Here is a 72,089-nt window from a genome sequence, read left to right as displayed (position 1 = left end):
ATGAACACAGCACTGCCACTGTAACCCTAAACCCTAAATCACATCACCCAGTGCCAGATTCAGACACCTCTTAATCACCTCCAGGGTGTCATTTGTCACTGCCTTGCAACCTAACACGAGCAGACCCAAACATCTAGTGTTTTGCTTAGTTACCAAATAGGCATTTAGGGCAAGTTTTCCCTTTCCTATGAATTTTTCTTCATGTGGATATGTACCCCAAAGGCAAATTTAACAATAACAATATACTATGATTTTCAGCCCTAAATAATTTGCCTTTTTCACAAAGAATCTTTTTCTGATGTTTTGCATATTTTGGTGCTAGTGGAGGTGAACAGATGCAGTTGAACTGTTAAGACAAGTATCTTTCTGCAAAATTTGATTGAACTGTTAAGAGAGAGCCCTTCCCAGATGTCTTTTCTTCATTGTAACACACTGACTAAATATGACAAAGTTTTCTGTATCAGCAGTGCTTTGCTGGGTCTGAGTGTGTTGACCCTTTCTCAGTAAAAGCTTTTTGATGCAAGTACCCAAAGGCATGTGAGTTCCAGTTGTTTGTAACTATAAACTAATCGTTAAAAGTGACTTGACTTTCAAAAGATTTTTACTGTAAAACATTTTCTTGTCTGAAGCAGCATGGCACTTGACAAAGTTTTCAGGCTGAAGAACCATTTTGATATATTTGAATTTTAAAGCAACAGCTTACTACCTCCATGGGGAAATTTGTTAGGAAATTTCGGTCGGTTTGGTTTTCCAGATGTTTGCTTGTTTTTTTTTGTTTTTGTTCACCAGATTATTCTCACCTGCTTTAATTGCTTCAGCAAAATAAGTTCACTTCTCTGTTGTTTTGGGAATACATCTACTCCTGGGGTTTGGTGCAGAATATGTGAAAAAGATGTGACCTTACCCAGATTGTTCCCTTATCTTTCAAAGCAACTCATAGAAATTTTGTCTTTAATCCTTTCAGCAGCTGTGTGTGGTACAAGATGAAAGAATAGAGAAGGAATGCTGGATTAGAGTTCTAGCCTCAGCAGAAGACTGAGTTAACTATAGAAACATTGTTTCTCCATCACACGGTAATCTTCCTTCAATAACTGCAATATACACTAACTTTTCCTGTTGTATCTATGCAAGATAGATATTATGGGCAGGTAGAAGGAAAATGCATAATACTCTGTGCATTATCAAACCTTCAGAAGGTAGGAGACAAACTTCTTTTAACAGCTTGAATTTCTTACAGTTAAATTGAACAAGAGCAGAGGTAAAAACACACCCAAAATCAATGACGTGTTTGAAATGTCACAATTTTCAGTATTAAGATTGGAATCTTTGTCCTTTCCTCTATGTGCTTTCCTCTAAGTCCTTTCTTCTAGACAAATGTGGATTTACTTTGAATGAATGCAAGGCATATTTATGGTGTCTATTTATTTAATTTGTTTATTATTTGTTTTTAACAACTATTAATTACACTGATCCCTGTGCTTGCTTATTAACAATGTAAGCAAAGCTTTTAGAACTCAACAGAATTCCACAGATGCTTAAACCCAAGTATTTTGCATTCATTTCAGAACCAAGTTCTTTGTAACTTTCCTTGTATCCTGCTCTAATACAGCAATTTTTGACACTTGAATTCAGCTTCCTTCACCAGAGAATTTGTGTGAGTATGTACATGCCATGAAAATATGTTTTTATTGCAATGATAAATCCCCAAAAGAGGAGTTTGTAATGGAAACACTAATTTTTAAATGACTATGGAACCAGAAGGCTGGGCAACACTTAAAAAACACAGGGGAATATTTTAAAATAAGACCTATCATACCTTTGTAAGGCTAGAGGAAATGAAATTAAACCTTCAATCTGGAGGCCAAGCCAGCAGCACCGACTGTATTGCAGTGGGCACAAACTCGGTCCAAGACCTTAGATATCCTCAGTTTTCCTGAGATCTCACAGCTTACCTAGTATCAGACAGCCAGGGGAATCCTGGAAATAAAACAAAATGCCACAGGAAGTGGCATCATGATTCAGAAGATGACATTCTTCACCCTGAGTCACTCGTGCCCTGCTGGGGTGCTCTCCTGCAGGTGAATCCCAGCACTGAGGCTCTGAGTCCTGACCACCTCAAGCTGTCACAAGAATAGCAGCCTTCATCCTGGCTTTGGGCTGTATGCAGACTGGGTAATTACCTTAAAGTTCTGGTTACTTTAATTGCCTATGGTTCTTTCTTCTGTACTTCCTTCCCTTTAGTCTGTGCCAAGTTGCTGGCACTGCCATAACAGTTGCTGTGTTTCTAGGGGCTCCAGGGGATCTGGCTGGATTTCATTAATTGCTGAGTTGCTGCTTCAGTCATGCCTTTTTAGCTTGTGACACAGTTGAAACAAAAGCTGAGCTGCCTTTCTTATTTGGAAAGTGCCCAGCCTACTGGAGTTCATGTGCAAGAAAGAATACAGCTAGCCTGAGGAAGACTGGAAATTTGTACTATGCCAATAAATAATCTTGACATAGCATCACAGACACCAAAAAGCAAAAAGTACAATAGGCAGAAGACGCCATTCCCAGACAGAAGACATAATGGACTTAAAGCATTAAGTCAGTTCTTATATTTTATTTCTGGTGCATATCTTAGCACTAAGATGAAATTTTCAGTCACACGTATCTACCTCAGGAACACTTAGCACAAAGTCACAAAGAATGAGCAATTGCTCTACTTTTGCAGGTTATTTTTAAAATAAGAAAGCTCTTTCTTACAGTTATGGAATAATAAGCATTGCAATTAATGTTAAAGACCGAAGTATGCTAGGTAACAGAAGTACAAATAAATTTAATTCTCCTAAACTTCAGTTGAATTGCTATCTAGAATGCCAGTTATTATAACTGATTTGATTTCACTCAGCGAAAACTACTTGAGCAAATGCAAACATTAGAATGAGTCTGAGGCTCAGAAAGCACACACCAAATACCTGGATTCAGTAGATTTTTATGGTGGCTTATAATAGAAAGTAAGAAATGCTGATAGAACTTTAGCCATTGCCTTGCTATCAAATGCCTCTGTAAATCCAAATTAGCATGCTTCATATTATCTGCCACCTCAGCTGCTTGCTGTGCATTCATTATGACATGAGAAATGATGGCTCCCTGGCAATTTTAGTAATTTTGATGTGTGCAAGTGGATGCTTTGGCATTTGTTCTTCTATTCAAACAATACAGCAGAAAACACTGTTTTACTGATCTGTAAGAAACCTGATTGCAGTAAGTCCTGGGTGTTTCTTGAATTGGTTCTGTTGATTTCAAAGAGCTGAGAGTACACAATGACTCACAAGACACGTCACCACCTGGCGAAATCATGTCCTAATATATCTGTGTGGTGCTTGGTGGTTTCAGTTGACAGAGAGTCATGCAGATATTGTCTTTTATTGTATTAAGTAAGTATTCCACATAAGTTGTTTTGAAAGCCTTGAAGTTTGCTTTGAGCATCAGATTCAAGTGTTTGTGAAGCATTAATGTAAAATTCAAGGTACCATATTTCTTGACTTTCGTAATGAAAACATGCTAACTGTAAATTTCATAAAATTGTGGTGAAGGAAAATAAGCCATGTTATTAAGATTGCAATTCAGAGCAGGTTCAAAAGCTCTATGAGTCTTAATGGAACTTTTAATACATGTATTGAGAGTTAGAGGCCTATTTCTAAGCCCTAAACACAATGCATTTAATGCCAAAACTAAAAGAAACTCAGTGGATACTGCCATAATCATCAATTATTTCATTCAGTCATTTAGGAAGCAGCCAGCCTGCCTTTAGCTTTTGCCAAAACTTACACTAAAGTCAACTGACTGTTTAAACACTCAGCATATTCTTTTGCTTTATTTCCTTGGTTATTTTTGAATATATGCAGTCTTCTAGTGTATGTACCTGTGCACTTCTACACATCCTTTTAACACTTTAATGTGTCCTTTAGCAGCTATAGAGCACCTCTTGAGTTGCTTGTTTTCTGCAGTTACAAATGAAGCACATGAAAGATTTTTATACAAGAACTTAATAAAAGTCTTAAGAATGTCTTAAGAAATGCCAAATTTTAAATTGAAACCTGAGTTCAGGTATATTTCAGGTGTATCTTTTCTGGACATGGGGCTTACCACCATTGCAGAGCTGATTTCAGTTATACTTTTATAGTTGACTTCAAGCCCTAATCTACATATCTTTACATTATGCGTGATGGTTCTTTTAACTTGAGATATTGATCTGCCAAAGACTTTAATCTAAACTTCAACTAACAAAACTTTTTAGTTATTAGTAGGATACAAGCTGCCTCCTCTTCTTTGCTGTTAGTTTTTTACTGTCTGTCCAAAACTTCTTTCTTGCACCAAAATGGCCTCTCAATTCATACAAGAGCATTTCAGACCCACAGTTCAGCTGTTAAAAAACCAAGAGAAAGTGCTGTCCAAAGAAGGGCAACATGTCCAGGGAAGGGCAAGGGAACTGGGAAGGGTCTGGAGCAGAAATCTGAGGAGGAGGAGGAACTGAGGGAGCTGGGCATGTTCACCCTGGAGAAAAGGAGGCTCCGGGGAGCCCTTATTGTTCTCCACAACTCTCTAAAAGGTGGCTATAGCCAGCTGGGTTGGATCAATCCCTTCTCCAAAACAGTAAGAGACAGGACAAGAGAAAATGGCCTCAAGTGGCACTCAGAGAGGTTTAGATTGGATATTAGGGAAAATTTCTTCACTGAAAGGGTGGTCAGGCATTTGAATGGACTGCCCCAGGAAGTGGTGAAATCACCATCCCTGGAAATGTTCAAAGGTGTGTGGATGTGGCACTTGGGTACAGGGTTTAGCGATGGACATGGTGGGGCTGGGTTAACAAGTTGAGCTCTATGATTTTCGAGGGCATTTCAAACCTTAACAATCTTGTGGTTCTGTTGCAGCCCCAAAGGACCTCACAACACACACAGTGACTTCAGTGCAACCTAAGAAGTTTAGGTGCACTTCACAGTGTGGCCACCTCTATCAGCATGAGGTTAGATTGAGCTTAGGTAACAGAACACTGAAGTAAGTTTTTGTCTCATATTCTTTAATGCGTTACAGAATGTCAGTCAGACTTACATCCTTCCATGATTTTCAACAGACCTCAGCTCATTTTCTGTATTCATTTGTGCTGGGTAAAAATTCAGTGTTTTTCAAGAGCAACATCCAAGTGAGGAAGGCACACAGGAAGATATGCATGCCAGGTCCTCTTCTACAGGTTCCACATTAAACAGTTGCTAAATGAAAAGGTTGTTTGGTGTGCTATAAAATAAATTCATCTTTCTGCAGACCTACAGCCCACCGGAACAAGGGGACAGGATGGAGTGTGCCTTTTCCAGTATTCCCCACCCACTGACCCAGAGCATGAAACCCACAGAGTTCTTGGAACTGCAAACAGTGTTTGAATTCAGACTAAAACTGGAAAACAGAAACTGGTCCTTTTTTTTTTTTTTTTTTGAGTCACATCAGTCAATGCTATTTACAAAATCGGTTTATGGAGACCACAGGTGGACACTCTGACTCATTACACATGAATACTAAATATATCCAAGACAATCTTGGAAAATCCCATAAAGAAAGAGGGAATAGCCGTCTGATTTTTATATTTATAACATTGGGGTTTGGATGCCAGTAATGGAAATTACATTGTTTTCACAAAAAGCAGGTGAGGGACAGTAAGGGACTGAATGATTGCCAGGATACATGTGGCTGGAAGGAGAAGGCAGTTTGAAGCTGGACACGGAGGTAGGTTTGTCATGCTGTCGTAGGTTGCTGTTTGCACTTGTGGCAGGCTGTGGTGAGGTTAGCAATGCATTCCACAATTGTTGGGAGTTAAGAAAATGTTATGTCCCTTAGCCAGGGTGAAAAGAACACCTGCCCAGGAAGCCAGTGTAAAATTCAGTACTGTCACAGCCCTATTTCACTGCTATGTGGAGAATTTGAATAGTACTTACAGCCTCATATCCTGCCACACATTTTAGTCTCTCTGATCTTGAAAACCAGGGAGGTCCAAGGTCTGTAATATATACAGGAAAGCAGATAATGGATCCCTTTATGTTTGTCATCACTGAATTCTGTTTTGATGGATGTTTCAGTGCCAAGCCTTCCCTTATTGTCACTGCGGAAGGAGAGCTATTGCTGGACTCCCTGGAGTCCCTTGCTTAGCCCTGGGAAATGGAATAGTGTGAAACTGAAATAAGCCATATTAGTTCTAGCATGAAACCTTGTTTTATATGTAAACTGAGAAACAACAGACTCTGTTAAGAAGAACTTAATATGGAAGAAGTTAGTGATTTAAATTTTTACCCTTTCCTGAATAACCAGTAAAGTGAATAAACTTGATGCCCAAAAGCAAATTTTTACTTGTATGTCACCCAAACCTGTATGCTATTTCTCATTGCCAAGGTCCCGAGTCACACTCTATCTTGGTAGTGCAAAACAGTACCTCACTACTCCCCACTCTGAAACATTTGCAAGAACTAGAGAGAATTCTGCCACTTCTGTCTTGTTGGAAATAGCAATGTGGTGCTGTGAATATAGGCACAATGAGAAACTATTGATGCAAAGTCAAATGAAGTAGTTTTGAAATAACTGTTCTGGTCAAAGCTGTACAGCAGAAGTGGTATCACATTTTTGTGAAGGAGTTTGTACTAAGCAGTTTGTTAGCTGAGCTGATATAATGGGAACTTACTTGACTAAAATCTGCTAATTTAGCTTGGCTTGCTGATACTTTAGTAAAAGAGATACAGCTTCAAAAAAGTCACTTTTTTGAATGACTGAAGTTCTGGAGCTGGACATGGAAATACCCAAGCAGTCTATCTGCTTGTCTTGCTGCAGTCAGTCTCTAATCAGCTCTCCATTTGTTCTGTGTGTCTCCCTAGTGCTCCTTTCAGCCTGCTGCTACAGTGCTTCTAATAGCAATTTCTGGTTTTTCCACTGCTTTCAAAGGAGTTGATTCTTCAGCATATTACACCCATTTCCATCCATTCACCTTTAATACTACCTACTTAGTAGACTTAAACCAAAGTAAAATATTGCTTTGAATTTCAGGATGTTGTTGTTGTTGTCTGTTGAATTTAACTCATCACCAGTACAGAAGACACAAACAGCAGAGCACAAATGGAAAACTTTATTGCAAAAACAGAGGGATGGCAAAGGAGTATCCATTTTTTTTTTTTCCCTGTGGAAGAATGAGTGTCTTTGTTTCAACCTTAGGTTCAGCAATTTCTACCAACTTACTGTCTGCAAATCTTGGTTCTGCATTGATCATCATAGTCATATGAAATTACTTAAAAGGTATTTTGTTGCAAAGGTCACATGAAATCATTTAATAAAAACTTAAAAGTGAATTTTCCAGCTCATCTCTCATTGAAACGCACTTTTGGCTTAAAAGAACCTGCTGAGTTGTAAGAATGAGCAGGACTGGGCATTTTCCCAATAATAAAATGGCAATAACAGGAAGGAATGCTTGGCTATGTTATATGGTAAGGGAACAATGCTTCCATGAATTTTATGTGTTTATAGTCGTAGACACTTCATGGTGACTTAGTTCTGTGGGTTTTTTGAAATTACCCAGTACAGGAAAATCACATAGGTGGTCTGCAGCCATCACTAAGACTTTTGTAAGTACCCCCAACAAAAAATAAAAGGAAATATAAGTCTTTTTGTGCGGATGAGATGGAAAGGAAACTTTTTGAGGGTAAAGAGTAACTTTTTGAGCCTAACTATATTTCATTTAAAGCTTTGCAATGGCTCTTCATTTCAAACCGGTTTCCCTCAATGTGCACTTTGGTCTCTCTTACAAAGAAGCAGCACTACTGAAGATTCCCTCCCTTTCATGAAGTAAAAGGTCAAAAGACCTGAAATCAAATCCCTGCCTTGGAAGCAGAGATCACACACTGCTGAGCTACCAACTCCGGGTCTGCTCATTGCTGTCTCTCTGAACTGATGGACCTCAAATTCAAGTTACAGTGTCCCAATTTCAGCGAGAAAGAATAATGTATTCCCCATTCCCAACCTGATGCTTAGGCTCTGTCCTGTGAAGCAAAAGCCATGTACTTGGGGTCTGTCATTCTAGAAATTCCTTATGCCAGCTGTCCTACTTGTCCTACTATACTATATGGTCCTACACTATGTCCTTACTTGTCCTACTATAACAAGTACTATAACCTTGGAGTTACTCTGTAATGAGCTTCTTCCCACCATCTTTAAATGAATGTGGCTGTGGCTCAGGCCTCAGTGCACCCTACATGTGTTGTAAGCACATTCAATTTTCCAAGCAATTTATGGCTGCATTTTCCTTTTTTATGAATCTCAAACAGCCCTAGGAAGGAGAATGACTTCTGAATGCTGAGCTCAGACAAAGAGGCTTGTGATCAGAAGCAGTAACTGAAAGTGCTGATCACAGGTGCATGTTTGAATTAGGTGCAGTTTTCCTGGCTGATTTGGAGTCAAAATCATCCATTTAATTGTATTTTAGGGGTCTTTTTTATTGAAAAGGAAGTTTGTCAATGAATGAGTAAATTGTTGTATCATAGAATCATAGAATGTTCTCAGTTTGAAGGGACCCATGAGGATTATTGAGTCTAGCTCCTGGCCCTGCACAGGACACCCCAAGACTCACAGTATGTGTGTGAGAGCATTGTCCAAATGCCTCTTGAACTCTGGCAGGCTGGTGCTGTGACCACTTCCCTGTGGGGGACTGTTCTAGTGCTCTGGGTGAGGAACCTTTCCCTGATACTCAGCATAAACCTCCCCTGACTCAACTTCAGGCCATTTCCTCAGGTCCTGTCACTGGTCATGAGAGAAAAGAGATTTGTACTGCCCCTCCACTTCCCATCCTGAAATATCCATTCACCTTCTTTAGTTATTAAAACACAAAACTATTTACAGGACTTCTGAGGCCCAGAATTCATCTGAGTAAGAATGTTTTGTATTTCAATGAAAAAGGGATGAGGCCTTTCAAGAAAAAGTCAAACCTGTCCTTGTCTTAAAGGAAATTTCTCTTTGACTGCTCTGGCTGCTCTGCATCTTTCAAAGGAGACCACACTGTGTCAGTTAAATGATTGGAAAAATAGATTTTTTAGCAGACTGTGCAGAGTTGGACTCTCAAAACTGTTTTAAACAAAGTTAAGACACCACAAAACTTCAATTCAGTATGAATAATTCTTTGTGCTGCTTCCACTAAGGAAAAATGCAAAAAGTATTTCCTGTGCTGAACACAAAAATTCTTCTAACTTTTGCTGCAAAAGATTTGTGTTTAGTTCAAAGGCTTTGCTTTTTCAACCATACAATTTTTCTGCTAGACACTGTGTATGTGTTTGCTGTGTTTGTATGAGGCAGCAGCTCCTGCTGAGACTGGAATGACATCCTCCTTTTTTTCTTGTCTCTACTTAGAGTGCTGGTCTCAATCCATGGATCAGGGAAAGACATACAAAAAAGAAGACATACAGAAAAGCAAGGAGAGCGTGTACATAACTCATAAGCACTAAATGTCCCTCTGTTCAAAACCTAGGTCCACTGCTAATGACAAGAAACTAGTACAGCCTAAACTAGAATCTAAGGCACAGAAAATGAGCTGACCAGATCTCTTGTCCCCTGTTGACCCCCTCAGGCAGCTATTAAATATTGTCAGGTGGAAATTCCCAGGGACAGGGCCTGATTCACTTTTTTTCCCAGAGTATACTGCTACCTCAAAAGTGGAATACAATAGCATAATGCTGCTTGTTCTCACAAAATCTACTGTACCAGCTTCTTGAGTGTACTGTACACTGAGCTATTTACTCAGCTTTATCAATTACACTGGAAAAATGCAGCATCTTTTTTTAATCTAATGCAAACCAGTGGGTTTATATGTTTGCATGTGCTGTAGTCAGTAATAATTAGCAGCTTACATGTCTTCACGTAGTTCCTTTTATTTTCCTTAAATCTTAAATAAAATACAGTGGAAGTTTAATACTCTGATTTGTATTCTTCCTTTTACCCACATCATTTCTCAGAGCTGTCAGATCTCATTTGCAAGCTTCCCTTCTTCTGTCACCAGAAAATTACATCAATATTCCACACCACCTGATGCATCCTCTTGACACTTTATCCAAAGATCACAGAAAACATGGATAAACTATGAACCAAAGTGTGAACAGTTATAAGTGCTGGTCCTGGAAACAATCCATTTTGCAAAACATATTCTCTTTATTATTTCTTACAAGAATTATCAAAAAAAGTGAAAAGCCTGGGTGTGTGCAGTGATCTCACACACCAGGTATTGCCTTTAAGATATAAACACTGAAGGAGCTTTGGCAATGTGTTGCTTCCCCTGAGTACTGGAAAGAGCACAAGCATAACACAGTCTGAATCTAAGACCTTGTTAGGGTTTTCCTGTAAGGGATGTGTTATGGAGAACACTGGGAAAGCTGAGAATGTGCATCTGAGCTAATATCTGCACTGATTAAATAAAAAATAAAAAAAAAGAGAGAAAAGCAAACTTCTTAAAATAGAGTGGAATGCATTGTTTGTGTTTATTTTTTCTCTCCAGTTCCATAGTTCCATGGAATGCAGCTCTCAATGAAGAGAGTCTTCAAATGGAATGATTGAAGGTCCCTTGAGTTTCTTTACTGGAAAACACTGTCAGCAGTCAAAACTTTGCCCAGGAAAGGAAAATGCTGTTGTGATTCAAGTGTGAATTCTGCTGTTAAATTAATTTAAGTCCACACCAGTTACTAGTAAAGTTTAACCTTGGGATACTTTCTTCAGTACTTTTCTTGTAGATAATGAATGCCTGAAGAGAAACTTTTGATATTATGCAGCATCAATATCTTTAATACCAAATTCACTGTGGTGTGATATATCTCTGGTGAATATAGGAAATCAGAAAAAAAGGGTCACAATTACCCATCCACATCTTAGTCATAGCCATTGGCAAGATCTTGCAATGGCTACAGAGATAGTGCCAACCATTCTTGGAGAAACACCACCACAGAGGGCAATGAATACAGCTTGTTTATTTTCTGGCAGCCTGCAATACTTATTAGTCCACTGAGGGAGAGCCAGAGGCTGCTTTAATCTTCAAGAATAAGCAATAACACACTGTGGCAGAATTTTAGAGATTGGACTAGATCCATGTTAACTTTATTGCTTTCAATAAACATCGAGATCACAGAGAGGTTCGTATTTTCCAGTATAGCCATAAATGACACTCAGATTCTGAACATTTTATTTATTTTATTTTACTTTATTTTATTTAATTTTAATTTCATTTCATTATTTTATATTTTACTGTTTCTCTTCCGGAGCTACTCCCCCTTTGCTCAAGCCTGCCCCCTGAATTTCCTGTGACTGAAGAACACATTTCTTTCTATCTTCTGCCTCTGACTGGAAGAAACAGCCCCAAATGATCAAGAAACAGACCGATGGACTGTTTATGGTGTTTCTCTCAGGAATGAAGATTTGATTGCTAGTAGCTTTAGTTTCATTGGAAGAGGCAGCTGCAGCCAAATGGAAAGATTAAATTATTTGGTGACAGTGAGTTCACCCAAGAGAGAAGGGGTGGAGAAGACAGTATATTGGCAGGCTGAGTCACTTTTGTGTTGGGAGAGCAAGTGCTTGGACCAGGCTGTGCTGGGAGGTACAGACTAACCCAGAAATTACTAAAACAAATGGTCCTTGAAACATGATTTGGAGCAGAGCCTACAGCACGTCTGAAGCACACCAGATAAATCCTAGAAATGGTTGGAAAAGATGTCAGACTGCAACAAAAGGCTGAGTCTTGCTTTAAAGTGCTTGTAAAAGGCTCTCTAGAAAAATTGACTGGGTACTAAGAATTACTGACACAACATGACTTCTGGGAAGCTTGGTGTCTGATAGTGCCTGTGGGATGGGCAGAAGACATGCCTTGTTGGATAAAAGTACTGTGGACTATTTACAGGCCTCAGCTGTCTTTGAACTTGTATTCTGATTCCCCAGGAGGAAATGGTGTAGGCAGGGGGGAAATTGTTGTTCCAGATGTGCATCTGGGTTTCTCTCAAGGTCTCCTCTGATCAGAGGGTCATATTAGAAGATTCTCCCCTGCCATTGCAAAGCCACTTGGAAGATTTAAGCACATTCATTTTATGGTGATAAGAGTCTACAAGTATATTTCCCTGTGTTTCCTCAGCTATTTGGTGTGAATACCTCCCCCACTTTCTTGTACAGAATACGTCCCAAACTCAGCCCTGCACTTTAAGGTCTTTGCAAATTTGAGCTTTGCTACCTCTCCTATACCTAATCAAACATTTCAGAACCATTCTGCATCTACTTGCTTCTTCTTAGACCTAGTAGTAAAGGACCATCAGGGAGGCAAGAAAAGTGGCTCTACTAGGAGAGACCTTTTTTTTCACTGTTTCCTGGAAAAACTGGCCAGTATTAGGAGAAAGTTATTTTCTGTCTGTAAGCCTTCTTGTTAGTGTTCCTGGCAAAGACAATGAACATGTTTGGATAGGTCCTGGGCAGACCTTCTTTTGAAAACCAACATTCATAGCTCAAGATCTGTTTCAGACTGTGTGGCCTCCTGAAGTGCCCCAAATACACAACACTTGCTGTGAGGCCAAATAATTTATAGGAGACTTCTGGAACTGCAATCAGAGGAAAAGGCACACAGGCTTAGTGGTAGAAAATAGCAATACCTCCTTATGAACAATAAATACAAAGCTCACAGCTCTGCCAGAAGTTTATTAATTTTATTTCCTATCCACTCGTGTAAACACCCAAGAAAAAAATGTCCTCTAAGCATATGGCTTCATCCCTTCACCTCTGCTAATGCTCTCTCCATGGTGACAGTGGGTGTAATGGGCCTAAATCTTCAGGAGTACTCAGAAAGCCTCTCCCTAAACCTTTCAGAAATGTTGCCTGGTTCTTTCCTGAGGCATTCATAACTTGCAGCTCTTGTTATTTCAGTGTCAGTAAAAGGGGAGCAGAAGTTGGAGAATTTATTCAGGACTGTAGCTGTTCCCTAAAAAGGACCCTGAGAAGCCAGTGAAAAGCCTTCTGCTGGTCTTCAAACAAAATCATTTGATTTTCAGATAAAATCATTTGTAGCTGACAAAGTTTTTTATAACCTCTACCTATACAATCCTAGTGACACTGAAGCCATGGCTTTTTCACACAACCTCTTCCAGTATTCAAGTCTTTAAACCAGAAGGTATTTCCAAAGTGCAGACTACAGCTCTCTTGCTGTTTTTTAACTTAATTTCTCTCTCTTCTGTGCTCCATATGGGTAGAAAATGGCTAATTTTGCTGTTGCTTTTTTAGAAGGTCCCTTTCTTCAGACCAAGTTATCCCAGTTCTTTCAGTTCTTTCTTTGCATAATGCTCAATTCCCCTCTCTTTAATATCTCTGTTTCCTTTTTGTTTTGTGTAGATAGATAGCTACAAAAATGCTCAAAATGGCCCTTGGGGGATTCTGAATAAAACCTTGTAGTTTCTGTAGTCATCAGCTCCTTTATCCATATTAACAAGGCAGGATGAGGTATGGGTAAAGAAACAACCCCAAGGCACAGGTAATGCAAAATATGTATAAAGCAGAAGGTAAGTATCTGTTTTGTAGGTCTGGAGCTGTTTCCACTGTACAGCTATTTCAATAAGTAGATTTCCACGGAGAAAAGCAGCAATTTTGAAATACAGTGAGAGCACCTCAATCAGGGCAATTTCTTTGCAGAAAGGGTTCTTAAACATTGGAGTGGACTGCCCAGGGAGGTGGTGGAGTCACTATCCCTGGAGGTGTTTAAGAAATTATTTGATGTGGCACTCAGTGTCATGGTCTAGTTAACAAGGTAGTGATCAGTCAAAGGTTGAACTCAATAATCTTGGAGGTCATTTCCAACCTAAATAATTCTGTGATTCTGTAATTCTCTCTGGCACTTGACCATGCTCAAAAGTGAGGGAAAATTTGGGCTCAGTGGACCCAAAGACATCTATGAGTAAATGCCATTTCCCATTCTTCATGCCTTTTATCTCAGATCTTTCATTCATGTGCAGTGGTGGATGGCTCTGTAGCATGTACCCTTCAGCCCCTTCAGGCGGAGCTGTTTCCTGTGGAGCAACAGACCCAAAATTTATTGGTCTGTGACAATGCAGACAGAAAATACCTTCTGGAGCAAGGTCATTTATTCTCCTTATCAGCTTGAGTTATGGTAATGGCTGTCATGCCCAGCTACACCTAATCCTGAAAGCTGGAGAGTCTGTAGCGTTGTCCATAAGCCACTTCTCTAAAGCTTCAGGCTACAGAGCTTACTTATCATTTGCTTGGATTGCACAGCCTTCTGAAGCTGTTTTCTGTAACATTAGGTTTAGCCACTGGCTAAATATATGTATTTGGCAAGGTATATTTCTGGTTAAGATTCTGAAGATGTATGATGTAATGAATTAAATGCTTTCCAATCCTGAATATTTAAAATAGGCCATGCTGTATTTAGCATAGCTGCAGAGAGGAAGAAAGAACATTTACCAGCAGACTGGGTGAATCAAAAGGCCAGGGTAGCTTTTGAAAAACTTTATTTAACTTGCATCTTTGCTTATATGCATTTTCAATGGAGTATGATAAATGCAAAGTGTTCATATTTCAATGTAGCCCTCTATTAGGAAAATATTTATGATTTCAGCCCAGAGTACATGGGTAAGTGGATAGCCTTATTAGCAAGATGTTTATCTGAATAAGGCACATGCCTCTTAGACCATCAAACAAATCAGAGAGGATGGAAATCTCTGAGTATTTCACTTTGTATCTGTGGATTTGCTACAGGTGCATCTCTTTCTGTTTGCCAGCATCAGAACTCTTAGCGGAATGGAAAATTGAGGTTTGCGATAATCCCCAAAGTGGACTTTATCAGATAATTTTGCCAGACATTTATTCCACTTGAATCTTTTCATAGGAATTGAAGAGGTATACTTGCTTAGCTGTCTGAATTGTCCTCTTGTGTAAGCATGTACCAAGCAGATATTTACCATTTTATTTGGTCCATATGGCAATATTAATTGCCATCAGCTTTTCTTCTCCTGTGTTTTTTCTGATGCAATTACTTTGGGAAGAGACAGAGGGATACGTTCAGGTGATTTTTTAATATGATTCTATGTGTAAGATGACTCTTGAAGCTCAGAAATCTGCTACAGAGAAATGGAGGAGTAAAAACTATTTACAGTATATTTTTATCCTACCTTTATTCTGACATTTTAAAATTGCTTATTATGACATGCAACACTGGCATCATGGAAAAGCAGAGACAAGTATCTGGGGAAGCCTGGACTCTGACTGTCTCTAAGACACTCAAGAGAAGTAAAATCCAGTCTGTGGTCAGATGGATATATCTATTTCACTGTAGGTTTTCCTCCCTGAGACCAACTGGAAAGCAGAATAACTCTGCTGCCATTCACCCATTCAATGCTATTCACCATTCAATGCTATTACAGCATTCTAACCTGGCCCAAAACAAAGTAATTTGAAATGTTTTGAATATTCACATTTGGTATCCAAGTAATTGTTCAGCCTTAGTATATTCAGACCAAAACATCCAAGTCCAATTTTGAAAAAATGGGTAAGCCACCTTAGTCCCAGGGAGAATTCCCTCTTTCAGTGCAATAACTTCTGGGTTTACCACCCCATGTGGGAACAAAAGTTTGTTTTACATTATATTTTCATGACTACACCCAAAACTATTAAAACCTATTAAAAATACCACTGTGGAGACAAAGCCATTATTTACTTTTTTTTTTAGAAAGTCTCCTTTTAAAAGCCCTTTGAGTAAGAGCTGTTTGGAAGATCCATCTATTAAATTAAGATACACTCTGTCAATGAGGTTATAAGATGATGACTGAAAGACAGATATCTTTCAGTGAGTATTGAAGGAAAAATACTCAAATTCCTCAGAAAGACAGAGATTTAACCTTCACAAACTGACAAAGGAAGAAAATTATCTTTCTTGACATTTTCACACCAGTGCTTTCCTGAAGTATTTGTTACAGTTGAATGTAACATATTGGCAGTAATTAGGGGAAATTCTTGTTATGCAGGAGACAAGGCTACATGACCTAAAGGTCTGTTCTGGCCTATGATTTGTTTAAATACAACTGGTTATTTTATGCTTTTATTTTTCCAGTTCAACATAGTTTAGCAGTTAGTCAAGATGGAAATTGGTTATTCCTAGTATTGAAATGATAGATAAATGTGGGTAATGTTTATTTGAAGATTTCAGTGGTCTGCATATCTTGATGTGGTTTCTTTCATCGTTTTGCACATGAAGGATTCCACAGGATGTGAGATATGATTAAGCTCCTGGTCTGAGGTTATACAGTATGACGTCAGGTTCTCACAAAAAAAAAAATACAAAGCTGCTTTGAACAGCCTGAAGAAGTCCTTTTCCAGGGAAAACACCACACAGGGTCTTCTCATTTAATGTCACGCTTTTCACTGTGAATTTCCAGCTGGTCATGATGACAATAAAGGTCATTATCAACTGGCCAGAGAACCTGGACAGAGGGCACAGAAGACCAAAACCAGTTCTGATGCTGCAGTTTGTTCAGCAGCTGCCCTGGGGCCTGCATGCATGCATGTTATTATGTTGGGTGTGCTGGATGTGTTCCATACTGTTCAATAGCTACCAAGGATGTGTAGGAAGCCTGATTTGCTCTCAGTCATTTTGTACCTGTTTCTATTCCTTTATACATGCTCAGGAAATTACTCATTTGGAGAGGAAAAAGATCCCAGTAATTTGAGACTGACTTGCTCTTAATCTAGAAAAATACTTTCTGTACCTCTTCCTCAGTGGCACCCAGGACTTCTCCAGCAGGGAAAGCATCATGTGTGGAACAGTTCATCTGGGGAATGGATGAGTTTAACAAACTGATTGGAAGAAAATGATACTAAACTTGCATCTCCTTGGGCTTTATTGCTTCCATGTCTGCAATTAATGAGCTGGGTTTTAAGTGCTTTTACAGCATTTTTTGAGGTAGGAATGATACCTGTTGTAAGTATGCCTTTCAGTGCAATACATAAAAGAGAACAGATTTTAATGACCTAAAATATTATTTTTGTATTTTTCATGTATTATAAGGTCATATTTATCCATAAAACCATGAGAGGGCAGCATTCTCTCTATCATCCATATTCTTTTTCTGCTAGAAAATTAAGAGAAACTTTCTTTAACATTCATCTCATAAACCACAGAGAAGTGTTATATATAATTCAAAGCTTGGTTCAATATTCTTTGTAATCAATAGGAATGTTTCCCTTGATTTACACAGGTGTTGGACTGAGGCTTCAGTTGTTCAAAATGACATCAGAAAGAACAGTCTACATAATTTATATCAGAAGATGTCAAAAATAAGCAGCAGGAAAATTATTTTGGTGGTGGTTAGCCATGAGGACAAAATAGCAAGAATACTGGTGTATTCCCCACTTCTTTGTGTCTTTGAATACAGACAAAGATGTCTTTTTGGAAAAAGTGGACAAAACCTGCCGGACTCAACACTGAGGTAGCAGAGTGGTGTTCTGTGGACTGTATGGCATAAAAGATAAGCTGATGGTATGTGTAGATAGACAAGATAAACCACACCCTTTTTTTTGGTGTTGTTTGTAATTAATGAGTGGAACGGCAATTTAGAGTTTCAGGGAGTGATCTTACAATCAAAATGGGACGTATTCAAAATGGACAATGACCTACGGCCATAAACTAAAACACAAGAAGTTCCACCTCAATATGAGGAAGAACTTGTTTATGCTGAAGGTGGCAGAGCACAGGAACAGGCTACCCAGGGAGGTCATGGAGTTTTCCTCTCTGGAGACAATGAAAACCCAGCTGGAAGAGTTCCTGTGTCACCCGCCCCAAGTGACCCTGCCTTGGCAGGTTGGACTAAATGATCTCCAGTGTTCCCTTCCAACCTTAAGTATTCTGTAATTTCTACATGTGGGGGTAGAACAAGATGACCTTTAAAAGTCCCTTCCAACACAAACTATTTTATGATTCTGTGATCTTCCACAAGTAAGCACAAAGCATTTGCATCATCTACGTTGTACAAGCAATCAGGTTTGCTAAGCAAAATTATCCCTCCAGCTCTGGAGTTCATTAATGTAGCCAATAGTATGAATTTAGCCAATAGTTTCAGTGCAAAATGTTACAGCTGTAACATGATCCTTTGAGTAATGTTAATATAGTATTGTAACAACAACTGATTGGGGGAAGCATTAATTGTGCATTTTTTGCAAAATTAGAGCAGCTAAGATGGAGAGGTTTTGAAAAAGGAAAGCAGAATTTTCTACTTCTAAATAACTGCTTCAGAAATAAGTTAGGTCACAAGAAGCTACGCAAGAATTTTTTTAGTAAGATGAATATTTAGACATCTCAGTGTCGGTCCAATGGAGAATGGCAAGCACTAATTAGCATTCTTTCTAGCAGTTTCAGCAGAGAGGAATACTACTTAATGAACATAGAAACCAAGATATTCTTTCTATATGGCTTACATGGTGACCCAACCCCAAACCCCAATGGGTTTATGATGAAATTGAATTTTCTTAGTTGTTTAATTCACTCCTGCTGGTAATGGAAATTCCTGTATGTCTCTTACTCACAGCATTTCAGTAATTTCAGCACCCGTAATATGATGCACAAAGTTTTCGCTGTGAGTGCCCTTAGGAGGTACCACAAACTATGGTTTCACAGAAAAGTCATTGAGACAAATGCAATGGTGGGCAAATGCACACAATTCCCAAATTCTGCCCTGAGCAACTATTCAGCATGTGAGAAAGCAAAGGATCTCCACAGGAGTTGGCAAGTAAAACAAAAATGTTATTTGATCTAGAACTATTTTCATATTGGTGTTATTGGATTTTACCTACTTGCATTTTCTTTCATTGATATGAACTACTTAAAAAGGTTGCCCATTTTTTCAGAGGGAAAGAAGTTGTGTCTATCTATGATTTTTAAATAGGACCATCATAAAGGAAAAAGTTAATTTTCTAGTTATGCTTTGAAGATTAATAAAGGTTGTTAGCATTTGTTAACTTCAAATATTTTCACATAGTTTCCATAAAAAAGAAAAATATGTGGTGCTATTAAATTTCCTGTAACTTGTCATATAAAAATGAATTCAATAACAAATGAGCTCTGCCAAGATGGTTGTATATTTTTTTAGAGAAATAATGTAGCTGTTCAGACTAGCCTACATTTTACATGGAGTTTGAATTAGCACTTTTTCAATGGATCTCAAAAGCATTTTTCTCTGCTATTCAACTCAATACTGAAGCTCCAGTTCAGGAAGGTACTTCATAGTGTGAGTAATCCTATTCAAAGCAGTGGGCCACTGACACACTTAGAATTGCACATGTACTTACATATCCCAGTAATGAGGCCTTGGCATACAATGAAACCACTGGAGTATGGGGGACCCTCTCATGATTTGAGTCTCGCCTTGTCTCAGATGGAGTTGTGTGCTCACCTTGTCTCAGATGGAGTTGTGTGCTTCACTCACAAGGCAGAAGCAACAATACATTTTGTTGGTATAAGACAGTGAGTTACCAAAGGTAAATGTGACAGTGGCTTCACAAGGGTCAATGGCAAGGGATGTGCTGATAGGGGACAGTGCCAGGCAAAATTGGCAGGATACCCTCCCTTGAGTTATGAGGTTCAGAAAGGATCCCCTTGCATTCTAAACTCCCTCCTAGCAGGGATTTTCAGGTGTGGCTGGATTCCGGCTTAGTCCCAGATTTGGTCAATGGTTTATGTCTGTATAATCACAGATACACAATAAAGCCTCTATATGACTTAGATAAGAAAAAGTTTCAAAGTTTCAGTACTCCTATTCCCAATTCACCTACTGGGTATCTGATGTGATAAGGAGTCTCTCAGCCTTGAGGAGTAACCTTGACAGACATCCTCACTCAAGGTGAGATCCTGAAACACAACTCCCCAGCTGTGCAGGACAGTTCAACCAGTCCTGGGTTGTCCACTAGTTATGGGATAACTTGATTGCCTTATAGTGATATCAGCATACCAGCCATATTTTGGCTGGCATATGTTCAACTAGCCCTCGGCTGATAAGCAAGATTCATAGCCCTTCTCTCCAGCATCCAACAACACAGACACAGCCATTCTGACCACTACTGATGACTACTGCTCAGGTAGAAAAAGGGTGAGGGACTGGCACAGCAGCATACACTGGAGTTTTGATTTGATGTTTAAAGCAGTGCCTGACACTCTGCTTTTCATGGGTGGGGTGCCATTGCCTCATGCTTGACCTTACCAAATAAATTAGACCTTAGGCCTAATTTATTTGGAAAACATTCAAGAGGTCACAGTGCCATTGTGATGAATGTAGACCAGGGAAGTATGAAATGCAATCAAGAGGGACACCAAAAGAGATGTCACAATTTGCAAGGAAAGTAAATATTGTATTAGCAGCAAAAAACATCATAGCTGTATGTGCCTTCTTTTTTGGATAGAAGGTGGAGTAAGGTGGAGGAGGGAGGGGTGAAATAAGGGAAGGATGGTGAGGCTGCCTAAACAGAAATAGAGATAAGGTGAGGGAAGAAACAGCTCTTAACGGTGGGACAATGAGATTCCACTAAAGAGAGCATTAATTTAGGTTCTGATTTCCCTCATTGTTGAATCAACTCCAACCACCAGGAGGCAGGGAGAAGGGAGATGGAGAGATAACCATCACTGTCTGCCATTTGCTGTTGCCAGACTGTCTGATGAATCTCCTTCACCCTTCTCATCAGCATGTCTGGATTTAATTTGGTTTTCTCTTTTCTGCACAGTGCTGCTGTGGAAGGCCATGGATTTTCACTCATTTAAACAGTCAGCTGACATATTCAACAGGGAGCTTATTTTGCTAAATAAGCTACAAAGCAAAACACCAAGAAGCATATTGCAGTGAAATAAAATACGGACTCTAATTGATGCTGTAGTTTTGAATAAATCTTTCCATTGTCACAGTCAGCATGCTAAATGCCAAGGGCTGTCAGCACCACTTCTTAGTTACCTACCCAAGGTAATCATGCAGCTCTTCTCATTGCAGAATCCAGCTGTTAGCAATACCAGTTTATGGGGCTTTACCCAAAAATAATTTTTAAAAAGGCAAAAAGTAAATGACAGGCTCCATTTTGTAAGATTGTCAGATCCCATCTCTTCTTACAGAGCCAAAATAACTTGGAGACCAGTATGGATGTTTGGCTGGGAGTGCATGGGTGAGGTGATGCCCCAGCAGAGAACTGAAGTCAGCTTGTTCAAAAGCCTTACACTGGGGCCTCCTGCCCTTTTGTGGAGAAATGGCCTTGGGGAAGTAAGCATCTGAAAACAGCCCATGCCACAAAAGTTTTATAAATAGTAAATTTGGTGTCTTTAGTTATGGAATTGTGATGCTTTTTCTCTGTTTGCAACTTCAAACTGCGTATAAGCAGGAACAGCAGCCACTTTGTCCTTGGAGCTCCTTGATTCTATATGAGTGGTATACAAAGCACATTTAAGACTGAAATTTTAGATTTGTCCTTCTGAGTGGTTACCTAAGTATATTTACACTCTGAACATGTAAAGTCATTATATAGGTAGAATGGGAGGAAAAACGAACCTGAATTTACGAGAAATGGGAGGCAGAGGGAACAGAAAAGGGAATGCCACTGATTGTATTTTTCTTCTACTGCAGGCCAGACATCACATGGCCCCTTTCATAGAATTAATGGTTTAGGGTAAAAAAATGCTCTGATACCAGTCTGGGCCCAAACTCTATGCTGTGCACTTTACTGACTTCAGCTGGCATCTCGGAGTGATAGGTCAGATTGTAATTAGACCTCTGAAATTAGAAAATAAAGAAAGGCCTTTTGTGGCATTTTGTGCCAAAAAGTTTTAAATAATTTAGGTGTTTAGTCTTCCAGAAATGATAATATATTTTTCAGGAAAAAAGGTGATTTTTTTATTCTTTCAATTTTCTTCTGTTTTTCATAGGTGGTTCTTTCTTGATCTCTTCTTACACTGAAGAGTCAAAATTTGTCCTTGTAAATTTACCTGTAAAATCAATTCAGTTCAAGATTCTGCTGTTGTGAAAAAATCACATTTTATTTATCAAGGGGTATTCAGGCAGGTTCTATAAAAAGGTATTATTGGCCTGAAAAATCTTCTCTAAAAACATTTTTTGAATTTATTCATGATAGAGGTATATTCATGTAGAGGTTTTTTTTCCCAAGCTACTATATGGAAAGGATGAAATTTTGTATTAATTTCTAACAGCTCAAAAATTGTATGAAAAGATAATAATTTTGTATTAAATACTAAAGGACTTTTCTCCATGAGGATATAAGCAAGCTCCACAGGAACTGGTAGTTATGCTGCAGAAGGATTTTTTAGGCTTAGAGAGCTTGGGGGAGGGTGTTTGAGTACATTAGTATTCATTCCACATTCTTGCCTGCTGTTCCACATGCACTATTTTGTGCCTCCATAAACTGCTCTGGATGCAGAACCAAATTATTTAAAATAATTCACAGGGAAAAAAAAAGAAAAAAGACGGGAGCATCAGTTTCTATGAATTTCCACATTGCCTTCATTTTCATTGACATTTGCTGTTAGCCTTTTTATAGCAATATGAAAAAAAATGGCAGAAGCAAAGAACAGAAAGGCTTTGTCTGATAAGAAAGACTTTTACATTTTAGGGAGAAGTTCTCACAACAAATCAGAATGCTGTTAGCTTTCCTTGTGGAGTCAGCATCAACAATTTAAAGCAGCAGCACTGAATTCTTTAACTGAAAGGCTACTTAAAAGTTGTTATTATTATCATTACTCTTTTCTTTCTTGTTGTCAAAATCTGTTTTTACATAGGAAAAAGTATATTGATCTGTGTTAATACTTTTTAATAGGGTGAACACTCACTTCCTCTGATTTTATTTTCCACTTCTCAAGTCTCCTGAGTCACAAGCCAGTCCAACAGCAGACCAACAAGGAGCCATGCTTCCATCTCCTGGAGCTGAACTCAAAGCTGCAGGAACACTTGCCAGGAAATTTCACTAAAGATCAAGTGGGCACCATCACCTGCAATACATGGATTTATCAAGCAAGTTCTGCTTTACTCCTGTGAACAAATAGGCTTCTTACTAAAATCTTGGGAGGAACTGTTAATTTCTTGTTCACTGAAAGGAGCCTGGTTCATGGCCCATCACCACTGACTCCAGGCTCCTTCTTTAATGTTTGTCCTAGTAGTGATGTTCTTGAATCCTGATTGGAAAAGAACATGGTAATGTGCAAACTTGTCTTACAGTACAAAGTTGTACTGCCTGCTCCAACAGCAGGCCAGAAGAATCCTTGCTCTAAAAATATGGAAGTGTATGGAAATCTCCATTGAAAAAAAAAAAAAAAAAAAAGGCCAGAAAGTTAAGGGTAAGCTTCAAAGGCAAAATACCCCTGGGAGAGGACAAGCTTAGATGAAAGCTGAGAGGGAAGTTTATACATTTTTGGAGGGATGAATAAAGGTGGCTTCAGGGTAGAGTATATACACATACATACATACATAGAGAAGTCAAATGTCCAATGTTTAAAATTCACATTGCATGATACACAGCAAAGTCCCAGCACTAACACAGTACTAGGCACAGTACAGTAGATGCAAAATGTGTAAACCAGTGCGTTCCTTTGTGGACAATAATTACTGACTCTAGGCAATCTCTTTAGAAGTCCTGGTCCCTGCTGGGTGAAGTGCTAGAGTCTGTGCTGTTGCTCCCAGGGTGCCACCCTGCTTCATTTATGGTGATGAAGAATAAATATGCATGAATTTAGTTTGGCTTCCACCAAAGTTTAATTTAGCTGACTTCTCAGTGCTGAATAAGAGAAATTAAAACCAATAATTAATAGTTCTTTTAACACAGTGAGTAAAGAGCAGCATGTGATAAAAATATTAAATCTGGGGAGACTTCAGAGCTGGAAGATGAAGACTGTGCAATGCATTCCACATTGCTGAGGAGGTACCACATACTTTGCAGGGCACTGACGGACTAAACAAAAGAAAATGTCTGGTCAGAGGAAACAAAGGAATGCACTGCAGCATCCAGGAAGGATGTAGCACAGTCCACACCAGCTGGAATGCCTCTCCTGAGGAGTCTGAAATTCCTTCCATCTCCTCTTCCCTCCTGTTTTTGGTTTTCAACCTTCTCTGCCAAGAAAAGGACAAAAGCTTTATTATGCTTGAAGTCTGGCCACAAATAAAATTATCTAAAAGGTGCTTCAGAGCATTTAGCACATGAGCATGTGCTGTATCTGCAGGGACATGGCAAGCTTTCCCAGTGACTTTTGCCATCACCCACAAATTGCATATTCCCTCTGTGTTACTTCACAAAGGTCCCTCCTTTATTTTCTTGGCTTGCACCATTGTACTCACTTCCTTTGAAGCCAGAAGCTGCAAAGTTGACACTGTACAAGGAACTTCAAATAAATTCCGTTAGTCATTTTGGGGAGGAAATATTGGGTGTTCATTACTGATTTTGCTACTTTATTGTGATTCTTTCTGTGTATACTTGTAAATGGGGTTTTCTGTGGGTGTGCTGTGCAACCTACCAGAGGAAGGCAGCATACATAAGAAATTTTAGAATCTTTTTAAAAGTACAGCAAGTAGAAGGCAGAGAAGTACATACATTTTTGTAATATGTATACACACATACATTACACATATATTGCATACACACACTTATGCCTGTTCATCACTGATTGCTCCCAGCCAGAGAAGGTGGGTGGAGTAGTAAGTAAAGAGTCTTCAATATTCATTCAAGAAGGGTGACCTATGAATGATGAAGACATAGAGGTGGTTGGGGGAAATGGGAAAGCTGAGGCTGGCCAGTGGCATGGAAAAGGAAACAGAAGCCACATGAAAAGAGACATAAAGATAAACAGTAAGGGAAAGGACCATGTCACTCAAAGGTGTGGAACTCAGCTCAGAAGGAAAAGGAAAGGCTGTTGCTGAAATTCAAAACAGCATGGCATTTATATGACAGACAGCAAAGCCAGGAACTTTCTATTAATGAGGAAGAAACAGTGCAATGTGTCTGAAATCACTGTATGTGTAATGTTATTTAATATCTATGCAACTCATAGAATTATCATGTAGATTGCTTGATATTTGCAGCTGAAAGATATTGCTTTTATACCAAATATTCTTATTTTGTTTAATTCCTTTAAAAGACTGTACTCTTTCACAGTGGCTTTTCTGTCCAACCTCAGCAAAGTCTATACTTGAGGTTCCAGTCGCTTACCTCACCTGTATTTCAGATTGCTCAGCATTGGAAGCCCCTGCTGTACCACAGATATTTACTGTCACAAGAAGCAGCCGAGGTCCTGTGTCCAGGAGAAGTCAGCTTTTTCTCACAGGTGCCAACCGCCTTTAACTACTTTCCTCGTTGAAAGCCTAGCAATCCACAGGTGGTGAAACGTTTGGATGTAAATTACACAGGCTGTCCATCAAGCTGCACAAGCCAATAGCTGGTTCACAGCTGAAAGAACCCAGTGTCTAAGAGTTTTGAATTCAGAACATGTAGCAAAAAACCTCAGATCTCCATGCAAAATTCATTGAAGCCCGAAAATGGCATCATTTCTGGCCTGACAATCCTGCGTATGCGGAAAACCATAAGGAGGGAAACTTGGTGCCATGTTAATACTGCCCAAATATACACAATGAAGTCAGACTGAAAGCAATGAAATTGCAGACACTCCTCATGAGCTAAGAGGACCATTTTCCTTAACCGGTGACCTTCAATTACAGAGTAGCAAGCAAATTAGTAGAGACAAAAAAGAAAAACCTGTTAGCCAGAAAATCTTACTGGCTAAAGCTTGTCTTGTTTCAGTTCCAGTTTCCATAGCTTTCGGTAAAATATGTGCTGTCTCTTTCTCTTTTGGAGTACTGTTGTTAACTGGAAATGTTAATTCTGGGAACAAAGAATTCCTTCTTATCAAAGGGGGTTTACAACTGAGTTTTTCAGAAAACTTAAAACGTTTCTGAGTACTTGAAGGATCTGAATTATTGCCTCAAGCCTCCTGATGTCACAGAGATCAAGTTAGGAAAAATTCAAGGCCAAAAATGCAGGGGCAGGAATGGCTAAATGAAACTGTCATTTCTCAGTTCACAGCTCTTCAGCATTCCTTATGCTCATGCTGGTTTGCCTGTAGGTTGGAGTGACTGTGAAGCAGGCTGGGATGTAAATTTACAGTGCAGCAGTTTGGTGGCCCCTATACCAAGGGGGGGCTTACCCTGAACTCTAGTCATTTGACAGGTAGGAATTTGATCTTACCCAGTTCAGATTGTTTATATGACATGAAACATTCACAAATCCAGCTGAATTACATGGTGTCAATCCACTTTGAAAGGACACTAGAGAAGATACCATCTACCAGAAAAGGGTGTCCACACAGGGAACTAGCACTCTTCAAATTCACAAGCTGACTTAATTCCCCAGGTAGATAAGCCCAAACAGCAAAGAATATATGTCCTTCTTCACTTTGGAGTTGGAGAAGATGTTTCTAATTCTTTTTCCATTTTTTATGGCTGATAACGCAGAACTTATTTTCCAGTTCCTCCATTGCAACCTTTGAATCCTATAATACAAATCAAGTTCAGTTTTGATAGGAAAAGCTCCATATTTCCTTCTCTGAACACAGTTTGACAGGTGGGATTTTCTTTTTTGTATATTAGCCCCATGTATATGCCTCAGATTTACAAAACAAGCCAAAGTCCCAATTAAAAAAAATGAGGCAAATCCACTTACAAGATCAAATCCACTTATACTGTTAAAACAAAGTTAACCATGTAGGTATAAGCTTTCTCTTGACAACATTATTAACTAAATACCTTTTCTCTTTCCTCAGTATATATTGACATGAATTCTTTTCCCCGAGGTTTCTGAGTTACAACATAGAAAAAGGATGAGGCAATAGCTGCAGAAGGTTTTCTCCTACTTTGGTCAAATCTAAGACACATTTTCCTGCTACCTGCACCACCATACTGCCTGCAGATTAACAGTATTCTTTAAGATTCCATTTTCCAAGTGTTCTCAGAATAGTTCAGATCATCAGCTCTTACAGTTTAAAGACTGAGATTCATTTCTAAGAGACAGCTGTAATAGCATGGTAGAATGCTAGATTGTTGCCTTCTTACAGCTACTAATATTTTTGTTTTCAGAGACAATCAATATTTTTGAGATTCCTCTTCTTCTTAGTTTGACAGAAATCTCTTAATGACGAGTCTCTGAGTGTTCTCTAAATGCAACATGTGGTGAACTCTAAGTTCCAAGCCTGAAGCCACAGTCTTCCCACTGTTTGTTGCTTGGGCTCAATAAACATCACACTGATATATTGAGATGACTCAGTGAGACAGTGTTCACCTGCCAGCACCAGCTCACTGGTCGGGACTTGTGAATTTTTCCAGATATCAGACAGGCTGGAAGAGCAAAGCCATTTATAGACCTGGTGATTATAATGATGCATGGGAACAAAAATAGATTTACAACAATAATAACATCCAGGACAGCAATACAAACAGTGAGGATAAAAACCAGGGAAAGATAAATACCTGTCTGGAAATATGACTACTAGTGAATCAATAAGTTGATGTCCTAGCAGAAGCACATCACACATCACTGCAGATTGAAAGCAACATAGTGTTGGTAACCTTCAGTCTGCCCAATGCAAATTGTCCTTTTTCTCCAGTCTTATGTACTGTTACAAGTGGCAGTGAACCATTTCTGTTAGCTAGAGGGTTGTTTCTGCACCACTTTTAACTAATGACTGTTAAAATAAGCTAGGTGAATTCCTGTAACATTGAATGAATGGTTGTAATACTGTAATAATTACAATGCTTGTAATACTCAACACTTCAGGTTTGTTGGTGAAAGAAGAAAACTTGAAAACCTGTTTTTTCCGTTTCTTTTCCTATGCCAGTTTGCAAGCTATACTATGAATGATGAATACTTTAAGGCACTTAACTTATAAAAAATAGTTTCAGTCTGTGTCCCTTCTCTGTATGGCATGTAGTCACAAACGGTTCTTTTAAACACTGCTGAGAACAACTCTCTTGTAGCATGGACAAGTGTTTATTACAGGGTTTACTGCCTTGGCCTGTGATTCTATGCTCTGCAAAAGCACATCTTAACTAATTCCCAAAGGCAAAGTGGCAACATTGTAAAACACTTGTGAAAACATTCAAACTGCAGTTTAAACCTTGTTAAAGCGCAGCTCTTCTTTGGAAAGTGACACTGAAAATGGCAGTGTGGGATCCTGTATTTTTTGTGCATGTGTGATTTCAGGATCAAACATGCTAAGTACAAGCATACAGTTCTCTCCTAACATCCACAGCCAGCTCTACAGCCTGCAATGAGATTTGATAGTTGAAACTTTCATGTTCATATATGGTTAAGACGATGGTCACCTTAGCAGCTGTCCCAACATGCTATCATCATTGAAACAGATACACCTTTCCCCATTCCATTTACCTGAATGAGCTTGAGGAGAATCTGTTTTCTTCTCATTAACTTGTCAGTTTTTTCACTGCTTAGGGATGAAAAATGTCTTTTCAGATAAGTGGGCATATCTAACTCTGAACAAAAATATACACAAAACAATTGTGTCAAATAAGAGCACACTTCTTAACAACAGCATCATTTTCAGCTGAAGAATTTTAATGGCTTTCTAATTTGTTTTCTGGTCTGGTTAATTGCACAAAATATTTCCATCTCTAGAAAATTCTGATATAAACACTATTGTCCATAGACATTAACTTGTTTAAATAGGCTTATGAGCTATAGCTTTATTTCTCTATATTTTTCTCTAGAGAGCCAGCTGTTGGGCATTTATGGCTAGTACCATAGCAATAAGAAGACATAGCCCCATCCAAAGCCCATTGAAATTCAGTTAACAGTGTTAATTAACCACAGGGAGCTTGCTATGTATTTGGTGCTTTTCTTTCTGCTATACCTGAGATAAAAGCAATCAGCCCCACCTACCTCCCAGGTTCCCCTGACCTGACACTGGAGCTGCTTCCAATCAGAAGAGACACATTGTCACGTCTGGGTCTTGGCCTTTGAGAGGATAAAAGTAATTTAGTTTAAACTTCTGCTCATGAATAATAACTTGAGCTGATGGAGTTGGTGTAGCATTATGGTTGAAGTTGGTTCCTGTATGGAGAACACCATACCCACACATGGCTATTCTGACATGCTCAAATATGTCCATGTCAAGAATAATCCTTCCCAGCACCCCAACAAAACGAAAATGTAAGAATGTACAGGTAAAATTCATCTATTGGCAGTACTGTGCTTTTATCTGGGCGGTAAATTCATAAATATATTTAAGAGTAAGTGCTAAAGTACTAAAAAGTTCTGAAAAGATTACAGGAACATTTGCATCATCCATTCCAGGTACAATACCAATCAAGTGGTGACTACTACCCATCAAATACCAGCAATGCTCCCTTGGGTGCCAGTTTTCTGACTACTACCCATCAAATACCAGCAATGCCTCTGTGCCAGTTTTCACAACACTTCTTACAGAGAACTTACAATTCAAGTGTCTTGGATTTTTATCATCCTGACAAGTGCAACCAGCATCTGTTTCAATCTTAGGTTATGCTTGACACATGTTCAAATGGCTATGGACTGTAAGGAGGCACATGTGAGGCTGACTTTGAAGATGATGGTTTCCAGACAATATAGCTGAATTTTTATGAAATAATATGCAGGCTTTTTCCACCTAATTCTTGTCAATCCTGCTCAGCCTTGCGACTGAAAGGGGCAAAACTGCACAGCCCAGTGCCAACAGGGGCCCCAGTTTCAAATGCTCAAGCGCTGGTATAGCCAGAGCTGAGGTTTTGGTCTGGCCTGTGAAAAGGGAGGAAAAAAACCCATCTGTGAAATCTGGAGGCAAATCAGGTTTGGCTTCTACCCCAGGATTCCACAGGCTCCCATAATTCTTTATAGCTATCTGCAGGTTGGGAAAGGAAATCCTTTCTCTTCTTTCCTCTGCTCCACACCAGGCACACACAGGTTCACCAGGGCTTCTGTGGAGCGCTCGGAGCAATCCCGGGAAGCACGAACAGTCAGGTTTGATACTTATGGCTTTAGAAAAATGCCCTTTTCTAACTTAAACTAAGGGGAAGGAAGAACAGTGCCCTGAGTGGGGCTTCTCCTGTGGACAGGAGCATGCTGAAGACACGACTGTCGCTAAGAAGTCACAGAAAGAGCCCCGTGTCTCCGCTGCCCCGGGCCTTTCCCCCGGGCCTTTCCCCCGGGCCGAGCCCTTCGGGCCGCTGCAGGCCGCCGGCGCCCGGCAGCCTTGGCGAAAGGCGGGCGCCGTCCCTCGCATTCCTGCCTCAGCAGGGAAGGGGAGCGAACGGGGACCCTCCTTCTCCTCAGCCTCCCCGCCCTGGCCTGGCCTTCGCTTCCAGCCAGCCCCGCCGCTGGGAGCCCCCGGGAAGCCGAGCCAAGTCACCGGAGCCTCCCCTCCGGCCCCGCTGCGGAGCGGAGTGCAGGGCGGCAGAGCCAGCCAGAGAGCAATTAAACCCTCCCCTGGCCAGCCCCTGACACTCCCTCCTGCATTTTCCAGTCTGTGGTTACGGCGCTCAAAGGGTTCCATTAAGTCACCAAGTTTTACAGGTTCCTTAAAAAAAATAAAAAGAGTGGGGGTGGGGGGAGGTGAGGGGGAGTGCGCGAGAGAAAAGTTTGGTCATGGCAGGGAATGTGTGATCAAAGCTGAGCCCAAGCTTCCTGTTACACCGGGACTATATATATATCGTCTTTAATGTTGGGAATGTAAGCAGCTGCCGGAGCCTGGCGCTGACTCTCTGCCTGGTTCCCAGCGCGCTGAGGTTTCTTCCACCGACCACAATGAACAAGTTCCTGTGCTGCACGCTTGTGGTGAGTCCCTTCGCAGAGGTAGACAGGCTCCGGGTTGCATTGCAGCTTCAGACATCAGGCTGGAGAGACACACGGCTTTTCTGCTGGGGTTTTTGTTTTGGGGTTTTTTGGTGGGGGGGTTGTTTGTTTGTTTGTGGGTTGCTTTGTCTGCTCTCCGTTTTCTTGGTAAACCCTGTTCGTTTAATCTCTCCACACTTTCCTGGTGAGTTTGGAATGTGATGGACACGTCCAGCTCCAGGGAGACAGCAGGGATTTTTATCCCATTCTCAAGGTAGTGGCATGATTTGCTTTTATTTTGCTTTTTTTTCCCTGACTTCCCTCGTTTTGTAAGGCCTTACAATAGTGGTCTGAAGCAAAACCCTATCTGGAGTAATGAATTTAGAAACTCTAGGCTAGAATGTTTGTTTCTGATTTAGAAAAGCTCCATCCCTGCCTGCCTCTAATCTCTGCTGCAGTGGCACTCTTGGTATCTCAGATTCTCAGATACTGGGATGGCTTTCTTACCCAGGAAAACCACTGTGAACTCCACCAAAAAACCCCCACAAGTGTGTTGTTCCTAGAAAATTCAGCTTCATATGCAAGAAAGTGATGAATTAGTAGTTGTGTCAGTAGTTATTACAGAAGAAGTTGGGTTATTAAATCTGGTATAAGACCCTGCTTTAATAAGTTTTTGTTTACTTGGTGATTTAGTAAGATACTTCCAGATGCAAATTTAGAGATGTTAGCAGTGCAGTAAATCTTTCAAAATGTTATTTAATCCATTTAGTCATATGGAATTGTATATTAGTTCAGTTTAATTAAAACCTGCTTACAGACAGATCCTGTATTTGGAGGCTCTTCATCTTTTGCATAAGGAAACTTTCAAAGAAAAACATTAAAAAAATAATATTCAGAGTAGGCTTTTGCTTATGCCAGCACAGTAACTTGCTTCTGGGTTGTTTTTGGTGAGTACAACAGCATTAATGTTGTGGCAGAGCATTAGAACTGAGATCCATTTATTCTGAAAGCTTTTTATAAATGCAACGAGATTTCCAGGATCTGATGAGTAATGCATGTTTATTACTCTCTGTACAACTTTCTGAAAGAGCTTTTTGAGAAACAAACCCAAAGTGATTAATGGTGCAAGGGAAGCATAGTTTGTCAGGCTTGTGGTCAGCAGATTGAAACTCAGGACAACTTTTTCATCCCATGTCTGATGTTGTGCCTGCTTTGTCAATATGAAATCACAGGAAGTTAATCTGGGAATTTCAGCAATATCTGGTTATCAACCTGGCTTCTTATCTGTGACTGTCATCAAATAATCATATACATACCAAAGAGATCATCATCCAACTGCATTATTACTACAAATATTGTGAAATTTAATTAAAATTAGTGAAGTTTAAGTACTGTCAGATGTGCTAAAGCTCAGAAAAGTAGCTTTAGTATCCATCTAATAATAACCCTTTTAGGAGGCACAACTGTACTTCAAAGTTCTCTGTGTTTGGCTCACATGTCTCCAAACCTAGTCTGGAGACTCTGGATCAAAAGAGACTTTTGGGACATGATGTGCTTTCAGCCTTGGCCTCTTTGCTCAGTTTTCAGAAAGGTTATACCTGCTGATGCTCATGTTTGTGTTGTTTGCTTGGAACACTAAAGCTGCTTACAAACATTATTAAATTGGACTGAATGGAAATAAATTCCCCAGAGCTGAATCTCATTACTTGTCACGTAACTATCTTGACCCTTATACTTGACCTTTCTCTATTTTGGATCTCTGGACACATGTGACATTCTTTTTATGGCCTGCCTGTTGGGTTTGCTGTGTGTAGGCAGCAGTGGCTTTGCAGCCCGTGAGGGTAGGAGTTATCTTTCTGTCTGACTTTCTTTCTGTCTGTCTGCATGTGTCTTGGTTAAAAATAAAACACTAAGGTTACCAGAAGAATTTTTAAAATATATTGTCACAATTGACGCAACACCTACTGTTCAAATCTCATGGAAAAAATTTTGTTCCTTCTCTACAAACACCTATTTGCACATAGTACTGGACATAAATTCTCTAGCTAGCAGTCAGTAATTTTGTTAGTAATTCTGTCAGTGCAAAAGCAGACTGTAGTTACAGTGGAAACATCTCAGGTTTGGGTTAGCTCTAAATCTTGCACTCTGGTGAATAGTGTTCCAAAATGTTACAAAATATGTTATACATATTTTGGAGAGTATCTGGTTAGCTTTCCCTGCTTTCTCCCTCTAAAAGTTCCAAGGCAAATGTAACTCTTGTAAATGAAGACTTTGAATATAGCACTTCTTTGATAAGATGTAAAACTGCTCTTCAGCTGAATTTCATTTTCCTACCAGTGAAAATGAAACAGTAGTTTAGACCCCTAAATTTCTTTGTGAATGACAACTAATGGTGCCTCAAAAACACTCTACAAGACTTGACTTTTTGACATATTGCTTTACTGACAGAGAAATGAAGACAGTGTTTCATAGCCTCAGTTTTGAATATGGGTCACTCAGGAGAGCCACCAATTGAACTCCTTATGTAAAAGAGCAGCCTCCACTTTATAAAGTGTCTTCCAAACAAAAGTAGGTCCTGTTATGTCCAAAGTGAGTGGATTACAATGAAGCAGTTGGCAGAATGGGGGAAGAGGTTTATAAGCTGAACTCAAGCCAATGAAGATAACTCCATGTTAGATTTCATTGTGTACCTGGCACTTTGTCGTGGTCTGCAGAAAGGTCCTTCATCTGGGCAGTGCTCTTGTGAGCCTGCAACAACCCATGGGTCAGCAGTGCTGCAGAGCTGCTGGCCCAAAGAGGTTAAATCTGCTGATTGCATGGGCCTCCAGGACAGCAAGATCAGGATGAGAGCTAGATGGGAGTAATTTCTCCCAGGATGACAAGTAATTTACTATGGTAATTTTCAGTAGGTGGATGTGGATCTTGTCCATTGTCACATACTGGATCTGAAATACAAGCTACTGATGAGGAGGACCTTGATAATATCATCCAGTGCTGTATTTTGCCAATGGGATTTCTCTGGGCCTGTGCATGATTTCAGTGAGGAATTCGGTCTAAGCGTTGAGGATATGTGAAGGCCTCCTGCCTTTGGTTTGTCCAAATACTTTGCATAGAAGGCAAAGTAAGAGAATTGTGAGTTTTTACTTTGAACCCAGTGCAAACACTGGGAGCAATCCGACAGATGTCTTGAACGATGATTTATCACACAAGAAAATATGCTTTGGAATACTTGTGGAATGCAAAACAGAAACAGATTTATCTTTCTCAGCAAATTAAACATTCTCCTTTGGTCTACAACCCAAAACCACAAAGCCAAGCTATATAATAATATTTTCAAATGCTGAAAAGCCGCTCTCTTTTCTGCCACAAAGCAGTGATTTAAAGGGATGATGCTTGAAGGATTTTTACTTCATGTGCTTTGTCTTCTAGTTCATTTTAATTCAACAAGAGAAATCAAGCGGCTCTTTGCCTTATATTTAAAGATGAAAGAATAGGGCGTGTATTTTTTTATGCCCAAGATCTGAAATGAAATTTTACAATCACATTATTTCTCTTTCAAAAGCTTCTTCTGAGGAATCAAACAAATGGACTGCACAAGCCTTTTATGTTAGCACTGTGTATGCTGACATAAGGATGGTATGGAGAAATATAGCTTCAGGCCTAATGTTGCTGAGTGACACGATGAAAGAACTGCTGTCTAACCTTGGGTAATTCATGTTGAATAAGTTCTCAGTATTTAGTTGCATCACACTGACTGACACTAGACTTATATTTCAATATTTACAGTTCATCCCAATTCCTCACACTAAGACAGCCATCCTGAGAGGTGCCCAGGATTTTCCCCAGGGAGATGGAGGAAGATTGTATTCTTCAGTCTTTTTCAGAAGCGAGTCCATGACACTAGAACTCAATTTCACACAGTAGGTTGTTAGATGTAGTTAATGACATTAGGTTTTGTTCCAGTTTTCTTTTGCTGTAACAATTTTATTATTGATAGCATTTCATAGTCATAGAACAAAGAACTCCCTAACCTTTGTGAGGTTTTTTTAAACTGAGCCTTGCATTTCACTAACCCTAGAAAAAATTGTTTACAAGTGAATCACACTAAAAATTTGTCAAGATGAAAAAGAACTGAGCATCATTTTCTCCCCTTAGTGCTGGGATATGAAGAATTAGCTGGGGATTTAAAACTGAAAAAAACCTGCCTGGATCTCTTTAGTCTGTTTGCCATCTCTTCCAGGAAACCAAATATATTTGCTTTCAGAAAGGCATTGAAAGCTATATTTAAGACACATGGGTTTCTTACACCTGCTTCTCAGTGAAAGGCTGTTCCCAATCTTCCTCTTACAAGAGAATCCCCTTTTCGTTTGCCAGCATTACCCTTTAATGGAGGAAGTTCTTCTCTCCGAGTTCATCATCTATCTGTACTGAATCCATATCTTCTCTTGTGACTTGCCAAGCTATTGAAAAAGTCCAGATCCTCTCCAAGGAAAAGATCTCAATTTCCTTCTAAAATTTCTCTGTAGCACTTCCTAGTGAATTAACCTTTCCTAAACAAGGATGAACAGAACTTTACACAATGTTCTGAATGGCAAATCCATTAATGTGGTCATGTGCAGCACTGATAGATGCCAGTTTTGGATTCTTAAGGGTTATAGGATGAACATACTCATTGTCCCTACTTTTGATTCCAGTAGACTGAAGCAGGACTTGTAATTTCTTCCTTCTTTCAAATTAGTACATGACACCTTTTCCAGCAAGAGCAAAACAGGCCAGTGCCAGCATGATCATGGAAGAAATCTTTCTTTCTATGAAGCTTTTGGGGAGACTACTGTTCAGAACTAGTAAGTTCTGATCATGGCACTTTGGTGTGCTCAAATTTTGCTCAAATTTACTGTTTCCTACAAAAGACATTCAGATGCTTAGTGTGGAGGCTACCTTTAAATATGGACATTCAGATCAGAGGTTTTGTGTAGCTAAGAAACTGCTATCAAGTTGGTCATAGCATAGTTTAGGAGAGAAAATGTCAGGAATCACATAAAATGCATTTAAATACTATTTTAATTTGTCTTAGGAACATGCTTTTGAAGGGCCCCTCCTGATCATCCTTATTTACTGTATTTTAGTTTCCACATCTGAGCAGCCCTGGAGTGCACAAAGTGGATTTACCAAAGTAAACTGAACTGATGAAAGTAAATCTAGAGATGGACCCCAGAGACACACCAGATGCACTGTAACCACTAATGCATGCTTGTCCATGAGAGCAGATTGAAGTTAGTCCAAAATATCCCCTCAGAATAGTACATAATGTGGATGTCAGGTGCTTTGCACCATCTGTTTTGCTCTGCAAATCTGCTGTAACAGGTGATGCAAATTCCTAATGTAAGCACAAACTCAGTGTGTGTTAGGCCAGGAGAAAGGACAATTTAGTGATGTTCCCCTCCAGCTTATTCTGTGAACTGGGGGACAAAAGAGTATTTTCATTCTGTTTGTCCTAAATTGCTACAGTAAAACTAGTGAAAATTGTATTTCATTATCTTCCACCATAATTACTGATTTCTTGCGAAACATCTGAAAAGCAAATTGACTTTGCTTTGGCACTTGATGTTGGTTTAAAGATAACGTCTGATTTGCAGGTTGCATATCAATATTCAGAATACTCAGGTGTGCTATGTGTTTTCAGCCTATATATAAAACAATTTTTCAGATCTTTTTTTTTTTAGTATTATCTAGTAACCTACAGTAGTCTTATGAAGTGTGGTATTGGGGATTGAGGTCTAGAAATGTACTTAGCAATATACTAATGGTCTAAAAAAAGTCCAGAAAAAAATGCCCTAAAAAGACTCATATGCTGTCTGTGGCAGTGGTTGATATCTGATGCATAGAAGATTTGGAAGAAAAGGACAGAAAAACATTACTATTTTTGTGAATTCAGTTTTTGATTTGGGATTTCTTGATCAAAAGGTGATGTTTATATTTAATAGTCCTTTATTATTTTCATCCATTACTGTGTCAGTGATGTTGGTAACATCTTGAACTCGACTCTTTGCAGTGTCCTATGGCATTGCTAATAGGCCCATAGTAGACACTAAGGTAATCTAGCTCTGTTTTGAAAATTCTGTATAAAATACTCTGGTAAAATTCTGATATATTAATTGCATTTATATATTTAGTTAGACTGAAGAATCTTTTTGTTGTAATATTTTACTAAATAAAATAGTTGGATCCTAGCATACATGTGGCTCAGCCACTGATCAATGGATTACTGCAGCTACATAATATATGTTTCTGGGAAAAAAAAGCAAAACAAGTGTGATGTGCTTTTCTTCTAAAAGTACAAAGAAAAAAAAATCAAATGGAAAGACTGATTGTTCTTTTAGTGATTCTGATTTATTAATCCTATTATTATGGGGTTTGGTTATGCTCATTTAGATTAATAACATTCTAGTTGCCATTATTAGTTCATAGTTATTGGTTCTTCCAAGGACAAAATTCTGTATGTCTTGCACACACATGGTTTAAGTATTGTTTTGCTCGATTTTTAAAATCAATTCCTCTCAAGTTGTGTTGAAATGTTTTCAGTTTTTATTGGCTTGTTTTCCACAGCTGTAGGTTCTTCAGGAAGCAAGTGCCTCCATTTTTCCCTACAAACTCCTATGCTTTCACACCCTGATTATTGAATTCAAATTAATTTTTATGCTGAATCAGCCTCTTGCAGCAAAACTCTTTGCTTGCCTCATACATGGTTTCAACTATGTAAATAGTTGAGTAAGGAAAATAGATAAAATCTTGTTATTCTAGCTCCTACACGTTGCAGAGTAGAGTTAACAGTAATGAAATGATTCACCACCTGTTCATTATGTGAAAATGTGTCACCATGGGCAGAGGCACTGCCCAGAGGAGCAGATTCTACTGCAGTGACAGCTCTGGATTTGTGGGGAGCTGTGCACTACAGAGCAGGAACACTGTGTTTCTGCCCAAGGATGTACTGCCCATATGACTGGTTGCTGTCCCTAATAATTTTCACAGTGTCAGATTTTCACCTCTCTTGGGAATTGTCTTGGGTTTCCACAGACACCTGCATGAAGTGTGGGTTGATGCTTGTCTTTGTAGCACCTGTGCCACCTGTTGAGTCAGATACGTTCTGTGAAGTGAATGCTTGTGTTCATGCAGGTCTTGGACTCTGGGATGCTGTATTATCTATTACTGAATTAAAACCATAGAAGAAAACTTTACTGTTCACATCAACAATTAATGAGATTACTAGGACTTCCTTATTACTAGAGTCATAAATGTAGATTTACCAAGGGTGGGGGCATTTTTCCTCAATGTAAAGCCACTCACTATTAGAAAATGTGCTGCACCCTATTTGTTAAATAGATCACATGAAACAGATCCAGTCATTTAAGGAAAATGGAGTTGTTCATCAAACTTCAAAGACTAATAAGGAATTTCTCCCAATGAAAGGTATTGTGCATTGAGACCACAAGAAAAGTGACAGCTCCACCTCTAGAAATCAGATAAGTTATCAGAGTTAGTCAAAGGTAGCTACAAGAGGCTGTAGGGAATATCCATACTATCTGCATTTCATTCCTAAGCCTAAGTATAGCTGTATGAAAAGTGGATTCATAGAGTTGCAACAGGAGAATGCATTTAAGTGTATTTGCTTAAGCAGTAAGAGTTCCTAAGTTAAGCACTAAAAGTTCCATAAGTTAAGTCACATCACTTGTCAATTGTGTTAATGCAGATGAAGTTTTAAATTGTCCTTTCCAAACTTAATAAGATTATGGCTTTAGAAGTGCCATGATGTGGCAGAAATGAGGCCCTTAAATGAAGCATCTCAAGAAAATGCAGACTTAAAAAAAAGAAAAAGTAAATTCTAATTTTACTTTGGGGACATTTGGAAAAGAGAAAATATATGTTTGAAATTGAATTGGCAACTCTGTATTAACTGTCAGGGGTTAAAATAGTAACAAAGACAAGTCAGTTAGATCTATAATTTTATTGGATACACAGAAAAATTTCTTAAGTCAGATCCAGTTTACTTCATCTTTACAAAATGTACAAGTTTTGGAAGAGAAGTGGCACCTGCAGCCGTACACGCGGTGCTGGGATAGAGCTGGGTTATCAGTGAGGAGAGTGAGCTATTGGCAGACCCTGTGGGGATCAGGGTGGTTCTCAAGAGTTTTTTTTGTGGTAGACTGGTGGAATCACAAAACTAAATTTTCAATTATAAGACCAAAATGAAGTGATATGGAGGTTGTCTCAGACCACTAGGTCCCCAATCACACCAGCAAAGCAGACTGCTGTAGGAAGCAGGAGGACTCTAGTTGTCATGGCATGTGCCTGTACTGAACCAGCTTTTCACAACAACTGTGAGCATGTGATTTTAGGTAGGAAATGAAAGCATTGGCCTGGTCTCTTCCAGCTCATGCAATTAAGTCCTCAATGTGCCCTTCATAACTTGCATCATTCTTTACCTTTGTCTCAAGCTGTGTTTTCATCTTTGATGTAGCTGCCACATTAAATCACAAGAGCTTCTGCATATCAGTGCAAAATTAAATGGAAGGCATTAAAAAGTAAACTGTTGTTCTAGCCATTAATTTCTGGTAAAAAAATACTGTAAGAGAAATAGTGTAAGGAATCACCTTTAAAGGTATCTCTGGTGACAGTGAAGTACAGTGGTCAGGTTCACACGCTCAGGCACAATTCCTTTTGCATTTGAATACAGGAATACAAAGGTGCATAATCCCCACCTTTGCCGTGCATTGGACAAATTCTCTGGCGCCAGGCAGTAAAAGGTCATTGTCTAGTGATATTAAAATGTTGTAAATTGGAGAAGAATAGGATCTACATCTAAGGAGGGAATCACTTAGGTCAGGAAGATTTGCTAGATCCAAAAACTTTCCCATTCTAAGACAGACATGGGAGAGTCTGGAAGCTGGCCAGTATCTCGGAAATTTCTAATGCAAATATGTGTTTGAAGGCAGTGACATGAGTAGACTCATAAACTCATTGAAGTGCAGGTTTACTTGTGATCATCGTACATCCTGGAGCTAAAAGGAAGGGATATTTTATTTTCCTGTTGCTATAGCTCTTGGACATTTCTGTCAAGTGGACCATCCAGGATGACTCTCCCCCCAAGTATCTCCATTACGACCCGGGGACATCTCGCCAGCTGCTGTGTGACCAGTGTCCTCCCGGGAGCTACGTGAAGCGGCACTGCAGCGCCAGCAGCCCGACGCAGTGCGCCCCGTGCCCGGCTCAGTACTACGCCGACGAGTGGAACAGCAACGAGGAGTGCCAGTACTGCAGCACCGTCTGCAAGGAGCTGCAGTTCGTCAGGCAGGAGTGCTCCAGCACCCAGAACCGCATCTGCGAGTGCGTCCCGGGCAGGTACCTGGAGCTGGAGTTCTGCTTGAGGCACACGGAGTGTCCGCCCGGGTTCGGTGTTGCCCAGGCAGGTGGGTCCCGCTCCTCCACACGCACAGCCGTAATCAGAGCTCTGCCCCATGGCCACGACTCGTGGCACATACACGATTAGGAAAGAGGCTTGTCCAGACGAAATTGCAGGACGGTAAATTGTGAAGCCAATTGAACCTGTTCTAGTCTGCATCGTTTGGACTGTAGCCAAAGGAAGGTTTCTCAGTGGAATACCCCGCTCCTCCTGTAATATGTAACTTAATGGCAGTAGCAAATGTAGCAAATTGCACTCTAATGAGAAACATGATGGATTGCCTCTTTTAAAGGAACATTATCCGGAATGTAGTATTTGTGTGTGTGATAAATAATAATGTTTTTCATTTTGAAATCTGCTGTTTCAAGCAACTGTGCATCTTGACAAACGCCAGGAGCACTACATGTGTGACACCCAGTATATAATTATAACAACATTAATATAGCTCTAGCATCAGTGCAATATGTGGCAAAAATTAATTATCAGCATCCTAGGTGGAATTCTTAGGGAAACTGTTACTATTATCAAGCAAACAACCATTTCTTTGTCAAGCAGGCTGGCATAGTGCTGAAAGTCTGGTGGGGATATAGAGCAAAGCAGTACTTTTTAGTGGAGTGTATTCTTCATTTAAGACAACATAAATTGTTAAACCAATAATTTGTTCTTCCCTCAAAACAAAATACATCATTTATTGTTTGGCAAATGCCGTGGCCCAGTTTAGCTCCAGTATTTAACACAACCTGAAAGAACTGTAAACTGTCGTTGTACCAGAGCTTGATAACTGCCTGGAAGAGAGCACTGAAGAAGGAAATGCAGAAAAACAAAGTGTCTCAGACACCCGCAGGCAACCAGACTACAGAATGATTTCACTAGGAATGACGTACCTGCAGTGAGAAACACTAGGGCAGGCCTGTACATTTTAGAGCTGGGCTGAATGACAGACTGGGAGTCCTTTTCTGGGTTATGAACCTCTCACTAGAGAGCAGCTTTGATGTAAGGAGAAATGTCGCTGCGGTAGCTGCTCACTAGTCCTTGAGTAATTGGTTGATGAAGCTTTACCCTGATGCCCTTCCACGGTTAAGCATTTCCACTGGCAGCTACCATATTTCCATATTTTAAACCTTCATTAACCTAAACTATTATACCCAGGAGCTTGGGTTAATGAGGTTCCACTGTATCTCGGCAGCAAGTCAAAAGGGGCCAGAAACAAAATCCTCAGAAAGACTTTGGGAGGTGAACAAAGTATAAATTGTCTGAGCAACCAGCCTGCTGCATCCCTATGAGCACGGTTAAACACGGCAGACAAATTTCAATCCTTCAATTCAGAATGAAGCAAGCTTTTAAAGAAGATTAAATGTTGAATTTTGTAATATATTGAAAAGTTGGTTTCCAAAACACCATCAGATTGAACCAGCTAAACCTAAGCAGACCTCAAAAAAGGAATGAAAACATTGTAAAAATAATTGCATCCCCCTGTGTCAATAGTCAGTTTTTGAAGTGTGGCAACAACTAAGAGTTTAATAAGCATGTACTGCACTGTGTTACTGCTTTTTGCCATATGATAGCCTTGAACTCTGTAATGAAGCAAATTCAGGTAGAATAAAACATAATAGCAGAAAAATATTATTCCATTCCCACACAGGGAGATGGTGTGTTCCAGTGCCTCATTTAAGGCTTAAAGCATAAGAAATCTGTTTCCCTGGTGCCCGTTGCTCATGATGACTCTGGGATATCACTTTGCTTTTGTAGTCCCTTTTTGTTAGTGCCCTATACGAGGCAGGGTTTATAGCAGCATTGTATTGGGAAAGCAGCACTGCTGCAAGGCAGCTCTGTCTCCCTGGTGGTGTTTCCCTGGGAAGAATGGGGGATTCCAGGAGAGTTGAAGGGAGTGGCAGAAGGGCAGACAGACAGCGGCAATTTGTGCCCTGAGCAAGAGTGGTGAAATAACCAGTGAAGAAGCTGGCAGAGCTGGAGGGTGACTTTATGATCAGTCCTGAGAACACTGATGGATTACCCGGTATATTCCTCTCTTGTGCTGCAAAGATTATGCAGTAAGCTCTGAGCAGAATGATGCACCACTTGCAGGAACACTCCTTTCTTCCATTTCCTTGCTGCCAGAACACAACAGCAGCCTGTCTGTAGCAGGGAAAGTTGCTAAAATGCATGTCTCAGAACAGCTGATTGCTGCCTGCGCAGTGCAGGTGCAGCCCGGAGCTGCAGGCAGTGCACTTCGCACAAGGCAAAGGTGTGGCTGCAGAAAGCACAGAATTTGGGAGGGGGCTGGCACATACACTGTCTCTGGCAACTATAAACTCTTTCATTTTCACTCGTTGTCTAATGAAGTGCTAGGTCAGGTGGTATGAAAGTACTATTCTTGATTTCACAGCTGATTGAAAACGTACTCTTTTTCTCTAAGGATTTCCCAAAATGAAATTAAAAAAAAGCAAAAAAAAAACCTACAAAAATCCCTAAAAAACTAACTTAAACATCCACCTGTAAATACTTTAAAAATACACTAGATGGAGGTATTTTCTTATTCAAATGTAGTTTCTAAATTTTTCAAATAAATTTTAAGTGTGTGCTTAAATTCAAGTTCGGTAATGCAGTATTAGATACCAGACTTCAGACTTGTTAAATGTTGGATGAATAAGGATGAATTAGGAGTGAATATACACCAGTTATTGGTGCTGTTACTTTCCTGCCACTGTTGGTTAGACTGCATAGTTTCAGATCATAGATTAATTTTCTTACTCCTTTTAAATGTGCTAGAAACATGTTGTCATTCTGTTGTTTTATCATATATTTAGTTCTGAAGTAAAACTATGCATTATAATCACCAAGCAAAACATGTATGTGTATTAATTTTATTTTTTTTTATATTGGACACTGCTTTCTTCACTTTTAATAACATTTTATTCAAGCCCCAAAAATAATTTCAAAATTGTTGTCTTTAGTTGGATTGTATTTTTATCTAGAACTGAAGTAACCCGTTCAAGTAAGGTTCTGGGCAGCTATTGCAGAGTGAAATTCAGAACACTTTTTTCTGCCACTTAATTACTTTACAGAATATTTGTATAGTTGAAGGATGAAGATCAGGCATAGTGTAATGTCTGAACAGTCTCAAATAATTGAGGTTTTAAAGATATTACTTTACTAAATTACTGATTTGATCAGCTATCACTGATTTTAAATTTGGTAACAGGCATATTTAAGAGTACTATTTACTGTATTCCATCAGCAGGAACATCCTTCTCCTAAGGCATCTTCTGTCTCTTTTCTTTTCCTAAGCGATTCCTTAATAGATCACAAACACAAAAAGCAGAAGCATGACAGTTTAGAGAGGAATGTTTTCCTTGCTTTTTATATTATTTTTAAAATATTTTCCTACCGTTGAGGTTATGTGTAATTGGATGCATTGTTTTCCTGTTTCCACAGGTACCCCTGAGAGTGACACTGTATGTGAGAGATGTCCAGAGGGATTTTTCTCAAATGAAACCTCCTCCAAAGCAGCCTGTCTTAAGCACACAAACTGTAGTGCCCTGGGTTTCAAAATAGCTTTGAAAGGAAATGAGGTTCGTGACAACATCTGTCAGGAAAATACAGATACAACGCCTCAAAAATGTGGAATAGGTGTGTATCATGTTAAGTAAGAGTGCTCTGAAAACATACCTTTAGTTATCATTAACATTAATTTACCAAAACCCAGGATAAAAATACCTAGCTTGTTAACTCTTTGCCTGCTATGGTGATGACCATAGTAGAATTTTAATTATTATAGTTCAGGCCAAAAAAAACTCAAGCACAAAGAGAAATGGCACTATAAAGACAATTTCTTAGTCTGTTTTTAAAATGCTTTTCCTTATCATTCTTGCTTCATGGTTGTTTTGGGTTTTTTTCTGAGATGGGCAAGGTAAGAGACTGGAACAATTGACATCTTCTCTTTCTCATTTCAGATGTAACCCTGTGTGAGGAGGCTATGTTCAGGTTTGCTGTTCCTACTCATCTCACATCTAACTGGCTGAACATACTAGCAGACAGCTTGCCTGGGACAAAGGTTAGCACAGAAAATATTGAAAGGATTAAACAAAGGCACAGCCCTCAAGAGCAGACCTTCCAACTTTTGAAATTGTGGAAGCAGCAAAACAAGGAACAGGACATGGTCAAGAAGATTATCCAAGGTATCTTATTGTGATAGCATGTGCATTACAAACAACCTTCTGAATGACATTTTAAAAATTGCTTGGATCAAATATCCCCTGGGGATGTGTTGTGCTTGGAGAAGGGCCTGCAGGCCTTCACTGAGATACATCAATGCAGTAAACATAGAGAAGTCAAGGGGAAGCAGGAACAGAATTCCACTTCTCCAGATCAGTCAAGAACGGAATTTTTCCCAGACTTGTAGCCCACTTTGGGGCATGTGTTGTGCAATGACCAAGTTCCCCTTTTGAGACTGCCCAATATACAAATAATTTTGATCAACTGAGGAAAATGTTTCCCACTGTAATATCTGAGCAACTGAGGTTAGAGGGAGATGGTTCCCTGCAGCTGAGAGTGCAGTTTGTCTTCTGTAAAGTAGAGGTTGACATGTTGGACTGAAACATTTATCCACAGGGTGGGGGCGCATGGGAGTGAGGAATACATAGAGAGGCTTTCCCTTCTTTTTCCCTTCTGGCACCTCTTTGTCATGCTGATTCATTGCTTTGTTTGTGCTGAATCTACCAAGACACACTTCAAAGATGAAATAGTGCTGCAGTACTAATATAAAGGTTTTTTACAACAGTCAGGCCAGCTCTTCATGTAAGCCACCATCAACAACCACCACATTCGAATGACATTTTGTCCACTCAAAACAGATTTGAAAAATGCTGCAGAAAGGATTTTTTTTTACCCCTCTGCTAGTCTGAGAAGTATCTAGAGTACTTCAAATTCAAAATTACTATTTTAACAAAGTTTGCCTAGGCATTTCTGAAGAGAATGAACTAAATTTTCGTTCACTGGAACCAAATACTAGGAGTCCTATCACAGAAAGATACACAACATTTTACAGGATAGATGGTCCCAAAAAAGCAAAGATGAGAGAATTACTTGAAGCAAAGAAATTTGGAAAGCAATTTCATCCTGGAATTTTGAAGTTTTTTGGTGGGCTGCAGTAAAGTTGTAATGTGCTGTACTTACCTCTGTTCTCTTTTTGCTTTCTATAGATATTGATCTTTGCGAAAACAGTGTCTTAAAACACATTGGCCATGTGAACCTCACCTTTGAACATCTCAACATGCTGATGGCAAGCTTGCCAGGCAAGAAAGTTGGAAAAGAAGATGTTGAGCGCACAATGAAACTATGTCAACCCACAGAGCAAGTTCTGAAGCTTCTCAATCTGTGGAGAATAAAGAATGGTGACCAAGACACCATTAAAGGTTTAATGTATGGACTGAAGCACTTGAAAATGTACCACTTTCCAAAACGAACCATCCAAAGCCTGAAAAAGGTGATTAAGTTTCTTCACAGATTTACAATGTATAGATTATACCAGAAACTCTTTTTAGAAATGGTAGGGAACCAACTTAAATCTGTGAAAGTAAGATGTGTCTAACTTAAGATATGTTTCTTTCTCCACTGACTATTTTTCCCTAATTACTGCCAGCAGTAATTAAACTGGAACATTATTTCAGCACATTTTGATTTACTATTTATAGAAATGCCTGACTGGAATAGTCCTAAGTCTCCTGCAGTGGTTTTGAAGATGTTTTTTGATTTTTTTTAAATTCTCTTTAATAAAAATCACTTTTGTGAAAGCTATTAACCCAATGGTAACACTTAGAGCCTGATTCTGCATTTTTGCACATTCAGAGTTGAAAAGTCCCACTGTAGTCACTAGATGAGAAAGGAATGCCAGACCAGGCTCTAATCCTGGAGTATACAGTATATAATACAAATACAGTATTTGCTATTTATATTCTTCAAGGAATAAACATTTTTGTTGTACATATTTATTAAGTTAAATGGAAATTGTATGAGACTGAATTTTAGGAAGAGAATTGGAAAGCACACTGTATATTTTCTAGTTAAACAGAAATGATTCCATATATTTTTCTGGCAAAATTTTGTAGCATGCCCTAAGAGTTAATAATTTCTTTACAATTTGTATATAAAAAATGTATTGTTGCTTAGTATTATTTGTATAAGTTGTGGTATCTTTTGGTAAGGATGTTTTAATTTATCCAATGATTTTAACTCAAATACGGTGAAAATATAGCTCAAGTGACCTGAATATTTAAATATTCTGTGAGGAAGTGAATGTACCATATTTAAGAAGCTGGATTTTTATATAGAATTTATAATCTTATTTTATAAAGCAATTAAATTTTTCAGTTTACTTTTTGACTGGTGTTTTACTCTTGATTCTACAGTAGGAACTAATTACAAAGTCAGACTGTGTGGATTTTGCACTTTATCTAGGGCTTGGGTCTCTGCTGCTCCCTGTCTGGTCTAGTAGTTAATATGTGAACCAATACTGATCAGCACTGGATTTTCATGGTCACTGAAAAGGTGTAGAGGAAGCTAAGAAAGGCTTAATGGTTTCAGTCTAAAAGGCCCAGGTGGTTGTGATATGACCGATTCAAGTTCCATAGACACATGTGGCCCAGCACCTCTCTTGGCCCAGTGACTTTCTTGGAGAGCTCACGACCTTTGCCCTAACCACAGCTTGTAATTTCATGGAGGAAAGATGATGAATGGGCCTGACGAGCTTGGAAAGCCTCACTTATTGCCACTGCGCTTAAAGGAAGGGAGCACAGAGAGGTCACATAAAAAATAGTCCTTTACCATTTCTCTCAGCTATAGAATGAGGCACCTACAAAGCCCTGAGCCCCATAAAAACAGAACAGAGAGTGGATGAGTGTCATTGTCAAAAGCTCACAATTTTAAGGACCAGTGGTCATTCACAATGCAAGCCAAAGGCTTTGGTGGTTTCAGAGAATGACTGTGCTCTTGGGGCTTTTTCTTTAAACCATGTGAACAGAGCTTGAATATTCAACATATTCTTTTCCATTGTGTAAGGAAAGGAAATCCACAAGCTTTTAGCCTTGTATGACAAATACTCATCTCTTACAGATGAGAGGATCTTAAGCAAGGAATGGAAAGAGAAAGAGATTTCTGGTTGATACGATAGGTGCTCACCAGAATTGCTCTCTATCTAGTGGATACAAATGGGACATACTGATTTAAAATATTTGGGATTTATTTTTCACTGAATTCTCACATCACTTTTTTTATCAAAAGGAATAAACTCCCTTTTAAATTTCACAGGCTATTAGCATCTCATTTATTGGTATAGCTGAGAAATGGTGCTGAACATGAAAAAATTTCCTAGTTTTCTGTTGATTCATTTGGGATAATTTACATACTTCTACAACAGAAAGTGGTTTTACATGTAATTAAAAGATTATAACAACAGACTCTCAAATTTGCAAAATAGATACCAGATGTTTCCGTGACTCTGACAGGTGTGGAGGTTTGGGGTGTTCTAGGTGTTAAAGTGAGAATAAGGATCTTACTGGCAACAAAATGAAGATCACACACACCCTATACACAAGATCATCTTAATCCTTTCTACATATAGAACAATTTTGTAATTCATAGTATAGTTATAGTATCAAGTAGCACTATAATGTAAAAATTTATCACAGAGATAGAGCCCTCTAGAGAAAAGCAGAGTTGTTTCTTTGTACATGGTTTTAATTTATACATTTATACTTCCATTTTTCAAGTAGTTATGTGTAACTCTTATTGTAAACAATGCAGTGTTTGTGGTCCTTCAGGAATGACAATAGTGAAGAAGGTGCTTGCGGCCAGAGCCTCCAGTTTAAGCTATAACTACCATGTGAACATGCTATGCTTCACTACAGTGGAGTATGCCCTGGAGTGGATTTCCTGGGAAAATTGAGCATTGAACTATAACCTGTGCATTTCAAAATAGGATTTTTGCTTCCTAAACTCAAAAGTTACACGTGCTTAATGAATTATACCTTTTAAAGCTGATTCAGTGAATCAGTTGTCCATGCTCAGGCAGACACTTCTCAGCCAGTTTGTGCCTCTTTTATCAATTCAGCTTCACTCAGCTGCAATGACTTGAACACATCCTGAGCAGACATTTAAACTGTGTTCCTTTCCCCAAAGAGCCTCCAGCCCAAAATAGCCAAGACAAACAAAAGCAAGACCCAGGATAATGAGGGAGAGGGTGATGCAAACTGAAAGTGGGAGGAATGCTTGGAAAAAAATGTGGGTTTGGGGGTGGTAGCTTGTTTTATAAGGAAGGCTGCAGGAGGAAGAAGATGTGCAATGGGCAGCAGGTAGGAGAGGGGTCCCTGTGTCCCTGGCTTGGAGGAAATGCTGCTCTGGGGAGGAAAATGTGAGGTGTGAGGGGACAAATAACCAGAGCTAGGCCTTGGGGGTGAGTTGAAGAGGGATTTTTGTGCTCAGGGTGCCCTGACCTGCCAGTGTAATAGAGTCTGCTCTCCTCCCAGCCTGGCTGCTGATCATGTTTTGCCATCCTCTGGCCAGAGGTGAGGCTGGCCTTGCCTTGGGATGGAAAGGAGTAGAGGAACAGGGAAGCAAGAGGAGTGTTCTGCCTCTGTTGCCCCAGCCAGGGGCAGGGATTGTCCTGTCCTGTCAGCTTCCCCTTCACTGAGAGAAAGGAAAAGCGGTTTTCCGAGTATTTGGGGGAGACAGTGAGATGAGCTTTAAGGCAGGTTCTTTAGCTGTCATCTACTCAGGTCTGCTCTTGAAGCATGGAAACAACCCTGAGCTATCAAAAAATACCATGGGTTTAAAGCACAACCTTATGATTCCAAAATCTTTTACAACCCTGCTTTTTAAATGCTTTTTTATATGTATTTGTCCTCCATCAAGGCAGTCTCTTGGGTCCCAGAAAATGCTTCAGAGTATGGGAGAAATTAATGAAGAAACTAGACACTAAGCTCTGTAATAACATTTTTTATGCTATGCACATCACCGAGCACAATAGACCCTGACCTGGTCCCTGACCACGGCCCAGGAATGCTCTCAGAGTAAAAATCAATAGTATAGTCTGCTGTAGGCTGAATGTTTTTAAAATAAAGCCAGGTATTAGATAGCTTTTTAAAAGTGTAGAGAATTGAATAATGATGTTTTAGTGATGGTTGGGAATGTGCACAAAACCAAAACCAAACACCCCACACACACTCGTGCTCACACACACCTTAAATGAGGAACACAACTTATCCTGGGGCTTCCACAGGCTGTAGTGGGGATTGCAACCCAGCCACCCCCAGATACCCAGCCTGCCTGTCCTGATATGGGTCAGCATTGCCATACCTAGGCAGAAGTGTCTGGTTTGCTCATGAATCACCTTCAAAGTGCCCAAATTTTCAGCCTTAAAGTATTTCAAAACCATGTCTCAGAAATAAGCAAATATTTATAGAAAAAGGTACCAGTAATTTCTGCAGACTATCGGAAACTATTCAATTTTGGACAAAAGTCACATATGGGAAAGGCCCACCTTTCAAAATTTCTTTGATTAAATAACATGGAGAAATAAAAATGGACACAAATAACTGGTGAAAAAAAAAAAGTTTTGCATTTTCTTCCTTTACCTTAGATGAAGAAGCAATATTGGCAATAAGCTCAGTAGTGAGGAGACAAAAAAATATATACAGAGCTAAGGCTATGGTCATTGTGTGACTATTCACAGTGGAGTTCAAGGACAAATCTATGGGAAAGGACTATAAAAATGGATGCAGAATTGCAATTAATTGAATAATTCTGTTTTTATATTAAACTTTTGAACTGAACAAAACTTGAGATGAAGTAAAGCAGATGAACGTAACTTGAATGTAGTTTATTCTACTCATCATCATCTTCATCCCTTGTATTTATGGCAAGTTTGCGTAGGATTCCTCTGTTTGTCTTTTTGCATTTAAAAAAAGTTCTTTCATACTACCACGCTATTTTTTTTAAAATCATCCTGACCTTTAGTACCTAGGAGGTTATTTAAAAGGAACCACATGATGAAAGACTGTGGCTTTGGCAATATTTCTTATATGAAGAAGACAGGGTGTGGTTCAATAATGGTGAAGACAGAACTTTCTGGAGAGTATTTTTCTCCTTTATTTCTTTATCTAAGAAGGAAAATCTTCATTTGCTTTTAAATAAATAAAGAAAATTTCTGGCAAGTAAGCTATACATCATTCTGGATATGCAGAACTTTGTCAGCCGACAGAACAAAATTTTTGTCCATTGACAGTATAAGTGGTTTTTTATTTGGGCTGTGCTATAACTCTGCCTATGGCACTTTAGATGAGTGAAATGACACATCCTAAAGGATGATTAATCCCATTTAAAACAATGGAAATTCAGTGTCAGTTAAAGATAGATTAGGTCTTTGCATTCTTTGATGGGGAGAGACTGAGACATCAAAGGTCAAGGTGCTTAAACACCAGCAGTTTTGCAGAAGCCTCTTTCTCCTGGCCGCAGTTAGGGAAGACTAACATAGGCTCACATTTTTGGGAAGGGTGTCCACACTTGGGAGATGTGTCAATACTCAAAGTAGGGTGTGTTTTTTGGATTGCAGCAAAATAAACTGAGAGTAGCTGGCAGGCTGGTGGAGCCGTTGGGAAACTGGGCTATTCCCGTCTCTGGAGCTAGAGAGAAGAAGCTTGGTTTGACGCAGCGTGGGTTGCGACCCAACACGGGATACAAGGAATGGGTAGTTACTGTTGTTGAGAAGTGTTTTGAAAAGTCTGAGAAGACTGACATATTGAAACCTCAAGAAGACAGAGGAATGATGCAGAAAAATTTTGCACTTGGTGCCTCAAAACCAGACTTTGTCTCTTGAAACAATCACAAAATCCAAGTACTCAGAAAAGAAGATATCTTTGGCAGTTATTGACAAAGACCCCATAGCAGTATTTGGGTGATGTTGTGTAGACAGAGGATGCCCACAGGCAATCAACGGCAGCATCAAAGTGGTTCAATGCCCAGCTGTAGATGTGAAAGGCTCTCTCTCTCTCTACCATCCATGGACTTGACAATTTAAACACAGCACAGGGGAGTTCAGTCCCACCAAGGAAGTTGCTGCAAAGGTCTGTGTGCTGAAATTGGGTTCCTCCCTTTCCACCCCATCACTGTCTCAGTGAAACATGGTCTTATTGGCCCAGCTCTCCCTTGGGGTGCAATCCAGCCAAGTGATTCCTTTGGGTGCAGATAATTGCTTCTCTTTCCTGCCACATCTGGAGCTGCTGGTGTCCACCTCCACTTGTCCAACAGCACATACAGAAGAGAGGTGGTAACAGGAGTCAAATTCTTCCTCCCCAGCCTCAGGGAATCCTACTCATCACTGCTGAGAAGGTGCCCTGACAGCCTGAAGAAAGGGCAGGACACACCATCCTCCAGAATTGGGCCACACCAGTGGCTGAGTGCATATTAAACAGTCATAGAAAAATGGGCAGGCAGGAACTGCATTTGCATCTAACAGGCATAGAAAAAATGTGCCTGCTCAGACAAAAAGTGATGTCCAAGAACCACAACCAGGGAAATATCAAAACCCTTTTGTACAGCTCTATGAATTCAAATTCTGAGTTAACTTGTTAATTTAGTGTTCTCTTCAGTTAAACTAATTGTAGAGTATTTCTACGTGCACAAAGAAATTAATTTCAAATGCAACAGTATTGGGTGAAACACACAGGTCTGACTGTTCATGTCCCATCTTTCTTGCTCCCTTAAAACCATTATAATCACACAATAGCTCTATTACAGCTCTTTCTGCTTTCACACTGCTCACCGTTTGTTGATGCAATTCTTTCTCCTGCTCTGGCAGAGAGAAAGGCTCTGTTCTTACATTGCATTTTACCCTCTCCCATTCAGCCATGCTGTCATCCTCACGTCATCACACAGAAAATTTGCAAGGTACATACTGTGGCTGCAAGAAGCAGCAATTAACCACAGAGCCACTGCACTCTAAATAACCAACCCTACAAAAAATACTTTGTTATTGCAAAGGCACCATCAGCAATGATCAGGATGACAGAGCACTGTGCTATTGCTCTGTGTTACACTGTATTTACAAGCTGCTTTGGAAGTGCAGAAATTGCACCTATTCCCACAGAAATGTCCCTGCTCCCTCTCACATGATGATAAGAGAGTGGTTATTGCAACATCCCACAGCGTTATCCTGAAGGGTATAGGACAAACTTAAACACCCACAGAATACAGAGTAAAAGGACTCTGACAAACAAAAAGCCTGGATTATATGTAGGGTAATGACTAGGAAAACCCTCATGCTAGGAAAATACAGCCTTGTGAAGAATCTTCATTGCTCCCACAGTGACAGTATTATAAGACACATGCTCCAGTTTTGCTGAAGCAACAATAAATCTGATGCACACAGGAAAAACCATCAGTCCTGTTACCTGGTTAGCCCTGCTTAAGGTTAAATACCTACAAGCCCATTCAGTACAGTAAGTATTTAATCAGCAGTTTCTTGGGTTTGCTCTTATGCCCCAGAGACACCATTCCCACAGAAAGTTTAACTGTAGAAATATAAGTATATTTCCAGAGGTGGCTATTTATACATTAAATAAAAAAAATTACAATAATAAGAATTAAAATAATAAATACAGTTCTTTAAAAGCCATTTATGTTCTTTTTCTGTAGGAGAGCACTGAGTTTCAAATTCAACCCTGGAGATATTTTTCACTCTCTCTAGAATAAGTTAATGTTCAATCCTGAGATGCCTGAAGGGAACTGCTTGCAAACACTGGGGGAAGGTTTGGAGTAATTTCCCCACCTCCAGGGCAGTTTACTACCTCCTTGGTAAGGTGTCCTTTGGGAATATAATGGGTCCTTGGCCCTCATCTACATAACGCTCAACGGTTGTTTTTAATGTTCCAAATGCAAGGTGTTTTCCAAAAAAATTCCCATTGAGACATAACAAGCTGGCAGTGTTTCCCTGAAAAATCCCAAGTACTGAACTTGTGGGGAAGGATGCTGACTCACTCATATTGATGGCCCAATACTGAGCTCTGACATGAAGAGTTAGGATAGACACATTATTCAGGCCAGAAGAAGAAAGAAATAGAAATGAGAAAGCAAGGATTAAGAAAAGACCTATGAAAGAAGTCATATTGTAAGAGTGAAGTTAGACTCATTTGTCATACATGGCTTTAGCTGATCTGCATGAATTTGTTTTATTCAGGTTCATTGTGTCGTGTCTAGGGAATACAAATTCAGTGTTGAATTTTAAATTGTTGAACATTTAACTCTGCTTTTATTCCAAGCCATGAAAAAAGTCTTCTCTCCCTTTTTCTCCACCAGACTCTGAACACACTGCAATACTCCATTCTCTGAGGAAAACATGAAATGGATGAAAAAATGCCTCTTTAAATGGACATTTTAGAATTGCTTTTTGTGGGAGGGTATCTGAATTATGGTATGTTTTTATTTATGTGTGATTTATCACTGCTTCGGGTGCACAGCTTATTCTCAAAAGTAAAAGGCAATCTTCAGGCCCATGTCAGGCATGAAAAGATGTGTCTTACTTTTTATATTTCTTTTTAAATTATAATTTAAGGTTTATGCCTGGAATTTTTCACATGTCCAAGGCTTACTTGTTTCTGTGGGATTTGTAAATGTTTTAAAGGAAAGAGCTACTGAAAAATTAAATTGCCACAGGCAAATAAAATAGAGCCAGTTTGCACCACTGCCAGTGCAGTTATTGCCAGCATAGATAGTCATTGCTACAAAAGGAAATATTTTCAGCTACAGTGTTCAGACGAAGAATTATAGGGAAAAAAATACTATTTTGATGTTTATTCAGAATAAGAAAATCTCCTTGCTTCTGGAGAGATGGACTGAGAAGAAATGGATACAGCTTAGTTTTAGCTCAGCTATACCATGCGGGATTACCCAAGCAATAACCGCAGGCACTGGGAGTCAGCCCAGCAGCCGACATCCTGCCTCCCAGCCTTCTCATCCCCCGAAGGCAACGCTGAGCACCGACCAGAGAAATTCTTGTGGAAGCTCCGATTTCAGATCCACTGGCTTTTCACTTCTACCTCCCAAGCAAACATTTGCTGGTTGTGCCAGAGGGGAATTTTGAATCCATAGAGACAGACACCTGATTATCCAAAAACTTTCTGGCTTATGCTAATATGTCTGGTTTCAGTCTGGTCTCTGTAAATTTTTTGTGAACCCTGTTTCAGTTCCTCTTTTCTTTTGAATTTCTCTGTGAATAGAAATTTCAGTGATTCTGGTCTCGTACAGACTGTATATGCTGCACAGCTGTATATCTTGATTTGTAGTTTTTTCATTTAATGACAGCGTAAGTGAATGACTGGGCTCTACAGACTACCCCAGATCAACCTTGTCTTCTTCCTGCTAGAGCTCCACCAGTAGAAAGGGGCCCCAGATAATATGAAAGAATAATGAATGAGTTGTCTAATTCTTGGAGATGCATTTCCAGCTAGAAGACAAATCAGGAACACTAAGGAACAGACTCTGGGAATTCCTGTTTCCATAGCTTACTTGCTTACAGAAGCAGCAGGAAGCTCAAGGAAAGCTTAGTGCCTGCTTGCTGCTTGTTGATGGCAAGAACAGAGAAAAAAAAGTAATCTCAGCTTAAGTCCATGGGTCAATTCACCAGCTCAATCTGAGTCAACAGTTTGGTTTCCTTTTAAATGCTCGATTAAATATCAATATGCTACAAGTGGAGAAGCAAAGTATTTCATATTGTCTCTGTCAATTGCAGTGAACACTTCACATTTCACTGCTCAGTCCAATGGCTTTGTGCTCAGAAAGATTTGGCACCAAGGTTTGTTTGAATATGGCCAGAGAGGGAGTCTTGGCTCGGATGGTCACTAAGTGCATCTGTCTGGCACTGCTCTGTTTCTCCCCATGGCCACAGAGCCACCTCACTCACAGAGCCTGCTGTAATCAAGAGTGGGCAGAGCCCAGAGGGGTACAAGGATTTCATCTAATCTGAAATTTCTCCTTCTTCTGCCACTAGGGACTGACGGAACCCCAGCTGCAAAAGTCAGAGAGTTTAGGTCATTCACACAGGAAAATTTGAAAGCACTCTTGAATTCAAAGCAAGGGGTTAAAATTAGCTTTTCTTTCTGAAAACAATTATTTATTTGAAGTTGAATGGGTAATTCTGTCTCACTCACCACCAAGTCAAACAAAAGCAAATGTAGTATGTTTAACTTAAAGCATTTTAAATTAAAACAAAAGAGAAAAAACATCTTCATTTTAAAATTTTTTTTTCAGAAAGGTATTTTTATTTTCTAGGCATAAGAGATAAGTTGTGGCGATTGTTTAAGTTTATTCGTGGTTGTAAGTTTGTCAGTTATATGGCTCATTCTTGTGCTCCCCCTTGGTCCTCCCAAGTTGGTTTGCCCCTAAGAGTTATATCCCCCCCTGAACTGCCCTTCATTGTAAAACCAGCCCCCGATTCCTGAGCCTTTCCTGCCTGTCACAACCCTGCCCCTACTCTTTGTCCATCATTGTAAACCCTGCCCTTTGTTCTGGATCCTTCCCTGTCAATCCCCTAAGCCTCGAGGCCACATTGGCCTGCGTGACCACTCCTCTCCTCCCCCTCATCCCTATTGGTCCATGCATTGTAACCCCCTCCCTCACTGGTCCCTCCTGGATTTCCCATTGGCTGTTTGTTTGTACCCTCCCATTGTGTTACTGCTCTTTAAAATCCTGAGCACAGGTGTTTTCCGGGCTCTTCTGTCCCTGACTCCATTCAGCAATAAACCTCTTTCTGCTGGAACCTCACACTGAGAGCCTCCTCCTTCTTTACCCGCTCCTTGACTGCAGCTGACAATCCTGCCTGTTGAGCACAAGGCTCAAAGGTTCTGCCTTTGAGCAGAACCGAGGTAGTTCCCCACACCTGGCGTAGCTGCCGGTGTGTTTCTCTGAGCTAGCCTGGGCTCCAGCAGAACCGTGTCAGAGATCAGCTGACAGAACTCCACTTGACTGCAGTAAGTGGGATGCTCTCTGTCCACACAAAAGCTGTATATATCTGTAAAATTAGGGGGAAAATATTTAAACCTTTAGAAAGAATTAAATTGTACGTAAACTGTGTGTGCTTATGCTAATACAGCAAATGGTTAGATCTGTTTGCTTAGAAGGCAGGGGGACCGAAAAAAAAACAGTGTTACCTTACACAGTGTACATACATTGTGGATATATTTTCTTAGTTTAAATGATGCAGAACAGGTTTCCTTTAGCAGGCACTGTCACATACAATTTGTGGGATGTAGGCAGAAATACTTAGTTGCTTTGTGCAAAAAGGACTGAAAGTACTGGCCTAAAACTGCCTACAATGAAGAAAGACTAAAGAAAATGGGGACAGAAGGTATCCCTAGGTTTCTTACTGTAGCAGGTTTCTTCTGTCAGTTGCCCATCTTCTGGCTGAGAGGACTGTGAAGAATAAAATGAACAAATTTACTTTTAGCTTAGATCCGATTTCTTTGTTTCTTTTTCTCTTTTTTTAAGCCCCAATTTTGTTACAGTATAGTAGGTTCAGTTTGTATAGGCCCCCTGTCCCTGGTGCATCCCTGTTTTTCTCTGCCTTGCAGGCTGTTCTTTCTGGAATACCTTGTACAGCCTCTTAATAAAGTCAAATTAGTGAATCAAACCCACTAACCATCATATCCAAAACAAATAAGGCCCAAAGTTGCTAAGTATGAAGGATTTTGCTTGCACTCCTGTGTCTCCAGAAGAGAAGCCAAACTTTTAAGAGTTGGCAGAAGGCATTGAAGGAGCTTTTCTTACCAAGTGAGAGCAAAAATTGGGTGTAGATTACCTTCAAGACAGTTCAAATACAGACATTCTTACATATTTTTTTTTTACCTGGGTTATCCATTACTTTTTATTGCAGACAAAATTCATGTTCAACAAACAGTGAAAGCGGCTTTTATTTGCCATTGTGTAAGACTGTTTCTTTCTCAGAAGTGTAGCTGGTTTTTATTACACAAATGAATAATTCTGGAAAGACCATGCATGAAGGAAATCAGTTATTTTGCCCTTTCTGGAAGAAAGGTCTTTCATTTTTTTAATAACTGCTGATGTTTCTGCTTTAGTAGCCTATATGCATTAACACTGCCCTGAAACAAAAAAGGCCTTAACACTTTTGGTGTGTAACTTGTCCTTCTTCCTGTGGCCCTGGAAGAAAAGATGAGGAATGATGCAGTAATGAAATGTTTCAGAAGAGCTGACACACTGAAGGTATTTAAGCCCAGACCTATATCCTGGATCTGACCCACCTTTTGATTCTGGCACAACTGTGATTAGGGTGCAGGCTTTCAGCTCTGCCCTGGTGTCTATGACCAAGCACACCAAAGCCTCTCCCATATTTTTTTTTCTCCCAGCCATGCACTCCTCAGTGAGGTGGAAAGAAAAAAACCTGTGTTTCCAGTCTGAAGCCTTACTGGCTTCATGGACATGGAGAAGCAGTCTGAAAAGTGTCTTCTGCAGGTAGTTCATCCAATTGCCCATGCTGAACAGCAATTCCATGGCTAAATAGTCTTCTGTTACAAAATGGCTGAGAAGGAATAGAGGTCTGAGGGACGTGCAGGAGACTAGGACTGCAAAAAGAAATAGACACTATTGAAGGAGCAAGGATAAAATGGCAGTCAGTATAATGAAAGGAGCAGTTTGGAATAGGATGCTGTGTTGTAGCTCTCACAATGAACATCTCAAGTGTGTTAGATACCCTTTTGGTCATAAAAGAGCTGTTCCAGAGGGGACTGTTAGTGACCTACATGCTTAGAGGTGAAGACCACAAGTGCACCCTGAGGAGGAAGGCAGAAGTGAAACACACTGACAAACTGAAACCAGAATCCAAGCAGAAAGAAGAAAGCAGCAAATTTCACCTTCTTTCACAAAAACTATGCAGGCTGAATATTCACTGGCTTTACACATACTCAATTATTACATGACTCCTGGTTTTCTGAAAGTTTAGCATCCACTCAGACAATTGGAAAAACTGTTTATTGACCTACAGTGTGTCAAAAATCAGGAATCAAATTCCATTAATTGCTGAGGTTACTGAAAGATTTCACAATAGCAAAATACCAGACAGACTGTCCCAATGGCCAATGGGCACAAACTGAAAAATAGAAGATCCCTGATGAACATCAGGGGTTTTATTCATGTTCCCCTATGAACATAAAAAACCAAACCAAACAACTTTATTTATACTGTGAGGATGACTGAACTCTGGAAGAAGTTACCCAGGGAGGCTGTGGTGTCTCCATCCTTGGAAGTACTTGAAACATTTCTGGATGCAGTCCAGGATGACCGGCTCTAGGTGGCCCTGTCTGAACAGGGGGGTTATACCAGTTGACCCCCAGAGGTTCTTTCTGTCCCCAACCATCCTGTGGCTCTGTGATTCTGTGAATGCCACAGTGTATCTTTGTACTATGTTGGTCCTTGGCCAGAAGGAGCACAGGCCACACATGATGTAGACCTATGTCACCAAGGTCCAGGTCACCTGGCACCATCTTCAGAGGGGTTGTGGCACATGTTTCACAGTCACTGTGCTGCTGGAGAAGCAACAGTGCAACAAGGTGTCAAACACATCAAGAGTCCATTTTCCTCTGCCACTCCGGGAGTGTTTTTCCTTCCCCAGAAAAGCCACTTGCATCTGCTTTTGAAGTCTGTACTTGAGGAAAAATTCATCTGTTTATTCTAACAAAGAGGACCTGAAAATACACGGTGTGCATTTACGCTTAGGTCAAAGTGCACCTGCCTCAGATGATAATTATTCTGTATTTTTAGCATCAGGGTGGGAAAATCTTTCTATTTTCTCCACTGAACATTAAAAAAAATAAATAAATAAAAAAAATCTTCCTGTTACACACCCAGTACTCACAAGGATTGTTATTCTGAAAGCACTGTCCACATTGTTAACACATGCGCAAAAGTTGCTTTAAAGCAGACAGATAAATACAGCCTGGCTTTATTTTAAGCTTTTCATTTCCTTACTAATGTGACATTTCAGCTTGGTTGGAGTGATTGATAATTTTTGCAGTCCCTAATTCATCAATTCAAGTGCTGAAATTCTAATGTTGACGAATATGTTCAGCTCAACATTCAGAAATAGACCCTAGGTATATTCAGAATTGTGCTGTTGTTTATCTTGATTTTGCCATTAAATAATCCTCAAGCACTCAGTTTTAGTGAACACAATTTACAAGAAAATCTCTCATTTACTTATATAAAACAAGGTTAAGCAAATGTCTTTAAACTTCTTTCATGTTTTCTTTATCTGGTTAAGATAATGCAGTGATAAAAATGAATTAAGAATTAAACAATTTATCACAAAAGCCTTTTTTCCAGACAGTAGAAGCGTCCAGAGATTTAAGATGAAGGGTTTCTACCTCATTAGACAGCTAAGTCTTGCCAATCTGTTTACATGGAGAAGAAATGAAATACAAGAATTTAGGTGGTTTCAGAATTCAAGTGAAACAGCTCTGCAAGATACTACAGAAAGCAACACAGTGGAGCTTCCATTGGAATTTCTATTTAGTAAGATATGATAAATGCAATTGCCTGATCCCAAATACCAAGCTCTCCAGTCTGGTGGTTGGGATTTGTTCCACTTAACCAGCTGTAGCAAGTGTGATCTTGACTGGACCGAAGCACTCTACAATGTCTGAATGACAGTGCTGAATGTCCACACGGCTCTTGCTGGCTTTTTGCTTGCCACAGACAGACCAGGAGTCTGGAACTCTCTATTATTCTGTCTACAGGTTTAGATACTGGAAGAGAGTTCCATCACTTCCCTCTTCTCCTTCCTCTTCCACTTCTTCTGTGTAATGGCCTGTCCTCCATTTCTCATCAGCTCTTTTTATGAGTTGTGCTCAGCAACACTCCCAGATGGTTTTTAAAAATGTGCTGGTTTAACATTTCTTTAAAAAAAAACGAACAGATTATATTGGACATAATTTTACAGTCTTATTACTTATACAAATGTTGTATTCCCCTCATTATTCCTATTGACCTTGGCTTTACTTAAATCCTGTGGTTGTGCGTTAGTGCTTCTGCATAATATAAGATGATTCCCCTTTTGTAAGATTTACACTGCAGTGCTTTAAAAATGACTGAATGTCTCCTTGTTCTCGCAAGAAAGCAAATAAGGTGCAGTTAACCTGACTGTCCATTCTTACTTGTTTCCAATTTAAACGGTCCTGTGATTATTTGCTCTTTGGTGTAGTGCTTTGCATAGCCATGAAGATAATTTTCAGATTAGAGCAGTGGATTCGGGCAAGAGAGGAGGAACATGGACAGGAGAAAGCTAAGTATGGAGGAGTTGAGTATTAGGAGGGTTATGAATGTCCATTGAAACTCTTTCTCAGTATGTTCTTTTGACATAAAATTTGTTTCTGGGTGTCAATGCATGTATGTCCCACCGTATGAGTGGCAGGTAGCCTTTGGTGAGTGGAACAGGGAAGCAGAACAAAGAAAATTTGAGACAATCAGAAAATTTTGAAAACAAAAAGAGAGGTGAGAAAGATCTGTTGGCCTGTCTGATGCAGCAGGATCTTAGGATCTGATTACCAGTCTCAAAGGGACTCCAGACAAATAAATGTGGGAAGAGACCAACACTCTAAGTTGATTTCTTCATCAGAAGTGAGCATGAAGCTTAGACAGAAGTGTGACTTGTCACCTTGTTTTGCTGGCTGACCACAATGCTCTTGGCATGTTATGAATGATGGGTTCACATTTAACTTTTCTCTTGATTTTTGAAGTTGGGTTGGGATTTTTTTCCTGCTCATTTTCTTAAGGTTCTAGGCACTACTGCACTGTCCAGCCAGGCAAAGTGTGCTTAAATCAGCATCTCTACAAGTGAAGGACCAGCATGGAATTTTCCATGTTGTTAGAAAGTGTGTATTTGTCAAAAGCAGCCCATTTCAGTGAGAGCTTGCATGCCAGCTTTCTTGGGAAAAAATTTGCAGTGTCTACCTGGAATTTCCAGTGAAAACAGGCTGTTCAGTCTCCATAATAGGCTGTTACTTGGGGTGTGAGAGATCTGAAGTTAAGTCCTTGGCTCCAGGAAAGATACCACTGGTAGTAAACAAAATAGGAGAGACTGAGAGAGTGTTAACCAAAGAAAGACAATAATGTGAAGGCACATATACAATGGAGAAGAACAAACAAGTCCATGGACTGAACACAAAACACAGATCTCACTCAAGTCTGGCACATTTTGTGTGTATTTCCTAAGCTCCAAGGTGTTGAGTTATAGTAATCAATTTTAGTTAAGAACATTGAAAAAATGTCAATACCCCTTATAATTATGGATTAAGTGACCTCCATGGGCATGAACTAGCATGCAAAATAATGTCTCAGGTGTGCATCATGATGATATTAACATGTCTCTACGTACCTGTATAACCTTCCCCAATATTCCTTGACGGTGCTCACCATACACTACCACTTTGGGATCTTATGTCTTTTCTATCGAAGAACAGAACCCAAATGAGCAACAAAACAGACTACAGTTGAAATTATTCCTGCCTAAGAAGTCAAGACTTCAGAAGTAGTATATGCTGAGAGCCAGAAGATGCATTTGTGAAAACAAAGCTTTTATGTCAACCTTGATGTTACTATCATCATCTTTTTACTTAGGAAGTCCTTAAAATGTTTCACAAAGAATTTGCTTAAACTTAATTGAACTTAAAAGCATAGCTCCCAATATTGACATTCAGTAGATTTTAATAGCAATGTTCATTTAGTTTTTATTGAGATGCCCTCAAGAAATGTAACATGGCTTAATTTATTGTGCCCATCTCAATCTGAGCTGTTTGAGTCTGCATGTTTCTCACTCTTTCCAAGATAAAATCCAGTCAGCTCTTCCAACAGCCAAACCATCTAAAGTCCATGATGCTGTCCTTTGTGTGTTTACTGTTGGACTTAGGTCCCAGTAAGGTACTGGCTACTGCTGTCAAAGCACCACAGGCCTGCAAATAGACCCAAGCTTGTTTCAGAGTAATTTATTCCAACAGCAAACCAGAAGTCTATTAAATCTCCCTCACAAGCAAATGATAATCCATCTACTCATCACTGTAAAATTTTCCTTTTACATGCAGGGTTACACAATCTGTTGACTGCATCATATTTGCCACTCTATCATCTCATTAAAATATCTATACCTAAATGCTTAGAGAAGCAAGTGGGTCCTGCAGCCAATCATTAAGCTGAAGGTAGACATCAAGATTTATATTCCAAGAAGATTCAAAAAAATAGCTCAGAGTCTTTTGCGATTTCCTGCTTTCACTCATTTGTCTTATCCTCCCTTTGCCCCTTCTGGTTATCTCATCCACTCTGGCTCTTTGAAAGAACAGAACTGCTACAGCAAGAAGGAAACCAATAAAACCATTTTCCAAGATGTTGACAGCTCTGTGACTCCTGTGCACTTGGAAAAATCAAGCTATCAGCATATTTCTTTGTTCTCTTGATAGTCAAAAGTGGTGAGCACAGTCTATACAGACTATGTCAGTCACTCTTGCATGAAGGTCTGATGACAAAGTCATGGTTTGGACTATTGTGCAAAGCAAATCTCCTTTCTGCCAGGAAGAAAGCATGTATTTAGCTCTTGATCTCATATCATGCCCAAATCATCTCTTTGAAAATATACAGAAAGTGCATCTCTCTGGGAACACTTGGATCACAGTGGAATCAAGAGATGATTCTGGCATCAGATCATAGTTTCTCCCACTTCACAATTTCTCCACAATTGTGACTCCCATCAGCAATGAAACTCTAATCTGATGAATTTAAATCTTGATGAATTAAAACTGTATTTCAGAAATATAATGGAGAATAACACTGATTTTCTTACTGACACATCAAGCTCACCTATTACTGAGAATCATTTTGCAAGACTGAATGATATTCCTCGGAGCTGCATCCTCCAAACATGGCTAAATGCCCTCTTTCGTAGTATGTCCTGAAATACACACAGCTGTCCCACTTGGGCAGGTGTTTGGAGCATGCCCTGGCCCCATACTGACATGGTCTTTGGCAGTGGTGGCCTCTAAGCCATGTCCCAGCCTCAGCTGGGCAAGCACCAGCTGGCCCTGACTGTTCCCATGCCGGGGACACCACGAGCATTGGGAACAACTGGTGTCCAAGCCCTCTGGATTTCACAAGCAGCCTGAGGGTGTTGTGTGTTTCTGATGCCTTGGCCAGACTAAGGAAGGCCTTTGCTTTCCCCTACACATTGCCATTCACCCTCCCACCCACACACCATTGTGTCTTCCTCCCTGGCCTGTAACCCAGGGATGTCCCTTCAGTGTCAGTCCTCTAGCTCCCCACATCTCACCACCCCCACGTTTCACTTCTCCCTCTCCCACATTAGTTGACAACCAAGTCCTTAGGCTCAACAATCTGAATAAACCAAACTGAGTTTGTGGTAATAGTGGTGAATCAGGTGAACTAACACAAGTTAGAAGTTTCCCCTCCAGTTCTGTCTTTCCATGATATTTATGTCCCAGCTGCCTCCTCTCTCCTGCAGTCCCTTGCCCTGCACCACAGAGAAGAATGCCCTCTGCACCACCACTGCAGACCCTGCCCACCCCTGCAGACTGTCCTGGGACCAGCATGAGGATGAGTGGCCACAGAAGCAAACAGCCTTTTCAACATTCATTTTTCAATTGATCCACAATAGTCCTGAGGTTCTCAGTGAGCAGTGTGCTGGGTGGGGCTCCCACAGGCCAGGGCTGTTGCTTGGCCTTGCTCATGTCAGCCCTCCCCCAGTGCAGCAGGTCTCTGTCCCCACAGGGCCATATCTCAGGGATGTCCCTGGGTGTGTGAATGTGTGATCAGCTTGAATGGACATTTGGGCTGGGCAGCCCAAATCATCCCTTTCTGCCAAACAGTGGCTATGGAAGCACTGGATTCCTTGTGGTAAAGCTCACCTCTGCTAATTTGCAGGCCAAAATTCAAATGTTGCCCCTACCTACAGTTGTGAAAGCTCTTTCATGTTTGCTGTATTCTACAAGGGCCTGAACAATTGCTATTTGGGTCAAAATTTAATCCCAGTGTTGCAACAATGGACCATAATAACCTGAAGGTGTTGTGGAGTTGTTTTTTGCTGTAGCAAGACAGACAGAGAATAGTGATTGTTCCTCAGGGTTCTGAAAAGAAAAACCAGATTTTATTAAAGATATCATAGAGAATGATTACTTGTTTCTCATTGTATTGCTGCACTCTGCAACGACAAAATACATGAAACCCAACCAGATATCTAGTCATACAAAGGCAATCAAAAGCTCATTACAAATAATATGATTCATCACAGTGCAATATAATTTACAATACAATTTTTATAATCCCAGAAAAAAAGGAATTCCTCAGCCTATGAGATCTTCCTGACTTGTGTATAACAACCATTGGATTTGTCTTCATCCAGCCTTGTTTCCATGAGGCTGACACAAAACAATATAAAGTTAATTCTGGGAGAAGGAACAACATAAGAGTATGTGTAAATTGAGTACAGTAAAATAAAGAAAAGTAAATTTAGAATAAAAATAATATTAAAAGAATAAGGAGGCCTGACTGTAAAGCAGAGAGTTAGTAATTTTTGTAAATTCAAATGTCTGCCATAGCCCAGGAAAATTAAAATCTGAAAGTGGTGGAAAGTGTTCATTTTTTTGCCATCTGGCAAGTCTGGGGTCCAAAGACAATCCTAGAATTTATTAAAGTCAATGGTCTGGCTGGATCATCGTCCAGGTACAACAGAAGAGCCTGGGCAAAAAATACCAGAAATGAATCAAACCAGTTACTGATCCATAAATAAATATAAATCCATGAGTTACTGGAGAAATGCTTTAGAAATTAGAATCTCTGAAGTGCTTCATGTTTTCTTTGAACCAAGCAGTAAATTGAGACAACTCTTTACTTGACAAGTCTATGCTGCTCATTTCCCATGCTGGAAAAAAAATCATGAATAGGCACAATTTCATGGCTATGGGCCCATGACTACATTTCAGCAATGTCACATACGACCTGCTGGTTGCAAAGGCCTGTACAAACTGGTTTTAAAAGTTAGGAAAGGCATGGCAGAGAACAGTGGTTCCATGAGATGGACAGACAGCACAAGTGTGTTTGAGTGGACTTAATGCCCAGCTCTATGCACTGTCAGTCCAGAAATGTGCGCTGTGTGCGTCATTAGAAATTTTGCCGATCATAGCAAAGTGGGAGGTGTTATTGAGTCACTTCAGAGACAAGATCCCTTGCAGGGGGATCTAGATACATTGGAACTTTGAGCTATGGTTAATGGGATAAAACATTAAGTATTGGACTCCACACTTAGGATGAGGTAATGCCAAGCACTAGAATAAATTGGGAGAGGAGTGCCTTCTTCAGGAAAAGAAGAGGGAGGTGATCATCTTTTCTCCCTAGTATCCAGTGATAGAACACGTGGAAATAGTTCAAAGGTGCACCAGGGGAGGTTTAGACTTGACATTAGAAAGTACTTCTTTAGTGAGAGGTGTTTAAAAACTGAAGTAAGCTTCCTAGAGAGATGGTCAATGCCTCAAGCCTCTGAGTATTTAAGAGACATTTTGACAATATCCTTAATATCAGGCTTTAACTTGATCAGCGCTGAATTGTTCAGGCAGTTGGACTAAATGCTTGTTGTAGGTTCCTTCCAATTGCACTATAGTACTGAATTCTATTCTATTCTCTTCTGTTCTGTTCTACTCTTTTCTATTCCGTTCTATTCTATACAGTCTGGTGAACTGGTGGGATGGACGAAACTGCTGTGCTCTCTACCAGCAGTGTGCAATTCCTCAGCTGGAACATTTTCTGGATGCAGAGATCAACTATTTAAATAGGAAGGTGCTGCAAATTTTTTCACTGTCTCCTTGCCAGCCCAGCTTCTGCCACCCAGCCCTACTGTCATTGTGCAGTGACTTTGGGGGACAAAGTCACTGCACAATGGGTGTAAATTTTTGGGTGTAAATTGTGAGACAGGCTGTCATGACAATCAGCTGAAAGCCAGGTCCTCAGTGTAAAGGGGAAAACCTGAAAGACAGACACTCTAAAACTGGAGAGATGGGGGAAAAATAACAGCAAAAGGCAAGTCTGCCACGGAAAGTTGAAACACAGTCAACTGTTGTAGAACATGGATCAGTAGTCCCTATAACCCCTAAAAACATCTCAACATGTTTCTTCAGGCTGCAGCTGGATCCAGTGTCTGCATCAATGATGCAGCTGGAGCAAGGCCCGTGTGCAGGGGCATGTGGGTGCCAAGCTGGGACAAACCAGTAGGGGTAGGTGGGGTGACATTTCTGCCTGTCTGGCACAAAGGCGCCATTTCATTCCTTGCGCCAAGGCCCATGCTAACCATGCTGCAAGGCTACCCGGAAAATTATGTTTTGAAGCAAGAACAGAGCCTGCTTAATCCTCGTTAACGCAAAGCCTCTGTTAAAAATGATGTGCACATTTTTAAGTTTGTTTCAAGCTGGCTGAACCATGAAAAGGGGACATTCTTTATTACCACTTCTCTTTAAGCGGATTAATTTCCATTCTCCCTGAAGTGAACCTTAGGGAGTGAGGAAGAATCACTCCCTAAGAGCTAATGGGGAAGGCGTTGCCTATATAACACCACCAAAAATATTCAGTTACTCTTTCCCCACAAAGCCACTGAGTAATTTAAAAAAAATAAAACATCAGAACAGAGGGCAGTTTGCTTCTCTGTAATTTAGAAGCATAAAAGGGAACTGATGCTGTAATTACAGGCTGAAAACCCAAAAGTCTCATTTTTTAAAGTTGTTTCAGTGGATTTTTTAAAAATTGGTATTAGCTTCTCCAAGACAGGGACAAAAGCTCCAGTCAAGGACTTTGTTAAAATTTTAATTGACCTAGGAAAGGTGCTGGAGAGGACCCTGGCAGAAGGTCCCCTCTAAGCACTAAGTAGCTTAGTGTGCCACAAGGCACAGCTCCAAGCCAAGGCTAGGATTTGCTGCAGACAGAACTAAGTGAAGAAGAGAAGGTTTGCCCTGTCAATGGTGTTTTTCATCATGCCAGAAAAATATTCTCATTCACAGATCAGATCAGACACTTGAGGCACAGAAATAATAAAATCGATTAAAAAAAAATGCTGCTAAAGAGACAAAAAAACCTATGGTAACACACCTTCTATGTTTTTCTTAAACCTACTAATCCTTTGGGTTCTGATGTAGTTAGTGTATATATAGCATAGTTAGCTATATATGTGTAGTATAGTTATATATGTGTGCATACATAGTATAGTTAGCTATTCTCAAAATAAGCTAATTTAAGTTCAAATGCTGCAGAACCATCACAGCCTTTTGAGAGATCTGTTGCTTAGTCTTCAAACAAATGAAACAAAACCTAGAGGGGAAGACAGATTTGCAGTGTATATTTTCAGGGAAGCAAAGTTGCACAACATAACTTCAAGATTATTGTGGCTTTTCCAATGAAGTTCCTTGTTCTGAGGTAAGAGAAACTCACCTCCTATACCTCTGTGCCCTTTCTCAGTAACTCAAGCTGATGTTGTTGGTCATTGTCTGTTGGAAGGTCAAAAGAGATGGTCTCCTCCCTTGCCTCAGGAACACACTGTCTCTTGCTTATGCCAGAACACTTTTTTAGGCAAAGCTTCTGACTTTCTCATTTCCTTTCCTGTTTTGTTTTGCAGGGATTTTCAGTTCTTGGCTTCCAAACTCTCTTTTGCCTTTGTTTGTTGCCATTTAGATTTTAGTTGTTTTTGTTAAGATGCTTCAGGCGTGGATGCCCATAAATTAAAATGCATTATTATTATTATAATAAAGCTGCGTCACTGCTGAAAGCCAGACTGGCCAACATAGACCTCTAAATAGAGGGCTAATTGAGAAGTTGGATGGTATTGACCTCTACAACATGCAACACAGCAGAAAGTATCTAATCTGGGAGGTGGAAAATACGGAGAGGAAATTTACAAAGGGGTGTTCATATAAGCTGCTGGTGACCTGTAAAGTTAACCTTTGAAAACTGGGGTGACCATGAAAACCCTTAAAACTTTCATAGGAAACTGAGATGAATTATATGCTTACAAAACTGTGGTTGTTTTAAACTGTTCGGATTAAATGTTAAAACAGGCAGCATACTTTGACTCCCATCTCAAATGAGCCAACCAACTTGAGAGAGCAGTGACTGTGCACTACCACAATTACAGGGAGAGGTTGCTTATTGCAGCAGCCATCTATGAAATGAAGAATTCAATGATCAAATAAAACAGCCTGCTCTGTTTTTCAAGCTTCTCTTTGAATATTTAAATTAAAAGTTTTCACTTCAGTGTTTTAAAAAAACAAAAAACCAAAAACCCCAGGTGGCAGTGCTTGTCATTTCACCGCTGTGTTTAACCCAATTCATGGACAAACATTCAAAAACTTAGCAGTCTTTGTAAGTGTGAAAACACTAGGTAGGATCCATCCTGCACAAGGAGCCCTGGAAATTGTGTAATAACTTTAGAACCTAAAAAAGTAATTTTTAAGTGCCTAAGTTGTCCATGAAGCAAAGGAAATGCCTCAGAAGACTTTCAGAACAAAATGCTTCTTTCTAATGCAGGTGCAAGGTGCCTCCCATATGGAGACCTAAAGGTATTTCTATACATAAAGATGCACCAAACTCCTAAGAAGCAAGCAATTATTTCTATTTCCCCATAAGAAAACTGACCCCCAGAAAAGGGATAAAATTACTTAGGTTAGATATGCAATGCACACGTACAAACTCAATTAAAATCTTGTCCTTTATTTTCAGGACTGCAAAGGAATAAAGTCCAAATCTGTAGTTGAATCCTGTCTGCAAAAGACGTAAAACACAAATAATCTCCCAAGCTCACATCAAATTTAATGAGAAAGTATCTCCTAAAGCCTAAATTCTAGAACCCACAATCTCTTATGTAAATGTGTCTTTTTAATTTATAGTTTATTAGTCTTGTTCATGTTCCTCTACTTTAAGTAAAAATCCTTGAACTACCAGTAATTTAGGCCATCTGGTTGCCCTTAGGTCTGAAATGTTTTCTTACCATTTTTTGGCTGGTTTGATTTTTTAGCCTTTTCCAGCTGAAAAAAATTATGGGTCCTAGTTTTAGTTTGGTGTTGTTTTGTTTGTAAAATATCTGATGATCTAACAAACAGAAAACCTTAAAAAATGTTCCTTGGAAAGAAATTCCAAAAGTTATGTCTGGTTTGCCATAGGTTTTCCCCTTGATATAAATAACATTTCTTTTAGCCAATAGGAATCAAAACAGCAGATATTAGAGGCTGATCTAAAACTGTATGATAATGACACTTGAATTCCTGCTGTCACTACTTTAATGGAAAGTCCTACTAAAGTTTTAAAGTTTTGCTAACCAGGAAACAGGCAGCATTACCTACTTCTTTAAATGCCGTAGTTGTTAAATTTCTGCATTAAGTCCCCTTTCTACTTTTAGCTATGAAAAAGTACTCTGGCCATTATGCATACATGGATGCCTTGCACTGCTATCCAGAGAGTATGACAGTAAATATCCCTTTCTGCTGAGAAGGGAAAAAAGCTGGAGCATCAGTCCTTCACTTCAGGTTTTAAATATAAAAGAAACTGTGTGGTATTATTAAAAATAAATATTAAAACCAACTGAAAAATAGCAGTAGCTTCAAGGGAAGCTTGAACATCATGGCTGATTTTACTGTTGCTCATTCTGTTAAGTTCAGCTCATAGCTGTTCCCCTTTAGGTTTCTGTCAGAACCTGGCCATAAGCCCAACTCAAAGGGTCTGTCCAGGTTACTATAAACACTGATGCAAGGTGGTTATCTTGCTATCTCACTTCCTCCCTCACTGTACAGGAATCTGAAATGTGCAGTAGATTCTGCACTTGAACAACTCCTCCTGTCTGGACCACTGCTCTGAGCGAGTCCTACTAGAAGCTGGAAATCCTAGATCTTTCTGATCATGGCTCTGATCTGGTTAAACATACACAAAATTCATCAGGGTTCAACTTTTTATAAATAGTTTGGGGCAAGATAATTTGGGCCACATTAACTGAATCATCTGCCATGGTATTTTCCCCTTCTACTGAACTACAATTCAGTTATTCATACATGTTAATTAATAATCCTTCAAGAGCCAAAGCATTAGTACATCATTTATTCCTTGCTGCCAGGAAAATTATACAAGGGACTTTGTATTCATTGCTCTGTTGCCAGTAGAACTGTACTCAAAAAACAGAAAATCAAGGAAAGACAGACTGCCCATTCTGTAAAAGCATTGAAGGCATACATCTTTGCTTATCATGTCCTTGAACAAAAACATTGATGGTCAAATGGGAGACTTCAACAAATAATGCTCATATTAACGGCTGATTCATTTGGAAAAAAGAAGTCCTCCCAGGGCACTTTTCTTTCTTATCTGATATTGGAGCTTTATAACTGCTGTGTTCCTTTAACCACAAGCCTCGTTAATGAGTACTCAGCAATGGCTACATCACAGCTTTGAGATAATGTCTCCAGCTGTGATTTAAGGAGGCCAAAAACATCCCTCCTGCAAAGATAAACAAAGTGAGGCTTTCCCAGTAGTTTCTGTTCCAGTCTGATGGAGAGGACATAACTCAGTGCCTATGACACTGCTCCTCTGCTGCAGCCACTTCTCTGACACAGCAGCTGAGCTGAGCGTGCAGCATCCAGGGTGGTCAGGCTTGCCTTCATACACAGGCCTTGGAGCTAATATTTAGGTCAGTTCCTTTAATTGTTCATATCTAAACATTCTCTAGTAGAGGTTGGCTGTTTTCTTATATCATTCTAAAGGACCTGTTTATTTTTTGTACATTTCTTCTCCCCGTGTGTCATTGCAAAATTAATCAAATGGAAAACTTGTGTAAACATTTATTAAAATGTTCATTTCATTCTCATTCAACAAAGCTCTCTATTTATCAAAGTAAATCTGTTTTCTCATTTGGAATGATCTTATCTGTCCACATGAGGAACTCTAAGAGATAATGAAACATAATTAATGTAGAGGTTGATGAATTAATGATATAAAATTCTTGCCTGTCAGTGAAGAATGGCTCATCTCCATCCTAGGATGTGTATTTATCCCTCTGTCTCCAGATAAGGCACAAAGATAGTATTTGTTTTGAGAAGGTTTTACATCTATATCCAAGTGACGACTATATAAATATAAGGGTCATTCCTCAAGAAAACAGTTTCTCCTACAAGCCTGTGTACTATTTGGAAAGCACCCAAGTAAGATCTTCTTAAAACTGTCTGGTTTTCTGGTGGTTTTGTCCTCAAACAAAACAGATGTGCTCAGGTTTTGCTGCCCTCCTCCAGTGCAGGCACAAGTACTGTGGTAGGGAAAAAAAAATCTGGTAACCAAACCTTTGATATAGAAAAACCACATGGAGTTGAGTCATAAACTGTGGACACAAGACAACTAATTATGGGTTGTGTTAGGCATGAGGAACAGGTTAACTGCTACATAATTACAATTGAGATGGCTGCAGACACAGTCAAGGAAACCCAGTTAATAGAAAGAAGTAAATGAAAATGCATTGGTACCTATGAAGGAAAACAAGCCTTGTCTGTTTTCTTTAGCTTCTTCAGTGATTTCAGATGTTCTCAATGCTTTGTTGCTGCTTAAACCTTATACTTATGAAGCCTAAACAGAGGTTTATATTTCACGTTCTGCTATTTTTCATGCGAAT

The 72,089-nt window shown here is 39.6% G+C and overlaps 1 protein-coding gene across 1 annotated transcript; it reads left to right on the top strand.

Moving 5' to 3' along the window:
- Positions 1-30,587: 30,587 nt before the first annotated feature.
- TNFRSF11B (TNF receptor superfamily member 11b) lies at positions 30,588-46,735 on the top strand. The gene is made up of 5 exons (XM_015619920.2): positions 30,588-30,903; positions 39,995-40,364; positions 43,793-43,987; positions 44,311-44,535; positions 45,559-46,735. The coding sequence occupies exons 1-5, from the start codon at positions 30,874-30,876 to the stop codon at positions 45,945-45,947; spliced, it is 1,209 nt and encodes a 402-aa protein (XP_015475406.1). The 5' UTR covers positions 30,588-30,873; the 3' UTR covers positions 45,948-46,735.
- Positions 46,736-72,089: the final 25,354 nt, after the last annotated feature.

This window comes from Parus major, chromosome 2 (genome assembly GCF_001522545.3).
Source record: "Parus major isolate Abel chromosome 2, Parus_major1.1, whole genome shotgun sequence".
Lineage (NCBI taxonomy): Eukaryota > Metazoa > Chordata > Aves > Passeriformes > Paridae > Parus > Parus major.
This window is presented reverse-complemented; position numbering and strand designations above follow the sequence as displayed.

What these genes read in the sequence shown, in the direction of transcription:
- TNFRSF11B (XM_015619920.2), top strand. Translation starts at nt 30,874, where the DNA reads ATGAACAAGTTCCTGTGCTGCACGCTTGTG. An exon ending in GTTCGGTGTTGCCCAGGCAG is followed by an intron (nt 40,365 to 43,792) that starts GTGGGTCCCGCT and finishes CTGTTTCCACAG; the next exon opens with GTACCCCTGAGAGTGACACT. An exon ending in GGTCAAGAAGATTATCCAAG is followed by an intron (nt 44,536 to 45,558) that starts GTATCTTATTGT and finishes TGCTTTCTATAG; the next exon opens with ATATTGATCTTTGCGAAAAC.